Source organism: Nicotiana sylvestris, chromosome 1 (assembly GCF_000393655.2).
Source record: "Nicotiana sylvestris chromosome 1, ASM39365v2, whole genome shotgun sequence".
NCBI lineage: Eukaryota > Viridiplantae > Streptophyta > Magnoliopsida > Solanales > Solanaceae > Nicotiana > Nicotiana sylvestris.
The window spans coordinates 186688534-186760622 of NC_091057.1; the positions used below are offsets into that span (position 1 = coordinate 186688534).

General features: G+C 34.9%; 4 protein-coding genes across 5 annotated transcripts; 2 read left to right on the plus strand and 2 right to left on the minus strand.

Moving 5' to 3' along the window:
- The first annotated feature begins 12022 nt into the window (after positions 1-12022).
- Positions 12023-36725, plus strand: LOC104239811 (transportin-1-like). Its single transcript, XM_009794530.2, has 29 exons — positions 12023-12362; positions 13252-13539; positions 13878-13967; positions 14112-14189; positions 14288-14368; positions 15754-15804; positions 16442-16527; positions 18461-18527; positions 18628-18684; positions 18779-18808; positions 18900-18962; positions 19052-19165; positions 20882-20995; positions 21198-21296; positions 22040-22165; positions 22238-22312; positions 22395-22466; positions 22620-22730; positions 23707-23790; positions 28685-28792; positions 28989-29090; positions 29267-29329; positions 29411-29485; positions 32912-32983; positions 33301-33425; positions 34241-34292; positions 34929-34997; positions 35082-35141; positions 35858-36725. The coding sequence occupies exons 1-29, from the start codon at positions 12180-12182 to the stop codon at positions 35939-35941; spliced, it is 2679 nt and encodes an 892-aa protein (XP_009792832.1). The 5' UTR covers positions 12023-12179; the 3' UTR covers positions 35942-36725.
- Positions 36726-36833: 108 nt separating this feature from the next.
- LOC104239812 (serine/threonine protein phosphatase 2A 57 kDa regulatory subunit B' kappa isoform-like) lies at positions 36834-38928 on the minus strand. The gene is made up of 2 exons (XM_009794531.2): positions 37870-38928; positions 36834-37415 (listed from the first exon to the last, which is right to left on the minus strand). Exons 1-2 carry the CDS (start codon positions 38926-38928, stop codon positions 37122-37124), a joined length of 1353 nt encoding a protein of 450 aa, XP_009792833.1. The 3' UTR covers positions 36834-37121.
- Positions 38929-41288: 2360 nt separating this feature from the next.
- On the minus strand, positions 41289-44367 carry LOC104239813 (probable polyamine transporter At1g31830). Of its 2 annotated transcripts, none has more exons than XM_009794532.2 (2): positions 44301-44367; positions 41289-43011 (listed from the first exon to the last, which is right to left on the minus strand). In XM_009794532.2, exon 2 carries the CDS (start codon positions 42969-42971, stop codon positions 41559-41561), a length of 1413 nt encoding a protein of 470 aa, XP_009792834.1. In that variant the 5' UTR covers positions 42972-43011; positions 44301-44367; the 3' UTR covers positions 41289-41558. The 2 variants fall into 2 exon arrangements, with proteins under 2 accessions (XP_009792834.1, XP_009792835.1); XM_009794533.2 differs by lacking the exon at positions 44301-44367 and adding an exon at positions 44214-44270.
- Positions 44368-61450: 17083 nt separating this feature from the next.
- On the plus strand, positions 61451-61843 carry LOC138881322 (secreted RxLR effector protein 161-like). Its single transcript, XM_070161539.1, has one exon. It carries the CDS (start codon positions 61451-61453, stop codon positions 61841-61843), a length of 393 nt encoding a protein of 130 aa, XP_070017640.1.
- Positions 61844-72089: the final 10246 nt, after the last annotated feature.

A 72089-nucleotide genomic window follows, 5' to 3' on the forward strand; every position in this document is an offset into this window, starting at 1 on the left:
TGACATAAAGTCTTTAACTTCACATAGTAATATTATTATTTATATTAGAAAATAATAATTTTTAAATAAATGAGATGTTAGACATGTATTTACAATATGTTACCTTTGATATTGTTGTAAAAAATGTATTTACTAATATGAAGATTTAAGTAGTTTAATTCAAAGTTTTAAAATATTTTATTTTTAAAGAGTAGACACCTTTATTTTCTTTTTTTTAAACAATTTTTTGTACTTTTTTATTTTTTTCTACAAACATTAATATTGTCTAATTTGAAATAAAATTTTAAAATTCATTATTAAAAATTTTGGGGGACATAGATCAAGGCTTTACTAGTCTCCTATGAGAGCCACTTGTCCACACCTGATATTCTCAATCAAATTTATAGAGTCTTATTTAAGATAAGGCAATAATGACAAGAACATTAAAGGTAGTGAGTGTGTCATTCAGTTACCAAATGTGAATAAAGTTGGTTGAACAGTACGTTCATGGTGAGGCTATAGTCTATAAATAATTGTTGATCGTCAATGAGGGGCGGCTCAACAGAACTGGTGGCCTAAAACCAAGATATATTAAAAAGACCCTGAAACGTCTTTTACGAAATCCATATTATATTGAGATACAAAAAAAACTACATGACTTTGATATAGTGGTGAGAGTGCAACTCATGATGTATGAGTTAGTCGCACATCATATGGTATTGAATTGATCTTCCCCTAAATGAAAATGGTAAAGGGTGAACCCATTATCTGTCGTGTTTTAAATCTTGCGACATTTGTCTCGGGAATTTCTTAGTTAAAAAAGATGAAACACAAAAGAACTTGCTTTCTAGTGTGTGGATCAATGAAATGTGACAAAAAAAAATAGTTAATTTAGAGAATTTGAGTTGAAATTAAAAAGTAAAATCGTGAGAACCATGAAAAAAGACTATACATAAAGGAAGAAAATAAAATTAATTAGAAGATAAATATATTATTTAATTTAGTGAATAAAAATTATCCAGTTAACTCACTCAATTTTACGTCTACCAAATATTAAAAGTTATTAAATTTAAAACCTTTTATTAATAATTATATAAATATAAATTATGGAGTATATATTATATAATAATATAATATATATTTTTGGGGCCTTAATTATTTGGGGCCTAAGGCAAGGGCTTCACTTGCCTTACCCTAGAGCCGCCATTGGCACAAAGGAGAAGATCGTTGAGCCTAACATAAGAAAATTCTCATCATATCTATGCAGAAGCAAGGTATGTTTTCTCTGGAAATTCAATTGTATTTTCTTCTACCAAGTGAATGTTCAGAAAATTGGCATCTAGAAACATGAAACAAATGAGATTCTGGGTATTATAAAATAATGTGAAAGTGTAATAATGTGGGTAAAGAAAATCACAAGCTTGAAAAAGGAACAAAGTTAGTAGAGGAAGGTGAAGAAAATGGCGTAAACTGATCATGTCCATTTTTGTTTTTATTTTTTAATTAAGAAAATACAAAACATAATAAAGAAAGAATTAGTATAAAATAAATCCAGGCCATTGAAACTTCAGCTGCACACATGGCATCATCTAATTAATCTATTGAGAATGACTGAATATTATATTAATGGAGGGGATCCTATCCCTATTTTTTAATTTGGAGGGAATGTAATTTCTTGTCCAAAAAAATTAGAGGGAAAGATTTTTTTTTTTTGGCACAGAGAGAAAGTTAAAATAATAAAAAAGTTGATTTCAATTAGTGCTTTTTAGATGTAATTTTTTTATTGCCGGTAAAAGGATATCTTTTACTGGTTAATGATCATGAGCCGCTAATATTTCAGCTTAAATAATTCATTAGCGACAATTACACTATTGCCACTAAATAATTGCCACCAAAAACCTTTTTTGTAGTAGTGGACCTCACCAATCACCCACATCTCCAATGATGAACTACATCATATGGAATGTTAGGGGGTAACAGTGCTGAATTCAAAAGGCACTGTCTTGAGATGGTTAAAATGCATAAGCCGGCAATGTTAGTCCTGCTAGAAACTAAGATGGCTGACCACTAGACGCTGGCCAAAACCCTGGAGTTTGATATGATCATTCAATCTCCAGTGGTGGGTTCATCTGGGGGAATTGTGTTCATGTGGAAGGAGGACCTGGTAGCTGTGGAGGAAGTGGCCACTACTCCCCAAGGAATCCATGCAATGGTGAAGGTAAGACCTGAGCAATCTCCTTAGTTTTTTTCTGCTCTTTGTGCAAGTAACATCCTCTCAGAAAGAAAACTCCTATGGGAGCAGCTAATAACCATAGCTAGAACCACCAATGAAAACTGGTTCATTAGTGGAGACTTCAATGAAGTCCTGAAAGCCAGAGATAAGTTTGGGGGTAACCTTATAAACCTGAGCCGCAGTAACTAATTCTGGAAATGCATAAATAAGTGTAATTTAATTGACCTAGGGTACAAAGGTACCAAATACACCTGGACCAATAAAAGATATTCCAATTGTAATACTCTAATTTTGAAAAGGATTGATAGGTATTTTGCCAACGAGGGATGGATTAAACAGTACCCTGAGGCAAGTGTTCAACACCTTCTTAGGACCCACTCAGACCATTGTCCCTTGAAAATTCAAATGGAAGGGCCCCCTAGTAACAAGCCTACCATGCCTTTCAAATTTGAAACAATGTGGGCTAGTCACTACTCTTTCCCCAATGTTGTCAACCAAGCCTTCTCGGGCCAGCCCACCCTCCTTTAATCCATTGATGAATTCAAAAGACTGACAACCAAATGGAACAAGGAGGTCTTTGGTGACATTTTTCACCAAAAAAATAGACTCCTAGCCAAAATCAGTGTCATCCAAAGGTCCACTAGCTACCAATTCAGTAGCTTCCTGCAAAACCTTGAATTTGAGCTTAACAATGAGCTGAACCTCATCCTCAAAAATGAGGAGGACTTCTAGAAGCTGAAATCCATGATCAATTGGCTCAATGATGGAGATGTCATCGCAAGGTTCTTCCACACTTCTACCCTAAATAGAAGGAGGAGAAACATGACCCTCTCCCTTAAAGAGGACAATGGCAATTGGATCACTGACCAAAAAGAGATCCAGTCCACCATTGTTGACTTCTTTACTAAGCTTTACACTACTTCCCATTCTGAAGTCCCTTGGGCAACCACTAATCACTCCACCATGGAGCCTACACTGCTCCAAAGCCATAAGGTCTTCATGGACAGGCCCCTCCATATGACTGAAATAAAGAAGGTTGTCTTCTCCAATAAACCATTCAAAGCTCCTGGTACTGATGGCCTCCACCTTTTTTTCTACCAAAAATACTGGGATATGTGGGGGACTCTGTCTCAGAATTCTGCATGAAATGCCTCATCACTTGTTCCATGGACAACACCATGAACCAAACCATTTTGTGCCTAATTCCAAAATGCCCCAAGCTTCAATGCTGAAAAACTTTAGACCCATTGGCCTTTGTAACACAATTTACAAAACGGTCACCAAGATCGTTGTGAATAGGATAAAACCTATCATGCTTCACATCATAGGCCCAAGCCAAGCCAGCTTTCTATCCAATAGAAGGGCCTGTGACAATGTCATCATTGTCCAGGAATACATAAACCATTTCAGAAAAATGAAAGGAAAGAGTGGCAACATGATCCTAAAAATAGACGTGGAGAAGGCCTTTGACAGACTGGAATGGTCTTTCATTAGGGACACTCTAGAAGTCTTCAACTTTCCCAAGGACCTATCCAAACTAATCATGTCTTGTATAAGCACCTCATCCATCTCCATTCTTGTCAATGGAGGTAAAACTGAAACCTTCAATCCTTTAAGAGGCATCAGGCAGGGAGACCCAATGTCTCCCTAACTATTCATATTGTGCATGGAAAGGCTCTCCAGATCCATTGACCAAGCAGTCACGCAAAACCAATGGCATCCCATTAGCATAAGTAGGTCAGGGCCCAAGATTTCCCACCTCTTCTTTGCAGATGACCTTACCCTTTTTGCTAAAGGTAACATTAGGAACTGCAATACAATATTGTCCATCCTACAGAACTTCAACAACCAGTCAGGACAAAAAATAAACCTATCCAAATCAAGAGTCCTGTTCTCTTCCAATACAACCCAGGACACCTCCCAACAACTCACCAACCTCCTATCCATCAAACACACTACATCATTTGGGAAATACCTTGGTTTCCCCATTTTCCACAAAAAACAGACAGCCTCAAATTTCTAATTCATCATTGATAATATGCAATCTAAATTAGCTGGCTGGAAAACTAAATACCTCAACATGGCTGGGAGAACAGTGCTGGCAAAGACCACTCTGAGTAATATCCCAAGCCATGTTATGCAATACATCTCCCTCCCTATCAAAGTAACTAATCAAATTGATAGAATCCAGATGAACTTCCTCTGGGGAACCACCCCTGAAAAAAGAAAGCTACACTTGATTAAGTGGGATGTAGTTACCCAAACAAAACCAGAGGGAGGGATAGGATTGTAAAAAGCTAACTTTAAAAACAAAGCTGCTCTAACAAACCTAGCATGGAGAGCCTACAAGAATACTAACATCCTCTGGGCTAGAGTTCTGATCCACAAGCACTGTAACATGTCCCGACCTAGACAAGCCTTGAGATACCCTAGAACCCCAAAATTACCAATCTGGAAGGGTCTTCTAAAGGGCTGGGAAACATGTAGCAAGACAAGCAAATGGGTAGTTAATAGAGGGAATAAGGTCAACTTTTAAATGCCAAATGGATTCCTATCCAGCCAGCTCTAAGGCAATTGATTCAAGGCCCTCAAACTTAGAATGACCTTAACATCAAGGTCGATTCAATCCACCATTTGGGCATTTGGGACACCTCAATCTTGTCATTTGTTCTTCCCCTCATATCCTAACCTCCTTAAATCTATATTCATTCCAAGAGTAGCCACAAAAGAGGACAACCTAATCTAGGACCTCACTACCAATGGCCAATTCTCCAACACCACTGCTTACTCATACTTAAGCAGGAACACTCAGGCCTTCCCCCTGATGGAGAATAGTAATTCAAGGGGATCTAGAAACTTCACACCCCAAACAAAATAAAACACTTCATCTGGCTCTTAACTTATAGAAGACTGCCAACCAGAAGTTTCCTCCACTATATCGGGCTGGACTATCCCCCACAATGCCACTTCTGTGGATTCGAAAATGAGGACATTGATCACATTTTCTCCCAATGCCCAAACGTTGTTCAGTATTGGCATACAATTCAATCAAAAGCGACAACCCCTTCATCATCCAACCTAGTCCTTAATGGCCATTCTTGGATATCAGTTGTGCAAAATATCAAACATATTAAGTACAATGAATGCCTCAACTGGGGAAGCCTCATGTCATACTGCCTTTGGCACATTTAGCTCATTAGAAACAACAATATATTCAACAACAAAAAGGATCCAATCAATGCTAACAACACAGTTGCCAAGGCAACCGAGTTCTATGTGTTGAACAATAACAAGCAAGCAACGTACAAGCACTAAGTCATGCTAAAGTGGACTCCACCACCAAGGGACTGCTATAAATTAAACACAGATGGTGCTACTAAAGGAAACCCAAGAATGGGGGGAATAGGGGGAGTTTTCAGAAATCACAATGGAAACTGAATTTTAGGATACATGGAAAACTTACCCCATACAACAAACATAAGGGCATAGATCAGAGCCCTTCTCAGAGGTCTACAACTAGCGGAACTAAATAACCTTCTGCCGCTGGAAATAGACATTGACTCTTCAAAAATAATCAATATGCTAATTAATGGCAATCTAATATTTGACCCTTTAATTTGTGAATGCAGGTCACTGATCCAAAGACTGGGCAGCGTGGAGGCGAGGCACACATACATGGAGCAAAACAGGGTAGCTGATGCAATGGCAAAAGAAGCAGCAAGTGAAATCTTTTTGTGTAAATCAGTAACTTTAGCAGTTCCTCCGGTGTTTGCCACTGATATATTTTGGGTAGACATCTTAGGAACTGAACTACCTAGGTCGTTTTTGGGTTATAACTTAAGTACTATTATGCATAACTATGCATCTTTGGGGGACTTAAAGTACCCCACCAACTGCCAAAGCAGTGTACCAACAGGGGTTAACCGTTAATATATATATCATCCTTTGAACCAAAAAAGAAGAAGAGAGATTCGAACCTTCAGTCTTAAATGCAAGAATATCAATAAGCTTGATCAATTGTGATTCTTGAGATTTCCTAAACTTTTTTATATATTAAGTGAGCCACTTGGCGGGACAAGATGGCTAATCTTCTAGAAGTGTGAATCCTTTGGCTTCTCTAGCCTACTTTATTTGCCTTTGACATATTAGAACATAAGATTTTATTTATGACTTTCATCTCTTTTCCTTTTAATTTTGTTGCAGGTATTGAAGCTAGAATTATTTTGTATTCACACCTAGCATTTGCCGTTTCTAATTCTCTCATCTCAAAGTTGTGTGGAGGTGCAAATTTCCTCAATTAGTCTATAAAGGCAGGGAACGTTCCTTTGGTCATTGCTATTTGCTAATTATCATTGTTAATGTATATGTTTGGTCATATTTTAGTTAGTTCTTTCTCTCTTTTTTCCGTTTTTAGGTGATTACTCTAGATTCGTTGCTGGTTTCTTTAAAAACTGTTTCCTATCTATTGTAATTTTTGGGGATAACTATGTTATCAGTTATCGTAAGCATGTTTATTCAGGCATTCTTGGCACTTGCATATTTATCTAAAGCTTAATTTGTGTACAAGTTGTCCTAATGGTATTTCACTTGTGTGTTTTGCTTTTTCACACCTATATATCAGTAAATGAATTGTACCTCTCTGGTGTGTTATGCAATACGGGCTTAGTGGTGAATATCGGCTTCTGAAGTTGTGATAAAGGAAAGTTTTTCGGAGCACTTTTTCCTTTAGATTCTCGTGGCCCGTGCTCTCGTAACCAACCATCTATAAAGGAAAAAACAAATAAAATTTCTTATTCTTGTCTACTTATGGTTAAACCCAAGGAGAGAATTAAAAAATGGAAGATCACAAATGAAGAGAGTAATAACTTGTTTGGATGTACTTCTTTTTGGCCAAAAGCATTTTCTTTTGTGAAGTTAAAGTGTTTGACAAGTTTTTAGAAGTAAAATAAAAATCCTTTTTAGTAGAAACAGAAGTAGTTTTGAGAAGCAAAAAAAGTAACTATCTCTGATATCAATTTTTTAAAAAACACTCTTGAGAAAACAGAATACACTTAGAAGCACTTTTTAAAAGTTTGATCTAGCCTATTTGGCCAAGCTTCTTTCAAAGCATGATTTTTTTTTAATTTTTTTTTTTTAACTTGAAGTGTTTGATCAAGTTTTTTGGGAGAAAAACAATACTTTTGGGGAGAAGCAGAAATAATTTTTAAAAAGTAGAAAAAAGTAGCTTCTCCTTATAAGCATAAGCAAATCCGGTTTTGCATTTTCTTCCTACCAAAAATACCCTTGACAAAATATTATATATACTAAATTAATCTTACTTAGTTTTAAAATATTAAGTAATATAGAATGAATTTTGGTATGAATTTTCATATTCGTTGAATAATTTTTTGATAATTTATATCACCTTGAAAGAATAAATTCTTTTTATCTTTATATTTTACCTAAATAAAATAAAAACACTTAATTATTATCTATAATAATAAATACCTATAATTATTTATCTACTTACATAATATTAACTATTAAATACATCTTTCCATATCTTTATTCATAATTTGATACTTATTTTAAAAGTTTGGCCAATACAAATTGTTGGTCAAAAGTACTTTTTTAAATTGATTAGCCAAATATAAATGGAATTTTTACATTCCTATGTCATATATGAAACTATATTACCTTCAATGTTTAAGGTTTGATATAATTACATTTGGTATACCTAATTACCAATTCTATACCATAAGGTGTTTTAACTATACATTAATTATACCTTATATCACTCCTAAATTTATGGTACCATATATTCCTCCAAATCCCCACCCCCCCCCACGTTTATCTCTCCCAATCCCACACCCTCACCCACGTATCACCACACACCCAGAAACCAGAAAAACCAGAAAAATAATGGAAACCCTTTGCTAATTCCAGAAAAATAATTGAAACTCTCTACTATTAACGTTTTTTCAAGGTTTTTTCTTCTACAACCAATCAAAATTGAAGTCAAATCTTCAAAGTTTCATACATTAACGTTTGATGGTTATGATTTCGGGTTCCTTCAGTAATATAAAAGGAAAGGAAAAGAGAGCAGCAGTTCCACCATTGACAGCCATTAAAAAGCTTTGAATTCAAATTTGGGTTTTCAAAAATCATTATTTGTTTGGATTGAGTGTTGTTGTAAATAATTGAGAATATGGTTTGGAGTTTATAGCTCAATTTTGAGAGGTTTTGATGAAGATTAGACTTGGTTTTGGCTGAATTTCAGATTGAAATTCGAAGAAGAAGAAGAAGAAGAAGACATTACATACATTATATTGCAGAGATTGTAGATAAATTGTACAAAAATTGTAGACTGTTGTTTATTTATTTTGAGCTTTGTGTTTTTGTGTTAAAAGTTTTGATGAGAGCTTGTTATTCCACTTCGTCTTTTTTTGGAGCTAACTTGTGTAGAGGAGAAGATATTTTTTAAGTTATATATATTGCTACACCTTTAAATTCAAGAAAGTATGGTTGTATTGTATTTAAAGAGCTACAAAAAAACTACATATCATTTGAAAAATTAATATGAAAATGCAGAATTTCAATGTTTCTACAAATTATCTACAAAATTTCTTAAGAAGATTTATCCCTTCATCATATTTTTTTGGATTCCATATTTAGCATAGCAGTTTCGTAAGGAGTAACAAGGGCATATAGGAGAATCACATAATTGTAGCATAATCGGGATTTTCGACATAATTGCATTTTTTGCAGAAGATTTGTGGAAGTTTTAGTCGTTTTTGATTTATGAAAACAGAAAACAAAACATCTACAATCATAATACAAATAATCTACAATTTATCGACAAAATATCAACAAACTGGGTACATTGAATTTTACTATCCCAATTCCATTCAATTGTAGCATGGTTGGGATTTTCGATATAATTGCGCTTTTTGCGGAAGATTTGTAAAAAATTTTGTCGTTTTTGATTCGTGAAAACAGAAAACAAAGCATCTACGATCAGAATACAAATAATCTACAATTTATCTACAAAATATCTACAAACTGAGTACATTGAATTTTAATATCCCAATTCTCATTCAATTGTAGCATAATTGAGATTTTTAACATAATTGCGTTTTTTAGAAGATTTGTAGAAGTTTTAGTCGTTTTTTTATTTGTGAAAACAGAAAATAAAATATCTACAATCAGAATACAAATAATCTACAATTTATCTACAAACTTGGTACATATTTGGACTCGACATGCTTCCCCTGAAATGTATGTTTCACATTTTTTATACATATTTTAATCCAAAAAAGTACTAAATCATCCAATTAAATACAATTTTTATACAATGTTGTTCAAATTTTATACAATAAGTAAATGGATTAAAGAAAAATAAATAAATAACAGTTTATAATTTTTATTTAATTTATCTACAATTTTTCTACAATTTCTGCAATATACGTCTTCTTCTTCTTCTTCTTCTTCTTCTTCTTCTTCTTCTTCTTCTTCTTCTTCTTCTTCTTCTTCTTCTTCTTCTTCTTCTTCTTCTTCTTCGAGTTTCAATCTGAAATTCAGTCAAACCCAAGTCTAATCTTCACCAAAATCCCTCAAAGTTGAGATATAAAATCCAAACCATATTTTCAATTATTTTCAACAATACCCAATCCAAACGAATAATGATTTTTGAAAACCCAAATTTGAATTCAAAGCTTTCAAGCTTTTTAATGACTGTCAATGGTGGAATTGCTTCTCTATTTTCCTTTGCTTTATATTATTGAAATTTGGCATAATTGCATTTGATGTAGAAAAACTGTAGAAGATTTAGTCGTTTTTCATTTGTGAATTGTAGCAGAATAATCAATTTGTTTTTGAATGTAGAAGAATAATCAATTCGTTTTTGAATTGTAGAAGAATAATTGTGTTTGATGTAGAGACGCTAAATTTGAAACGAAACTGATGAGAAGATTAATGAGCGTGGTTTTCGTTTGGAAGATCTAGAAGAATATTTAATCCCCCAATTTTAACACCTAAATATGGTTGTCCAACGGGACGGGCCGTCCTGTCCCATCCCGGTCCCGTCCCGCATCCCGTCCCGTCCCGCTTCATTTTAAACGGGATGGGCCAATGTTAAACGGGACACAGGATGGGTCGAGACGACCATTTCGTCCCGTTTGTCCCGTCCCATTTCGTCCCGTTTCGTTCCGTCCCGTCCTATCCCGTCCCATCCCATCCCGTCTCGCCTGTCCCACGAGTTTTTATGGTATATTTGTGGAATTTTTGTTGTATTTGGTAAGTATAAAACGAATCCAACTTATGCACCGACCATTTTGTCATGGTAGAGGGAGCGTGACAAGACTTTTCCAAAACTTTCAATAATGGCCCCAGTTATCCTGGCTATTCAAGCATCATCATTAGCATCGGAGAGTGCTTTTAGCGCGACAAGATTTCAAATTGGAGATCATAAACATGCATTAGCGGAGGACACTCTAGAGATTTCCGTATTATTTAGAGATTGGATTAATTTAGAAAGAGGAAATCTTGATTTTTAAAAATTAACCACTAGGGAAGAAGAAGAATACAATGAGATACTTATCACTGGGAGCGATGACGGCATGGAGTTCATGGAACATCAATCAATATTGCCAATTATAGGAGAATGTCCGAGAGATATTATTGATAAGTTACAAAGAAGCTATATAGGAGCTTACAAATATTAATATGATAATTTGTAATTGGCTATTAAGAGGCCTAGTTCAAACAGAACCTTTCCTAGAAGGTGGTTGCGTAGATTAGACGCTCTTCAAAAGAATTATATTTGTATTTGAGATTTGAAAGTTCTATTAATAAAATAAAAGGCTCTAAGAATTGATTTTTTTTTTTTTTTATGAATTCATAGTTACTTAATACTTTGAAATTATATTAAATAAATTTTAACTCTATTATAAATTTATAATTACTAGAATAATTCATTACAAGTCTTTTATTTTAATATTTTATAATTCTTTACTTAATTTTCTAATATTCGTTTTGACATTTAAGTTTGTTAAATAAATCAAAAAACTAGAAACTAGCAATTGCAAACTTTAAAAACTTAGTCATTTTCAAAAGACTAGACATTTAAAAAAAAACTACACTTAAGGCCCACGAACCCGTCCTGTTTCGTCCCGTCCCACCTCGTCCCATCCCGTTTGTTAGCGGGACGGGATGGGACGACCGTTTCATCCCGTTTGTCCCGTCCCATTTCGTCCCGTCCCGCCATCGTCTCGTCCAGTCCCGTTAATTTTGTCCCGTCCCGTCCCGTTGGACAACCATACACCTAAATAAGGAAGCCTACAACTACAATGATTCCTTATTTAATGTATGGTCTATATTTTGTAGAAATACTATTAGTATGAAGGGTAATATGCAAACTATGAACATATTTGGTAATATAGTTTCATATATGGTATATATACGAAAATTTCCCAATATAAATTGCTTTTCATTCAAAAAATACTTTTCGAAATAAACTGATTTTTTTAATTTGACCAAATATGCTATAATTATTGTACAAATATACTTTTCAAATTAATTAATCAAACACAAACTACTTCTTATCAAATTATTTTTCTTAAAATTTGTGAAAACTTTTAAAAATAAACTGATTTTAAAAGCTGACCAAACCAAGCTACAAGACAACTGCGGACAAAGCTAAACTGGCGCCTCCAGTCTCCAGGACACACCTCCGCACGTCTCCGAGTGGCTAATGATTGACCCACACGGTTCCTTTAATTTGGGTTGGGAGCGACACAATCCCACACCGTAAACCCTCACACAGACGATCCTGGCTTTCCACAAATGCCTGAAAGTCCGAAACCCCTCTCTTCTTTTGAAAAACACAAAAGCCTCGTCGTCGACTCTCCTTTCTCTCTGTAAAAAATAAAAAATATAAAAATCCTTTTCGCTGATTAATCACTTGCTCCGATCATTATCGTTATTGGAGATGGCGGCGGCGAGTGGAACAACATGGCAGCCACAAGTGGAAGGGTTCAAAGAGATCTGTGGATTATTGGAGCAACAGATGTCTCCGACTTCAGATAAGTCTCAGATTTGGCAACAACTTCAACACTACTCTCACTTCCCTGATTTCAATAACTACCTCGCTTTTATCTTCGCTCGTGCTGAGGTATCACTCCTTTATCCTAGACTTTTCTTTCGTGATAAAACTCTTTGACTCTTAGCTAATAATTCAATTATTTAACGGATTGATTTTTTTTTGTACTTAGTTCGAAAATCTTCCTTGTTGAAAAAGGTTCTGGTGTGGATTCTTTTAGCATAGTTATCCCTAAGTGTTTAGTTGAAAGTTAAATTGACTTTTGGAAAATGCGTTTTAAACTTAGTTGTTGCATAAGTTATTCGTCTTCTTTATGGAGTTAGCAAAGTCATACCTATATGCTTCCTTGATAGTTGAATTGCTCTTTGGACCATGCCAATGAAACTTAACTGTTGCATTTAGTCTTAAGTTTTCTTTATGGTGATACTATGAGGAGTGGCGGAGCCAGGATTGTAACAAGGAGATTTAAAAAAAATTGAACTCGTGACTTCAAGCAATTTTTGAACTGCCTTTGCCACTACTAGGGGATTCAAAAGTTAATATATTTACGAAAAGGTTGTTTTTGTCCTGTTTGCATAGTACGATTTTCCAACGAAGGGGGTTCAGTTGAATCTCCTTCCTTGGCAGTGGCAGCGTCACTGACAATGAGTTCTCTCTCCATTTCTTTCATTCTCTGATTTAAATATTGCATTGAGTCCTAGGTCTTCTTTATTGGCGGCATTGTGATCTCTCTCTCTCTTTTTCATTCCCTGATATTCTATAGGATTATAACTTTCTTATGTTGCTAGCATGTAGTAGATTTCACAACAGTGAAAAGATGGCTTGTATTGACATCTATTTTTTGATGCATGGTAGATCATCTTGTTCATATTGCAATTGGAACGGGTTTGGTCTAAAAATGGTGATATTTTGGAAAACTACTATATTTTCCACTCAACAATCTGGTTGGTCCTTATAACAGGGGAAGTCAGTGGACGTTCGGCAAGCAGCTGGGTTGCTACTGAAAAATAACCTGAGAACTGCCTTCAAAAACATGCCTCCTGCTAATCAGCAGTACATAAAATCTGAGTTGCTACCTTCTCTTGGGGCGGCAGATAGACACATCAGGTCTACAGCTGGGACCATCATTAGTGTTCTTGTACAGATTGACGGAGTTGCTGGATGGCCAGAGTTGCTACAGGCACTTGTCAATAGCTTGGATAGTAATGACATAAATCACATGGAAGGAGCAATGGATGCCTTATCAAAGGTATCATTTTACTGTTATTTAACTAACATTTCACTCGATAATATTTCACGGGATACAGTGTGAAACTCGGTGTCAATATCTGATTTGAAAGTGTTGCATAACTATAATAAACAAGAACTTTTTCTTCTGTAGTGTGCTCATTATGTGAGATCCTCAAAGATTGCTAAATTCTCTTTGCAACATATGTTGTAAGGGCGATGAACTTAGCCTCGTGTTACATTGTTAGTGAACGTGAGTGTAAAGTGACAACAGTGGTAAAAATAGCCACAGTGGGACATGTGTCAGATCTTTGTTAAACTAACACATAACTGGCCTGCTGAACATTTTCTGTAATGCAGATCTGTGAGGACGTTCCTCAACTTCTTGATTCTGATATTTCTGGATTATCTGAACGACCCATTACTGTTTTCCTTCCAAGGTTTCTCCTGGTAAGCTAACTCTTCCCTTTCTTTATATTCACTTCTTTGCCCAATTTTATCTGATGTTGCTTCATTTATCATATAGTTTGCTGTATATTTGATATTCAATGCTAAATTCATAGTATCATTCTAACTTGACCTTTAAACGAACAGCTTTTCCAGTCACCTCATGCTTCTCTCAGAAAGCTTTCACTGAGTTCTGTGAATCAATTTATAATGCTGATGCCTAAAGTGAGTACCTCTTCTGTGGGCTATCTAGTTATTACCCTTTCTGCTGCCTTTGTGCCATTTTGACTCCATTGCTCATCTGGTCAGTGCTACTGTTATAGGTTTTGTATCTATCCATGGATAAATATCTTCAAGGTTTGTTTCTTCTTGCCAATGACCCTGCTCCAGAGGTGCGGAAGTTGGTAAGTAACTGCCGTGATATCTTTCATATACATTCTCTCTCTTCTGTGGTGCACATCATCAAAATTGCTATCAGTATCATTTGATGTACGCCTATTTGTGATAGCTTTAGCCGGATAAATTGAGCTCGTAAGACTGAATTAAATCTGTTAAGAGATTTATGACTTTAGTTCACAGATCACACATCTGGTGTATTAATAGGTTAAAATGGTCTTTGTAGTAGGCACCTGGTAGATGGGATGTTTCTTTCTGAGTGTTTTTTTTACTAGTTGTTTAGCTTGGTCATAAGAGGTAATGGTAAATTTGTATGTCTATTAGAAGTTAGCTGTCTTTTGTGTTAGGGCTATGATTTTTCTATGTCAAGAATGATGGGAGTCGGATGTTCAGTTTTCTGTTAAATAGTGTTATTGAAGGCGCACTTAAAGCGCGCTTGAGCCCTGAAGCAAGGCTCAAAGCATGATGAGCGCTTCGCCTCGCGTAGCGGGCGCTTTAGTGTCATTATCAAGGCTATAAGGCATACTTTTCCTTGCCAATGAGTGTAATGTTGAAGAGGCGACACTAAACAATTGATATTTTACTTTATCGTAAAATTTTCTTCAATTTCTTGGTCTATATATTTGGTATTCATGTTTATAGATATTAGTCCTGGATTACACATACATATTTGTACCTTTTCTCCATTTGCGCCTTTCTTCATTAAAGTCCGCGCTTTATTTGCGCTTTTAGCCCCAACAATCCTTAGAGTTTTTTGCGCTTTTCGCGTTTGATGACACTGCCAGGGTTGTCAAAGGCAAAAAGCCCTCTAGGTCTGCTGGGGCTTTAAGCGCACTTAACGTGTGAGCTTAAGTAAAAAAAGCGTAATGAAGGAGAAATATACATATATACATATATATATGTATATATATACATATATACATATATATACACTTATTTTCCGATTATGTTTGATGTTTAGAACCACTTTAATTTACGACAAAACTCATGGACAATGAGGTGCGTGTCTTAGTGCCTTGCCTTAGGCTGAGGTGCAACTTAAGTGAGGCGAAGCTCCCTCCCTGAGCATTTCTGAGCTTCAGGGCTTAAGCGCACCTTAAATGAACCTTTCACAATATTGTAGTGTTAAATGACACGGAAGATGTTTTTCTAGCTGACATGATTGTTCTACTTATTTGTCACTGGTTCTTTCTTATATCACTCTTCTCTACAAAATCTATTTTTTTTTTTTAATTTTTATTTTAGCATGCCCACCTACAAAAGAGGTTTTGAAGTCTGTTCCTGTGATATCAATTATGCTTTTGACTGTTGTAGAGAGTTTTCTTTTGCTACCTTATTTTAAAAAAAAAGAAAGTTCTGGCACCAATTACTCAGTTTGCCTTTTTCTCAACAGGTTTGTGCAGCATTTGTTCAACTAATTGAAGTTCGTCCTGCCTTTTTGGAGGTGACATCTATTTCCACTCTAAATTAATTGCCTATTCTCTTATTTGTCACATCTCCTTTCCGCTTGCACTTGCTTTTATGTGCGGAAAGAGTTCCAGGTTTCTAAACGTTTTAAAATTTTAAGTACAATGAAGTATCAACATTTTGAAGGAACAATATTTTTAACTGTAAGTTTATTTTGATTCGTACTTTTTGATTGTTTGAGGTTTATTATTGCCTTTTTTTTATAAGTGAAGATATCGTTGAACTGCACCAAGCAAGTCTTATTATTGTCTTATTAGGATTAGGGGGAATGGGGGCAAAATGCCGCATCACTTGTGCACTGTCAATGAATCAATTAAGCAATCAACTACACCTTAATCCCAAACTATTTAGGCTTAGCAATATGAATCCTCTATATTAGGATACTGTTTGGAAGTTGAATTCATTATAGAAGGTTTAAACTACTGGTTCCACTTCCTGATTTCCCTTTTAGGTATTACATATATGTTATATGCAAGGAGTTTTAGGAAAAAGAAAAACTGAACAGTCTGTACACTTTAATTAATGGTCTTGCCTGAGAGAGTGAGCGGAACATGGAACAGCATACTCCTATTCTTTTAACATGTTCTTAATCAACTTCTGGTCCTTTGACACAGCCGCACGTAAGGAATGTTATAGAATATATATTGCAAGTCAACAAGGATCCAGATGAAGAAGTGGCACTTGAAGCTTGTGAATTTTGGTAACCTTCCCCTTTTCAGTGCTTCAATTGTAGATATCACTGGCATGATAATTGTGTCAACGGTGGAGGAAGCATACACCATTTTGCTGGAAATTCTTTACTAATCTTTGCATTGAGAGCACAATATTCTTCATTATTATGCTATAGATTTATTCTGTTTTTGATAAAATGGTTGATGGAATTGTAAAGATGATATACTATTTAACATGGTTTGGGAACCTTTAGTGACATGTTACGTTGGTGCTAAGCTTTTGTTGCCTTTAGGTGTAATTGGATGTTTGTCTCTATTGTTAAGTGTGTCTAGGTTTCCTTTGCCTGAATGGACTGAATTCAAATTTCAATAAGCTGGTTGGCAAAAATATACATTTATCATTCATTTTAGAGCTATACTTGATATTAGAGATCACATGAGCTCCATGCACCTTCCACTTAATATATTTTGGATACGCGTGCATTGTTAGAAGAATTTTAGCTAGCATGGTGAGGACTCAAAGAAGTTAGGCGAGATTATTGTATTAGAGAGTTAGTAAGAGATGTTTGTAAATGATAGTTAAATCATTTTAGGATGAAAGGACTAGATGCCAAATAAATTGGGACGGATGGAGGGAGAACATACAACAACTGCACTTCAATCTCAATCTAGTTGGGCCGGTTAATCCTTACCTATCAACACTTTGTCTTTTTGGAGAAATAGGAGATTCTCTAAATTTCATACCTATTCTGCTCTCAATCTCTATGCAACATTAGTAGATCTTTGTGAAGCACTACACTTAGTGTAAGTGTGTCAATAACGACTAACCTTAATCCTGATCAGTTGGTATCGTTTATACAGATGCTTTGCATCGATGGATGTAGAACATAGATTAGGAAAAGAGTCTCTACAATAATGAAGAGGGGGTTAAGGAATAAGGAGATCATTAAGATTATACTTAATTTTTTAAATATTAAGATTATACTTAATTGGGAGGAAGAGCCAGAGCAATGTGAGAATTGTTTTAGATACTGTGTGAGAGAGAATGAGTTAAATAGATACTGACTGCTTGAAATTTGGTGTAATGACACTGTAAACCTTTCCAGTTACCTTGCTAGTCATGGAAGTGTACCATAGAAATAATGTGAGTAATGATATGTGGTGAACCTCAAATAGAGCCCCCTCTGAGTATTTTCTTTTTCTTTATGTGAACTATGTAGAAAATGTTATGGCACCCAAGAATTGCACCTATTATTAATACAGAAGGATGGATTTGCTTAAGTTCTTCTAGAGTTCTACTTGCTGGATATCTTCCTCTTTTTTGTGGTCAGGGCTGCATTATGTTTCATAAATAAATTATGCTCTTGTGCTCGAAGTTTTTGCTTTTACCTGTTTTGTCTGCTCTCAAAAATCTCACGTTATGATTGAGAATTGTTGCTTTGTTTTGGATAATTGGGAATCTTCTATTGCGAATTGATGTACAACAACAACATGCCCAGTATTGGGAATCTTCTTTATGTGAACTATGTAGAAAATGTTATTTATGTGAACTATGTTCTTCTTTATGTAGAAAATTGGGAATCTTCTTTATGTGAACTATGTAGAAAATGTTATGGCACCCAAGAATTGCACCTATTATTAATCCAGAAGGATGGATTTGCTTAAGTTCTTCTAGAGTTCTACTTGCTGGATATCTTCCTCTTTTTTGTGGTCAGGGCTGCATTATGTTTCATAAATAAATTATGCTCTTGTGTGCTCGAAGTTTTTGCTTTTACCTGTTTTGTCTGCTCTCAAAAATCTCACGTTATGATTGAGAATTGTTGCTTTGTTTTGGATAATTGGGAATCTTCTATTGCGAATTGATGTACAACAACAACATGCCCAGTATTGTCCCACACTGTGGGGAAAGCGTCGAATTGATGTCTCTTGTCAAATTTGATTGGATGTGGGTGTCATTGACAGGTCCGCATACTTTGATGCTCAGTTGCCCCCCGAAAACTTGAGAGAATTCTTGCCACGGTTGATTCCGGTATGCTTTATCCACAAACTATTTATCTTTTTCATATTGGTATTATGTGTCTTCTGTCTTAGCATATTCTTATGCATAATGCTTCCTGCACCACTTTTAGGTTTTGCTGTCTAACATGGTTTATGCTGATGATGACGAGTCACTTCTGGAGGCTGAGGTTTGGTGTTTAGTTCATCTTCAGATGTCAAATAAGTCTGAAATGATTTGTTATGTTCTGTTTTGCTTAACCAAACATTAATGTTTTATTACAGGAGGATGGCTCTCTGCCAGATCGTGATCAGGTTTGGTTGTCATTTCTCCTTTTTAGCTAAAAAACTAATCCTTTCCATTTGGCAACTTGGCATTAATTACATTGGAAGTCATTATGGACAGGATATCAAACCTAGATTTCATTCTTCACGTTTTCATGGTTCAGAGGATGGTGAAGATGATGATGTATGTGGTTTAATTGACCAATCATTTTCTTAATTAGTGCTCACTTTTTCTATGGCCTTTGATATCAGCATTATGCTTCCTAATTATAGGATGAAGACATAGTAAATATGTGGAACTTACGCAAGTGCAGTGCAGCTGCTTTGGACATTCTCTCAAATGTGTTCGGTGATGATATTCTACCAATGTTGATGCCTGTTGTTCAGGTGATTGATTATTTGTGAAATTAAATCCATCTATTCATTCCTAGCTTTCATATCTCTCTCTCTCTCAAAGAGGTAAAGAAAGGAAATTCTTTACTCAGATGTTTGCATACTGACGTAGATTGGTATTGATTCCCCAGAAGGTTGTGTCTCAGAATTTTATGCTTCTGGTGGATGGCAACTGAATTTGAAAAAAGATTTTAATGATTAGGAGATGGAGGGAGTTGGACAATTAATAAATTATTGACTACAGCAGTGGTAGAAGGAGATAAGGAGGGTGTTATGCTATGGGCAGCAAACAGTTAACAGTGATATGAAATACTCTGTTAAAGCAGTTGTAGCATTTTGCAAAAGCAGTCAGAGTACTTTGAGCCAAATTGGCCATGGAAAATGATATGGAAGTCCAAAGCACCTATCAAGGTAGCTTGTTTTGGGTGGGTTGCGATCAGAGAAGCATGTGTAACCCAAGACAATTTGCAGAGGAGAGGTTTCATGTTAAGTCCATCTTCCTGAGCCAAGGGTCTATCAGAAATAGCCTCTCTGTCCTACCGGGATAGGGGTAAGGTCTGTGTACACACTACCCTCTCAGACCCACTTTGTGGGATTTTACTGGGTCGTTGTTGTTGTAGGTTTCATGTTAAGTAATACTCCCTCCGTTCAAATTTATGTGAACCTGTTTGACTAGGCACGGAGTTTAAGAAAATATGAAGACTTTTGGAACTTGTGGTCCTAAACAAGTTAGAAAGGGGTCCAGAGTATTTGTGTGGTTATAAAAGCTTCTCATTAAGGGTAGAATTGGAAGTAGAATTGGAAGTTTAAGTTAAATTGTTTCCAAATTTAGAAAGCGTTCATTCTTTTTGGAATGGACCAAAAAGGAAATAGGTTCACATAAACTGGAACGGAGGGAGTAGATGTTATCTTTGTGAAGAGGATCTGGAATCAGTCAATCACCTTTTTATCCATTGCAAAGTGGTCAAGCAGTGTTGGGAGCTCTTCCTAAATTTGTGTGTAGTTTGGGTAATGCCTTCAGATGTTAGAAGTCTACTGGAAAGCTGGAATAGGCAGAAGATAGCAAACAACCAGAAGAAGTTTGGAGGACTATACCTTGGTGTATTTTCAGGACAATTTGGACTGAGAGAAATAGTGCTTGCTTTGAGAACAAAAAGAATCATATTTCTAGAGTTAATGACCTTTGTCTACAAAATCTGTTTTCTTTTGGCGTGAGTGGAAGATCAGTATATGGATTTCTTAGAATCACTTGGGATTATGTAACTTGAAATTATTGTAGGGGTTGTTTGTTTCTGTTGTGTACCTTCTTGGTACCTTTATTAATAAAACTTTAACCTTATAAAATATGCTAGGTTAAATTATATGTTAAGATGCTATAGATAAATGATTGTGAAAATAGTCTTGTGCAATTTAAAATAAAGGGGAACAAATAAATTATCATTAATGGTCTATATCTTGACGGGCCTGTTCTCATCAAATAAGTGGTTGTTGCCCATAACAATAGCAGAACTCTTCCCTTTAGGCAGCAATTCCCTTAGAGGATCAATATTACATCAATTTGAAGAATTAAAGTTTTATGGTTGTGTGTAGAAACACTGATCATACTAATGAAAGAAGGAAACGAGAGAAATTATTTTGTCCTTTTACCTTTTGGTTAGTAGTTCGCGATAAATGGATCTGATACATTGCAGCTTTCTTGTATCTGGACAGACTAAATTGTCAAATACGAGTGATGAAGCCTGGAAGGAAAGGGAAGCAGCTGTACTAGCTCTGGGTGCTATAGCTGAAGGCTGCCTAAATGGGCTTTTCCCTCATTTATCGGAGGTAATCCTATCATTGACAAGCTTCCTAGAAAAAGAATTTGTGTTGATGAAGGAGATTGTATATAAAATGTATGAGAAGTTTGGTTTCTGAGACTGGTTTTTTTGTGGGAAGTGAGTGGTATATATGTTCTGAGATATGCACATATTGAAGAAACTTGTCTTTTAAAAGTTCTTTCTTTTCATTTCTTTTTTTCCCCATTCAGATCATTACCTTTCTCATCCCACTTTTAGATGACAAGTATCCTCTAATACGAAGCATCTCTTGTTGGACACTGTCCCGCTTCAGCAAATATATCGTTCAGGTTGGTAATAAATGCTCCTTTTCTAGTTCTAAGCTACATTATCATACATGTGACTTAAATGGCCACCATATTTACATAGAGTTTGTGCGATCCTAAACCACCGACCCTTCTTGAGTCAAATTCATTACAATGATGTGGTATTTTCTCGTTTCAGGGTTTAGTGTTTCATAGTTGTCGCCCTCAAATAGATATATTTGTAGGAATGTTGTTTATACTTTTAGTTGTAAATTTGTAATAGGGAATGGGTAAAGCAGTGGTTACAAACTGGAAAATAGTTTTCAGCCCCAAGCCTTGCCTGACGTGGGGGTATGAGGTGTTTTTTGAGTTGCTGATATATCTACATTTATTGATCTTAGGGTTAAGAAATATTGTGAGATTTAGATGAACTGGTCCAATGTGGTCATCGCGTACCTGACTAATCAGAACGCCCCAATGTCGACTGTTAAAATTAAGTTTTGGTGCTTTTACTAATTATCAAGTACGTAATTATTATATATACTTAATGTTATATCACTTATATATGTTAGCTTGTTGAGGTTATCCTGCACCAATTCCTATTCAGAAAAAGTTATCATGCACTACTTGTTTCCGACTGTTGAAGTTTTTATTTGCTGCTTGAGACCCTTTTTCCTTTTTGTTAATTTCAGTTCTCCGTTTGACTGAAATTAAGTCTCCTTTTGCAATATGTTGGCATCACTGGATAATTTCTATGTTTTCGTGCTGTTTGTTTGACTTTCTTTTAGGGCACTGATCATCCAGAAGGCCGTGAACAATTCAACAAAATTTTGATGGGTCTTCTGCGGAGAGTATTGGATGATAATAAACGAGTGCAAGAAGCTGCTTGTTCAGCTTTTGCTACTCTTGAAGAGGTCTTGTGCTAAGCGGTTGTAATATTCAGGTTCTGCTATATGTATACCTAACTGATGGTTTACTTTTTGCAGGAGGCTGCAGAAGAGTTAGCACCATGCTTGGAAATCATTCTGCAACATTTGATGTGTGCCTTCGGAAAATACCAGGTCTTTTTGTCTTCCCTACATTGGCTGACACCTTGCTGTGTTTCTGTTTGTTAAAAGCGTCTGACCTATTATTTGTCCATAGAGACGGAACCTTAGAATCGTGTATGATGCCATTGGAACATTGGCAGATGCAGTTGGAGGGGAACTTAATCAGGTAGATTATGTGCCTCACTCTTTTTGCGTTAGCTAACATGTTAACTCGTTAGTGCTCCTTTTTGTTTTATGATTTTTGGTTATGTTTAAAGAAATTTAGTCGGCTTGTGATATCTGATTTTTGCTTTTTTAATTCTTTTGTTGGTTAACAAAGCCAAGGTATCTCGAGATTTTGATGCCCCCTTTAATTGGAAAGTGGCAGCAACTACCAAATTCAGACAAGGATCTTTTCCCGCTGCTGGAGTGCTTTACGTCAATAGCTCAGGTTGATTTTTTTTTTTGATGAAAAAAAGTGGTACACATGGCATTTATTGCTGTTAGTACTGCCTTAAATGCGTCAACATTTTCAAGTAAATGTTTTGCATGTTTTTATGGTTCCCTTCTCTTTGTGAGCTGATATATCATTGTCATTTAGTGTTGCTGCAGGTTCTTAGCAGTGATTGGTTAAATTACTTTTTCTTTTTGGTGTGGTTTTGTAAAATATTTGGATGAACATATTGACTTATTGTTATTCGTAAGCCTTTGATCTGATATTCTTGCATCTTATAGTGACTGAAATTATAGGTGCATTACTTTGTTATTTGTCTTTATTATACTTGTTGGTTTTTTTTTTTGGGGGCGGGGGGGGGGAGGTTGAGTTTTCAATTTTAAGCATAATGGTCATTTACAAGACTCTTTTGCATCATCCTATGTTGAGGAACTAAAAACTAATTGAGTAGGGTATCTCTTGTGTCTCTAAGTTACATTGGACATTCTAGCTTAAATTTTTAGCAGGAGCTTTCTTTTATTGTTTAATTTTGCATGCTTCAAAGTGTCTGCAATAGTTTGGTAAATGATGCTGTTTGACTATCGTAAAGTGCAGGGATATAAAAAGAGTCTGGTTGACAAATTGTGGAGGCTTACTTATTATTTATATGTCTAGGTGGTAGGATCTTTGTCAATCTTGGTTACTTTCTCTCCAAATTATGGTTGCTTTCTCTCCAATCACGCTTGTACATTATGGCTTTTCATTATACAGCAGGGAACTTCCCTGTTTAGTCCTGAATCTGGCGCATACCTTCAAAGTTTCAGAGAATAACTTCTGTTTCATTATTTTATATTGCTAGCACATTCTGTGACCATGCTAGACTTTGTTTGTGCTGTCTAGATGTTTATTGTTGTAGAAAACTACATATGCAAGTACTCTCAGATGTGAAACAGCGTAGAACCACATATTATAGATATCCATTCCTTTCTTTCAGGCATTGGGTACTGGATTTGCACCGTTTGCTCAGCCTGTATTTCAGAGGTGCATTACCATCATCCAGTCGCAACAATTGGCGAAGGTTTTATACGATACTATATCCTGTTGTTTTCTATCTCTGATTTGAGTGCTTCGTTTCTTTTCTTTCTTTTATATTTGTTGGTAGATATAAATTGGCTAATACTTTCTATTTAAGACAAGTTTTTCACTGTTTATATTAGATGGTCCAAGTAATCCTTCTAGTCACCTACACGCACATTTTGAACCCCCCCCCCCAAAAAAAAAAAAAAAAGAAGAAAAAAAACCAAGGAAAAAGCAGAGAGAAAGAGACACAGAGCAGCACATGTTGGCCTTGGAAGTCTATAGTGATGTCTGCAATCTTTTTGAGTGTGTTGCACTCTCTCTACATTCACAATCATACATATAACAACAACAAACCCAGTGTGTAATTTCATAGGTGGGGTCGGGGGAGGATAGTGTGTACAGACCTTACTCTTACCTTGTGAAGGTAGAAAGGCTGTTTCTAATAGATCCTCGGTTCAAAGAAAGACGAAAAAGAAGCAGTAGCAATAAACAGTAACAAGAAGATACTAAGACACCGGAGCGAAAGAGACAACATGGAGTAGTAGAAATCTATGAATCAGAAAATATGAGAGTATAGGATAGCCAGAGCGAAATTAGAGAATACAAGAATAATACTAATACTACTGGTATGGAAAAGAAATAAGTTCCTACTAACCATCTACGCCAATTCTCGATCCCACACCCTCCTATCAAGGATTATGTCCTCGGTAAGATGAAGCTGTGCCATCTCCTGCCTAATCACCTCTCCCCAATACTTCTTTGGCCTATCTCTACCTCTCCTTAACTCACCTAGGCCAACCTCTCACACCTCCTCACTTCGGCATCTTTGCCTCTCCTCTTCACATGCCCAACCCATCTTATCCTCATTTACGCATCTTTTTCTCCATGGGGGCCACTCCCACCTTGTACCAAATATCTTCATTCCCTAATGTTATCCCTCTTGGTATGTCAACACATCCATCTCAACATCCTCATTTTTGTTGCTTTCATTTTTTTGGATATGTGATTTCTTGACTGGCCAACACTCTGCCCCATACAACAAATTCAGTCCAACCACCACTTTGTAGAACTAACATACTCGTTAGTGGCACATTTTTATCACACAAAACACCGGATACGAGCCTCCATTTCATCCACCCTGCTCCGATACGATGTGTGACATCATCGTCAATCTCCCCATCACCTTGGATTACTGATCTAAGATACTTGAAACTCTCTTTCTTAGGAATGACTTATGAGCTAAGTTGCACGGACTCTTCAATTTTGGTGTCGTCCCCGTCCCGATACGAGACTTGGACGGGTGCTAGAGCGGGAAACGTCCCGGATACGGTCAACCGACTTCGGACACTTTGACCGGAGTCCATCAACAAATTTGAGATTTTGATTTCTCAAAATCAAAAATTAAACAGATTTAAGTTATGGAAAATGGCATACCTTCAATGTTGTAGTATTTTTGTCTCATATTTGCTGCTTTGTGTGTCGGAGAAATCAAAAATTCAAAGTGTCATGTTCTGATTTTGTACTTCATGTAGACCTAGCAGCTGTAGATGGAACTTTACCTTGAATTGCTTTCTTTTATTATACCCAATAAATAGTAGAAAAATGAATTTTGTACTTCTGATTTTGACTTGGATGGTGAACGATCCAAGTTATGTTCTGATTTTGTACTTCATGTAGACCTAGCAGATGTAGATGGAACGGAACTTTGCCTTGAATTGCTTTCTTTTTCTCTTATGAGGTAAGAATGAAGGAACGTGAACAAGCGTGAATGGCGATCTGTACGAGCTTGAAAGAAGTTGGAATTTTGAGCATTAGTAAGAGGAAGATGAGAAGTTGGGGAAGTTGAGGAAGATGACCTAGAAGATCTGCAGTAGGAACTAAGTTGCTCGGACTCGGGTGCGGGTATCCGATACGGGGATGGTTCCGATTATCGGATTCGACAAAATCTAAATTTTAAGATTCGGGGGTGCGAATCCGGATGTGGATAGGATACAGCTAAGAAAATTCAAAATAATAAAAAATAGAGCTATAAAAATATTGATTGTACATTTGGACATAAGTTCTTTTAGTTTTTCGAAATAAAAGTTACATATTTGAAAATTATATAATACTACTAAGTTACGATAAATTTGTACAACTAGTAAATAATTTCGTATAAATTAATTTTACACAATTAAAATATATAAATTATTTAGCAAAAAATCAATATGCTAATAATTAATTTAGAATTATTCCTATACATTGTATGAGAAAGAAATATTTGGAAATAGCAATCAAAAATCTGTCAATAACGTGTCACAACTCACAAGTGTGGAGAATAAAGGGGACAAGTGGCATATAATGGAGAATAAAGGGGTTACTTTATATTATTACAATTAAGAGTCTTCCTACTGCAGATCTTCTAGGTCATCTTCCCCAAAATTCCCCAAATCCTCATCTTCCCCAACTTCTCATCTTCCTCTTACTGATGCTCAAAATTCCCCAACTTCTTTCAAGCTCGTACAGATCGCCATTCACGCTTGTTCACGTCCCTTCGTTCTTACCTCATAAGAGAAAAAGAAAGCAATTCAAGGCAAAGTTCTGTTCCATCTACATCTGCTAGGTCTACATGAAGTACAAAATCAGAACATGACTTGGATAGTTCACCATCCAAGTCAAAATCAGAACATCTGAATTCATTTTTCTACTATTTATTGGGTATAATAAAAGAAAGCAATTCAAGGCAAAGTTCCATCTACATCTGCTAGGTCTACATGAAGTACAAAATCAGAACATGACACTTTGAATTTTTGGTTTCTCCGACGCACAAAGCAACAAATATAAGACAAAAATACTACAACATTGATGGTATGCCATTTTCCATAACTTAAATCTATTTAATTTTTGATTTTGAGAAATCAAAATCTCAAATTTGTTGATGGACTCCGGTCAAAGTGTCCGAAGTCGGTTGACCGTATCCGGGACGTTTCCCGTTCCAGCACCCGTCCAAGTCTCGCATCGGGACGGGGACGACACCAAAATTGAAGAGTTCGTGCAACTTAGAGTAGGAAGACTCTTAATTGTAATAATATAAAGTAACCCCTTTATTCTCCATTATATGCCACTTGTCCCCTTTATTCTCCACACTTGTGAGTTGTGACACGTTATTGACAGATTTTTGATTGCTATTTCCAAATATTTCTTTCTCATACAATGTATAGGAATAATTCTAAATTAATTATTAGCATATTGATTTTTTGCTAAATAATTTATATATTTTAATCGTGTAAAATTAATTTATACGAAATTATTTACTAGTTGTACAAATTTATCGTAACTTAGTAGTATTGTATAATTTTCAAATATGTAACTTTTATTTCGAAAAACTAAAAGACCCTATGTCCAAATGTACAATCAATATTTTTATAGCTCTATTTTTTATTATTTTGAATTTTCTTAGCCGTATCCCCGTACCCGTATCCATATCCGGATTCGCACCCCCGAATCTTAAAATTTAGATTTTGCCGAATCCGATACTCGGAACCGTCCCCGTATTGGATACTCGCACCCGAGTCCGAGCAACTTAGCTTATGAGTCCAGCATAATGTCCACGTCCGCTTTTAGTCACATTATTGAACTTGCACTCCAAGTATTCCATTTCGGCTCTGCTCAACTTGAAACCTTTTGACTCCAAGGTTGTCTCCAAACCTTCAGCCTCGCATTAATGCCGCCTCGCGTCTCGTCAATCAGTACTATGTCGTCTGCAAATAACATGCACCATGGAACCTCCTTTTGGATGTCCCGGGTCAGAACGTCCATCGCCAAGGCAAATGAAAACGGACTAAGGGTTGAGCCTTGGTGCAACACCATCACAACTGGGAAGTGTTTTGAGTCTCCTCCCACAATCCTAACCTGGGTTTTAGCACCATCGTACATGTCCTTAATCAGCCTAGTGTAAGCTACAAGGACACCTCTAACCTCCAAACACCTCCATAGAACCTCTCTCGGTCTTTGTTGTATGTTTCTTTATGTCAATAAACACCATATGCAAGTCCCTCTTCCTCTCCTTTTACTGTTCCACCGATCTCCTTACCAGGTGAATAGCTTCCGTAGTCGATCGGTCCGACTTGAACCGAACTGGTTCCCGAAAATACACTCCTCCCCACCCCCGCTTCAACCACCCTTTCCCGAACTTTCATAGTGTGGCTTAACAACTTGATATCCCTGGAATTGTTGCAATTCTAGATATCACCTTTGTTCATGTACAACGGAACCATCGTACTCCACCTCCATTCTTCGGGGATCTTTTTCATCCTAAGAATGACATTAGACAACCAATAAGCTACTCCAAGATTGCTTGCCAGTGTTCTTCCAAAATTCTACCGCGATTTCGTCTGGCCTTGTCGCTCTACCCCTGCTCATCTTACGCATAGCCCCTCGACCTCCTCAACTTTTGTACGCCTACAGTACCCAAAATCACGACGACTCTCGGAGTGCTCCAGCTCACCCGTTACGATGTTCCTGTCCCCCCTCCTCTTTCAAGAGTTTATAAAAGTATGTCTGCCATCTTCGTCTAATCACAGCCTCACATATATATTATATTATTTCTATTTTGTTTGTATATTTGAATTTGGGGAATTCTCTTATTAAGTCTTACTATTTACTTTATAGTATATTGCGGCAATTTTCTGAATTTGGGGTGTCCTCTTTTAGCTTGTCGCATAGTTTATATTTTTATTTTACGGTTGCTATAATGAGAAGGTTGAACCCTTTTCAATGCAAGGTCAGAGGGTTATGCTTCTTTCAGTTGCATGCTTTTTGTTCTTGATAAGCAACTTATTCATTTACCCCCCTGAGCCCCGACTTCTAAGATACTCTCTTCTCTGCTCACTATTACTGAGTTTTGATTGCAGGTTGATCCTGCTTCAGCTGGATTACAATATGACCGAGAATTTATTGTTTGTTCTTTGGACCTGCTGTCTGGACTTGCTGAAGGTCTTGGCACTAGTATTGAGAGTTTGGTAATTCTTTTTCCTCCAAAACTGATGCATGCATAGAATTTCAAGTTGGTTTTCTCTGATTGTTCTTTCCGACCATTATATGTCACTTGTTTCACATTTTGGTTTCTGTGCTTGAAATAGTACTTTCAGTATTCTGATACCAAGCTGCATGGACAATCTTATTTTATGTTTCAATATGGTATTGCAATTTCTCTAGGTTTCACAAGGTAATTTAAGGGATTTGCTGCTGCAATGTTGCTTGGATGATGCACCTGATGTTCGGCAGAGTGCCTTTGCTTTGCTTGGTGACCTTGCAAGGGTAAGTTGATACCTAACCTTTGAGCTTGAGCCACTTCATAGGCTTCAGCTTGTATCTGAATTTCTTTAGTACGGTCTTAATGTAGTTAGCATTGCGATTTCTGTTTGGAAATCCAAATGCCTTGAAAAGGCAGCCTTTCTTTTCGCAGCTAAAGTTCTTTTGCTTGTTGCTACTAGGTTTGTTCCATTCATTTGCGGCCTCGGTTGGCGGAATTTCTTGATGCTGCCACTAAGCAACTGGTTTGAATTACTCTTCTCTTTCTTAATGTGTTTCCAGCTGTTTGATTCCTTGTCATGTTTACTCTATAGATGCTTTTACAGGACACTTCCAAGCTGAAGGAAACCATTTCTGTGGCCAACAACGCATGTTGGGCAATTGGTGAATTAGCAATCAAGGTAATTTTGACAAATTGTGGCTCCCAAGATCATTAGATCTGGCTTAGATGAAGAAGTGATGTAATGTTAGTAGAATGTGGTATTACTCGAAAACTCCCCACTATGTTTATCTAAAAAGAAAAAGGGAGGAAGAAAGAAAAAGTTAAGAAAAACACAAAGAACCCCTTTTATGTCACCTAATACAACAAAATACCTAGTATTATCCCACACAGTGAGATCTGGGGAGGGTAGTGTGTTCGCAGACCTTACCCCTACCTTGTGAGCATAGAAAGGTTGTTTCCAATAGACCTTCGGCTCAGGAAAGCATAAGCACCACATTAATGAAAATATAGACAAAAAGGGACAGTACCAAAAAGCCATATAAAAGCAGAATAAAAACAACAAGACAGTAAGGTGATAAACAATGAAAGAAAACAACGGTTAGTCATAAAAACCTACTACCAACAGAGACTGCGTGCCAATACTACTGTTATGAATACTCTAGACTACCTACTCTATTACCCTAATCCTCAACCTCCATACCTTCCTATCAAGGGTCATATCCTCGGTCAGCTGAAGTTGCGTCATGTCTTGCCTAATTACCTTTCCCCACCTCTTCTTTGGCCTACCATTACCTTTTTGTAGGCCCTCCACTGTCAACCTCTCACACCTCACCGGGGCGTCTGTGTTCCTCCTCCTCACATGACTAAACCACCTAAGCCGAGCTTCCCGCATCTTGTCCTCAATAAGGGTCGACACCCACCTTATCGCGAATAACCTCATTTCTAATCCTATCTGACCTGGTGTGCCCACACATCCATCTCAACATTCTCATCTCTGCTACCTTCATCTTCTGCAAGTTCGTTGTTTGTGAGAGCACTTGTTCTTTTATGCTCTTGTGACTTAAATCATGTGTATAGACAATCAATCAATAAGATAGTTTTTCCTTATGATAGACTTTTCTGAAAATAGGATATAACAGGAACAAAAACTGTTAACACTGAAAATACAGAATTTACTTCAGCAAGTCTGAAATAACCACGCCAACACTGAGAACTCCGTAATTACAGCATAAAACACGAAATGACATTCAGACAGAATAGAATAATTACTGAAATGGATACAAGTGACAGAGACACAGTACATAACATTGAAATTATACAGACATGACACTTCTAGACATTTGAGAGGCTAGAACTCTCCCAAGGATTCGTTTTTTGTTTGAATACTTATCTGCAAAAACTCCCTGCCACCTTTCTCCAGGAAAAAAACTACCCAATACATGAGTAACTGTCTCATGGCAGTTACTAACTTTTCAATTTGTTATTTTTGGCCTCCTGGAGTAAGAATTTATAAAATGAGGTCCATCACCTTATCAGGTAACAAGAATCTTATTGAAGAAGGGAATAAACCTGTATGGATATGCCAAAAAGTAGACAGTATATGAAAGTATGGTTCAAAATGCACCTAATTTTTCATATAGACTGGCAACCTCAGGTGCACCAAAAGGAAATTAGAAGAGGTAATTTCTGATATGTACAGAATCAGTTACTAACTTTTCAATTTGTTATTTTTGGCCTCCTGGTAAGGTCTGCGTACATATTACCCTCCCCAGACCCCACTTGTGGGATTATACTGGGTCGTTGTTGTTGTTGTTGTTGGCCTCCTGGAGTAAGAATTTGTAAAATGAGGTCCATCACCTTATCAGGTAACAAGAATCTTATTGAAGAAGGGAATAAACCTGTATGGATATGCCAAAAAGTAGACAGTATATGAAAGTATGGTTCAAAGTGCACCTAATTTTTCATATAGACTGGCAACCTCAGGTGCACCAAAAGGAAATTAGAAGAGGTAATTTCTGATATGTACAGAATCCGACTCTACACCGTCAATATATCATTCCTCTCCGTCAATGTTGTTAAATTATTCCACGTTGGTTGAGGGAATGAGTCGCTGTCCCCTTACATGATTATGGACAATCTTTACCTCATGAGCTAGCGTTTGTGGTTGAGTTGGGTCTAAGGTCCATTTTCTTAACATGATATTAGAGTCTCTCCTACTCAGATTGGCATGTCTCCACATAGTGGTGTCAATGGATATTCGAAAACCGACTAAACCGACCGAACCGTACCGCACCGAACCGATTTTTAGGTTTCTTTTTAAGAAACCGTAGGTTTTTATATAGATTTATAACCGCACCGATAATTAGGGTAGGTTTTTTATTTTATAAATATAAATCGAAAAAATACCGAACCGTACCGAATAAATTTTACATGTGGAAAATATATTTATTTAGTAAGTTTAAAAATAATAATGCATTAAATTTTCTTTGGGCCTTGGAATTATAAAAACTATTACAAGCCAACAAGTAATTAAACTCAAAATACTAATTCCTAAAACCTATTATGCTACTTCTACTTAAACTAAGTTATTTCAAGTATCTCTATTAGCAAGACACAAAGTATTCTAGCGATTATGAGTAGCAAACTACAATGTATTGAATATGTTTTCTTTCATATAATTTAGATTTATCTTTTTGAATATTTAATCTTCTATAGACTTTATTCTTGAGTCCCAACTTGGTATATCTTTCAACCCGTGTGATTTATATTTCCTTTGCTTTGTTTGATTTCTTTTACATTGTTGTAGAATAGTTGATGGATCTATATTCTAGCCATCTTTTTTTTTTTAATTCATCACCCTTTAAACAGTAAAAATATTTAGAGAGTTTTGCTAAGTCCTCTAAAAGAACGTATGTTATTGCATTCTACTTCTACTGGTGAATTTTACATGATATTAAAAAAATACCGAAAATTAACCGAATCGTACCGATACCGAAGAGAAACCGACATGATTGGGACGGTTTCGAAAAGTCTAATTTTGGTTATACATAATAGAATAACCGAAAAATTGGCATGGTAAAAATTCTATAAAATAACCGGCTGAACCGAACCATTGACACCCCTATTGGGGCCTTTATTAATACTCATTCCATCAAGTGGAGTGTTAAAATGGGAAATAGGAGAGTTGTGGGCTGGCTTTGAATCCAGTGCAGTTTAGGTCTTCTGCCAAAGTAAAAGCAAGATATCCCTAGATGTAGTGTAGAAGCATCATCCCGAGCTATGACTCTTGGAAGTAGTGAGCTTCTTTGGTTGAAACTTCTCCAAGGGACTGCCTAGCTGACAAACTGATGAAGCTAATATGCGACGCTCAAGTTGTCTGTCACATAGCCTCAAACTCAGTTTTTCATGAGAGGACAAAACATACAGAGGTGCACTTACATTTTTCTCAAGACAAATATATATACCTTTCATGTGTGCAGTTCTTCTTTGACTGCTTTTGTGCTCCGTCTTTTGCGTCTGGACTTAAATTTCCAATAGATACCATGCATTTTCTTTGATCTTGTTTTATGGACCACAAGTTTGATGTGCGACGTCATAATTTCAGGTTCAGAAAGAGATATCTCCAGTAGTCCTGTCTGTCGTCTCGTGCTTAGTACCAATCCTTCAACATGCTGAGGTAATTATCTGTTTTATATCTAAGATTGAAATATTTTATGATTGTTATGCCAGTAGGACATATAGAGAACTTCTAGTATTTTTCGTTTTTATTTTTCATGTTTGTTTTGTATGATTTTGGCCTGGGATGAATTTAAATGTGGAGCATGGTTTGTGAGTATTCATATGGCCAGTCCCAGCTTGTTTGGGGTTGAGGTGTAGATATTGTTGTTGTTTGTTTGGTTAATTCTGTTGTTTGTATATGCATACCTGCATGTATGTTGTGGCCAAGTTTGTGTTTTGTTTTGTCTTGCTCATTTTATATTTGATTCTGAAAAGGGTCTCAACAAGTCACTGATAGAAAACAGTGCAATCACCCTTGGAAGACTTGCATGGGTTTGTCCGGAGCTTGTGTCACCGCATATGGAGCATTTTATGCAAGCATGGTGCTTTGCCCTGTCTATGTAAGTTTACTCCAATTGCAATTGTTCCATTCGTTTGTGACTGGCGGTTTGCATCGTACAAGAATGAACTGTTAGTTTTTTGCATTAAACATAGAGAATTGCAGTCAAGCTGGCCAAATATGTCTAACGAATGTTAGACTGGCTTACTCCATTTACTTAAACAAATGTCACTTAACATACCTCCATCCGAGCATGGTAATACTGTTTAACTGAAGTTGGGTAGCTAAATCCTAAAAGACCTGCTTTAGAATTTTTTTGCTTTAACTTGCTGAACACCAAAGTGAAATTATTTTATTGACTGATAGTGCATGGTAAAATGTAAGAACGTTTTGTTTGAAGCCATGGTATGTGTTTGTGTTTTTTGTTCTTACGTAATGGGAGTGGATGCATATGCGTGAGGTCGTAGAGCAGATGGTTGAATGTAAGTAGTTTCTGTAGTGTTGTTTTTCTTTAAGTTCATCATGTTTTGGGAGGTGGAAAAAACGAAAAAGGTGATAAAAACTTTGGCTACCCATTTTTCCTTTGCCGCAGTACAGCACTAGTTAGTCAAGCTTGCCTGAGAAGAAAACCCCCATTTCACAATGTGAAGCTAGCGAACTTGTCTTTTCCTTTTCCAATTCATGGAAATGAATGTGATGAAGATCTCTGATTGGTAACCCGCACATTCCTGATCTCCTCCGCACCTATCATTGTTGTTGTGTTAGTTCTGGGGTGTTCACGTCAAGTATTGGTGTTTGAGCTGTGTTCAGCACTATTATAGTGCACAAAATGCCTTGTTGATGACCGACAACTTGCGCTCTTTTTTTTTCTGGCAGGATACGTGATGATATTGAGAAGGAGGATGCCTTTCGTGGTTTATGTGCAATGGTAGTTTTGTCTTTTAATATTGCCTCTTTAGTTCAGATCACAATGACTGAATACTGCTAAATTCTTATGAATATCCTATTATTGACAGCTTTTGATTTCTTCCTTTTTAAGCCTGAAAATCTTTATAGCCCAACCTCAAGCACTGAACTGGTTTGACAAGACTAAATTCTGAATGCCATAAAATTGGGAAAGTACCTCTTTGTAAAAAAAAAAAAAATTTAACTTTACTTTGTCCTTTCTCTTTACCACTTACATCACTTTGTAAATTGGGACACTATCTCTTTGTGAATGCGATGAAGAAAATGCCCAATTGACCCAGGTAGTCATGATTTTATATCAAACTAGAGATTTGGTACTATAGGTGCAATATCATTCAGTATAATCAACTATTACTTTATTAAAGAGAAGGAAAAATTTAATGAAAGACTTCAGATTATGACAGATACAGATTTATCAAAAAAATTATGGCAGAATATCAATGTATCGTGGAAAATTATTCATCCATGATGGATACAAATACTATAGAAATGCAAGACGTTCTCATAAAGTCAAAACCAGTGAAGAATTATTCTTTAGAACCTGTTAAATTTATTATCTGAATGGAGGAGTGTCTTTACTTGGTTTCATTTTTTCCAGGTTAAGGCAAATCCATCAGGTGCAATGAATTCACTTCTCTTTATGTGTAAAGCCATTGCAAGTTGGCATGTAAGCTTTCTATTTTCTGCTGTATTTCAATAGTGGAGGGAAATAAGAAATTCGGAGAACCTTTATGGTTGTGATCCTTTTCAGGAGATAAGAAGCGAAGATTTACACAAAGAAATCTGTCTGGTTCTGCAAGGATATAAGCAAGTAAGCACTGCTTGATATAATACTCCCTCCATCCCAATTTATGTGAAGGTGTTTGACTAGGCATGAAGTTTAAGAAATAAAGGAAGACTTTTGAAACTTATGTTCTAAAACAAATCGTAGATATTTGTGTGGCTAGAAATCATCTCATTAAGGGTAAAAAGGAAAATTTAAAGTTGAATTGTTACTAAATATAGGAAGCTGTCATTCTTTTTGGAACTGACTAAAAATGAAAGAAGTCACATAAATTGGGACAGAGGGAGTATTTTTTTGAGGCATAATACCTAACTACCCTCCTGAGCTTGAAATTATTTATTGGTGCGCAGTGCATAGGACAAAAATAGTTCAGGTGTGCACCCAATAAACGGTGCCAAGTTCGGGTTATATTGATGCATTAAGCTCTTTTCTTTTTTTATCTGCCAGAAGGGTGTCTTTTCATGATGTCTTTATCGTTTACTCGCTAATTTGTGAGTAGATCTTTGAGGGTTTTCCTGACCAATTTGCTTCTGGGATACCACTAGTTTAACATCGGCTCTGATGAAATTATCTTTCTGTTTCCTTAATGAATTCTTTTGTTGTTTCATCTGGAGATGAACCTGGTGAATAAATAGGGAAAAAGAAGAAAAGTATTTCATTTTTCTCATGAGCTCTCACTGGTATATTATCTGGAGGTATAAGATGTCTAGTGCATTATTCTGAGGTTGGAAATATTTTGCCAGATGCTCAAGGATGGTGCTTGGGAACAGTTTATGTCAGCTTTGGAGCCCTCAGTGAAGGACAAGTTGTTAAAGTATCAAGTTTAATTTCTTATTGACAGAGAATGTCTTCCAAGTTCCAATGCTTGTTGTCATGGCTATTTTATACTTCAGATCTCTGGATCTATTGGCTTCGTGTTCGTTTGAGTCTTAGCATTATCTGATTGTTGTTGAGCCGTGCATGTTGGGCAAGCACAAAGTTTTGGGTTCAATTTCCTCCATGGAACATTCTCATTGAAGATTGAAGCTATTCATATTCTTTCGAAGCTTCAGTTGCTCTGGTTTTGGACACAGCAGTTATCTCGGAAGCTGAGGTTCAACATATTAAGTGTACAGGTGTGCTTTGTTACAATTGTATTTTATTTTGTGCCTGTCCTGAATCTATTGAAGGAGGTGATCCTAAGTTCTTGGGTAATTGGGTTTGATAATTTCTTCTCGGGTTAAGGAGCAATTTTTCTTATTTTTAACTTTACATAAGGTTCCATTTGTTGGTTTAAGTCCACATAGCATGTCTGAGAATTTGTTTGTTCACCTTTTCTTCTGGAGGATAGGACTAGATGGTCTGTTGGGAGGTCGAATGAGGTAAGCAATAATAATTACAGTTTATTGGTGGGGGTTTACATATACGTACCTTTGAAAGGAATTATTGTAACATTTTTTTATCCCGCGATAGTATCTCCAATTCCCCGTCTATAGAAAATATGAAAAGTATTTGATAGTTATGATTCGAACGAAAATGCCAAAGTGACATTGTATTCGAAGATGCTTTATTGAAGATTCTGAGTGTAAATGTGCAATTGGATTTTGATAAGAACTGCTGCATTGGTTTTAATGTCTGCATGTGCTGCTGAACTCTATCTCCTTCTCCCCCCCCCCCCCCCCCCAAAAAAAAAAACATCTATTTTCTGAAATTAGACAGAATTCCCATCTCACTATTCAAAAGAATGACCGCATCATAGCCTCTGAAAAATGGGGCATTCGAAGCATCACTCTCATTCTATAATCTGCAACGCGATTGAAAAATCTACTTGGCTAAATGTTCTAGCCAATGGCAGCTGCATGAACATTTGACTGAAACGACTAATACTCATATAAGATTGAAGTTATTTCCTAGGATATTCAATTGTGGTGAGTGATAGAATATGGTGGTGCTGTTGAAACACTTACTAGCAAGGCCACTTTTGTGTCTGTTGAATATGAAATGCAGATATACAGTATATTCTGTTGACTACTTTGCTGCATTTTCTAACTTTTCCCAAATTTCTTTTCTTCTTATGTCTTCTATGCGTTCCACGGCTTCTTGGATTTCAAGTTGTAAAAGGCACTTGGAATACAGAAATGGTGCTAGAGCTTCTAGCATTCCCTTCACATTTTCTGTCAATTGTCGAACATTTTTGCTCCAATGCCCCTCCAGATTTTTCTCCATCCCTTCAACTAGAACTGGAAAAACCTCTTCCATTGCTTGTGATGCCATCTTCCAGAATTGCTCATTGTTCCACACGTACAATGCACGTTCTGCAACCTAAAATCAAAACCATTAGTAATCTCCAAAATCATCTCTTACATAAGGTGTGTTTAGTACGAGTGAAACACTTTCTAGAGAGTCAGTTTGTGGTGTTTGGTTTAGAGAAAATGTTTTCCTTTGAAAAACATCTATCATAAAATGGAGAATATGAATTCCCTCACTTATGGGAGGAAGTTATATTTCTTACAAAAGTCTTACCTTTTAACTACCACTTAGACATTATTATTATTAATCTTTAATACTCAAATGTTTTATCAAAACACACTCTGGTTTACTAATAAAATTGTTGATCCTTAATATATATGTATTTTTCTCATGGTATTTTCATTCACCAATAGAACACCGGTAACAATTTTTCATGGGCAACATTTTGCAGTAAAACATTTTCCATGGAAATATGACTTTTGGCGTACCAAACACACTAATAGTCGTTATCCAAATAGTCTTTTACCTGTGAGTTCCAACTTTTTAAACACTTGGTAATTTTGGTGCACAAAGGCAATGCTAGTTCTTTGTACAGTTGAGGATCTAGAGTTTCCACAAGTTCTTCCAATTCACCAATAAGCAGAACTTCCTTCTGGTAATTTGTTATTGGCCAGTATCTCAAAATACCTCTAATAACAACCTCACCAAGCCCTGGCTCTTTCTGCACAAACTGAGTTACACAATAGGTCAATTGCCTGTGGTAAACTTGCATCCCTTTTGGCTTATGCAAAGGGACAAGAACTCTCACTAAGAAAAGTTTGTGGTCTTCTTTCAAAGGAACACTAAAGCCATTGATAATTGTGCCCCATATCTCAAGAAGTTCTCCTATTCCAGGGTGCCTTTGATCAGTCTCAAAAACATAGTGCAAAAATACATCATTCATTTCCTTTCTCATGAATGTTCTATAGAATGTTAATTTTGAATAAATTCTGTGGAAGACATTCTTCAAGCTATCACGTTCCCTTTGGTCTTCAGATTGGAACAATGTGAGGAGATTAAGAAGGAAAGAATGGTCTATATAAATTCGGAGCGATTCAACACTTGTTCTAGTGACAATCCTGAGGAAAATGTCATAGACAATTTGCAAATGTGGCCAAGATGGTGTAGGATTACTGACAAGATCATCGTCTTCGGGTAATATTGAGGCAACAGAGTAAATTGGTGGAGGGAGTGGCCTAAAAAGATTAGTGGACAACATTTTGAAAAGGGGTGAAAGTACTTGATCATCAAGTGATTTTATGAGAGTCTTGATTATTGATAGGATTTGAATGAGTTTTAGCCTCTTTAAATCTTGTTGTGAAGGGGATTCTTGTGGATCAGTGAAAGTGTAGGTGAAAGAACAGTAAGAAATAAGAGAGAGCAATTCCTCTGTTTCAGAATCAAGAAAATTTGACATGTTCCTAGAATCTAAAAGGAGTTGTTTTAGAGTTGTGGGTGTTTTTCTTGGAGAGTTTTTTGGGCTGTATGTTTTTCTTGGAGAAGCTTTTAGAGAGTTTTTTGGGCTGATTCCATTAAATCCATCCATTTTCCTTTTGCTTCTTACGAGTCGTCTGACAAAAAAGATTTTCTGAATCGATAAAAGAACTTGAACTCGTCGACCACTTTCTTAAAGATTGAGATGAGTCGATATTGGTCCTCACTTCAAAAGGTGAGAGTGAATGGTTAATGGTTTATTTAAAGAAAAGATTAGTATAAGTCTTTCTCGTAGAGTAGTGTAATAAGGAACAAGAAATACGATATTTAAGAGGAAGGATTCTTGGAAATGTCCGATGATTTAGAGGTTTTTAAAGTAAAGACAGATAGGTGAAAGATAAGGTAAACTTTGTTTCTGGAATATTAATGGCCAGCTCTTCTATGCTCCTGGTTAATTTTTTTTTTAGAGATATTGATGCTTCATTACTTAGTCATCAAAGCAAAGCTCTTGGCTAATTTTCTATTACTTCAATTTTTTTATTTTTATTTTTATTTTTTATAAAATATAGTAGGTGGTACCAAAAAAGATTTTTATTCGGTTCAACAAAACAAACAACAAATATCATCCGAATATATGCACATAGTTGGATATTCCTGCCTCCATTACTTTTCATATGTGAAATGAAATAATGCATGTAACATTTGACGATTGTGTAACGTTAGACTTGTAAAATTGAAAAAAATATATGCAGGTAATTTACATGAATTTGTTCAAAATTACATTCTTCTGTTATATTCCTTACATTAAGATACACTCTTATATAGAATCATAGTAAGTAGTAAGAGACTGTCAAGGCATTCAATAAAGTTCTTATATGCCCACTAGGGGTGTACAAAGTAAACCGACAAACCGTACCAACCCGATAATCCGAGTTAAACCGAAAAAAAAAATCGACTATGGTTTGGTGTTGGAGAAAACCCCCGACCATAATTGATTTGGTTTGGTTTTAACTAAAGAAAGTCAAACCGAAACCAAACCAACCCGACATTACACATATAGAAAATCTAGATATATTTAATATATAAATATGCTTATTGTGATATAATTTATAAACATTTCTTAAAATTTTTCATAATTTTATCTTTTAAGGAATTATTTCAAGGTTGGACTTAAAACTTTTGAATGTTCCAATAAGTTTTATAGTCATTAATATTAATAAATTAAATAATAAGAGAAAATCTCACTTTATACCTATTAATTCCAAACTATTTAGAGAAAATCTCACTTTATAAATAATGCTAACAAAAGCACAAACCAAAATCAAATCAATACTAATGCTAACAAAAGACATTCAATTCTAATACTACGAACGAGAATATATTGAATATCTATTTTTTGTTTGCATTAATTTAGATAAAAATGCATAACCTATTTTTATTTTTTCTTTAGCGTTTAGTCATGTAATTAATATTCCCTTATGAGTCTACTTATTTTTAGCATGACTTAGTACTTTTATATTATGCTTATTTTTATTATGGCTTTTTAATTAGCAATATTCATATTACATAATTTTATTGTTTTTATTGTAGAATATTTGAGGATAATATCATGACACATCTCATATTTCGTATTATTTTCTTGAAAAATATTTTATATAGTTGTATCTTACTAGGATTAAAGAAATATTTTGAGCATAATTTATATGTTTTGTTTTACGAAGATTTTACCGGGAAAAAAAACCTGAATAACCCGAAAACCTGAGAAAAACCGAGAGTGAAAAACCCGAATTTTATTAGTTTGGTTTGGTAATTGTAAAATCCGAACCAACCAGACTTATGTACACCCCTAATACGCACTCATGCAGTAAGAAGAATATTGTTTATCACTATGGTAAACTAATATAATTTGATGTAAATACGGGGTATCACTAAATTTATTTCGGGAGATATATACTATGCATGATTATATTCAGTCGAAGCCACTTATGTTTCTTCATCGATAAATTATATTGTATAGTTAGGTAATTTTTATATACATATGTACATATATACTATATTATTAAAGTCCTTAACTTTTTGTTTGTATTTTTCTTTAAATATTGACACCTAATTAAACTGACTCCACCACAATTCATAGTCGGTTATGGAATAGCCTTTTAGTCGGCTTTCTCGTTCTTAAGGACTTTCTGGCCGGTAGGCTTTATAGCGGACCTGCCTTGCTGACAGCTAGGATATTACATATATAGTTGCGCTTGCCTTCACTTAGAAACTCTACGCCCCTATTGGAGTAAAGCATGCTTTCGAAACTAGATTCACTCGTTCTTGTCTCCAACGATTAACCTATTACAGAGCAGTCTGGTGATTAGCCTATCCCGCACTACTCGAAGCCTTCGTAAACTCATTGTTAGTTTCTATCGTAGTGGAGGTTGTTGTGAGGAGATCAGGTTTGCATTGTTGAAAGCAGACAAATCATAGCACAATGATAGTGATTCAAACACTTGAATACAAACCAATTAAGCAGAGTGAGTTGCACACTCAATGTTTACAATTGTCACGGGCTCAACATACTAAGATATCCCACAACCAACAAAAAAGAAAATATACAGCAAATTCAATGCTTCTAACATCAAGAAAACAGAAGGCTCTTTTTTTTCTCTTTTTTGTGATTTCCCACTGGTTGTCCGGTACCCGCCTAGGGGCCCGACTTACCCGAGTATGCGCCGGGAAATATCATTCACCACTTTAGGCCTCACCAACCAGATGACCACTTGACTGCAGATCTACAAGATCAGAGCTAACAGAGAAACTTAACCATTTCTTTTTGTCACAATAAACTAGGCAAGGCTGCAAAATAATCCCAACAAGAATAACCAAGAAACTGACAATCATGACCTTAAATGTACATAGTGCCATAACCACAAGAATAAATAAGGTTGGTGGCACACACATTAAAATTGAACCAACTGTGCTTAAGGGAATCCTATAAGGTCTTGATGCTGCTGGATATTTTATCCTTAACTTCACAAAAGCTATAAATTCCACAATCATTCCACAACAATACAGAAAGTTGGCTGCAGCCACAATCTCTTGAAAACTAAGCCAGGACAGAAGTACAACACCTGATGCAGAAAACAAGATTCCAATAAGAGGAGTTCCATAACGCGATCTCTTAGCGAAAAAATCAGGTAGCATCCCTCGTTCTGCCATTCCCAAAAGCTGAAAAGAATCACCACTCATTTCAGCCAAAAACATTCCCATATTTGACACAGCCGACGCCCCTTGAACCCATAATCTTAACCAAACTCCTCCAATGATCTTAGCAATATCCGAGAAATAACCATCACTCCAAAGATCGCGATGTAATGGAACAGCTCCGGTGCCAAATAAAAGAGGAAAAAAATAGCCAGAGACAACTAAGGGAAGTGCATAGAATATAGCCTTGGGAAGTGTTTTCCCAGGATTCTCTACTTCTCCTGACATACAACTAACTGCATCCCAATAGTTCAAATTCCAGAAAAGTGTATTTAGATACAATCCCCATTGTACATTTTCCAAGTCTACGACGAACCATCTTGAAGGCTCTAATTTTGGAAGCGCGATAAGTCCCATAATTCCAAAAGGAAGGAGAGTAAATATTCCTAATATTGTAGCAACCCAACCAACTAAAGTTAAACCTCTGTAATTCAAATAAGTGAGTGCTATAATTATAGCTAAGATCGCGATCGTTCTTGGAACACCATTTGCCAATGCTGGAACAGCAGATTTAATGTAGTCTAGAAACAAAATTGGGTACAATGCATTATCAACTACACCACTCATCCATTTCACCCATCCTAATTGAAATCCCCAATAAGGACCTAAAGTCGTCGAAACCCAAACAACATAACCTCCATTTTCAGGAAACATTGTGCTCAATTCTGCAGTTATTAAGGATTCTGGGATACTCCATATAAAAGGAAAGATTAGAAAACCGAGTAGTGCTAAAAGAGGACCGGCTGCACGGACAGTGTCTTCAACGCCAAAAGGTCCCCCGGAGACTCCATAGAATATAAGGAATGTTAGAGGGATAAATGAAACCTTAGTGTAGTTCTTCACATTTGGAGAACCTCCCTCGTGTAAACTCGAATATTCAGTGTTGTTATCTTCAACTCCCATTTGTCCAGATTTTAGCTTAGCTGTTGGAACTTATTGTTTTCTGTATATATGCAGTATCATATTATGAGTGCCTCAGTAATCTATGGGGGGGGGGGATGCTGTAAATACAAACTACTGAGATAAAGATGAGACACTGGCCTTACTAGATTTTCCATGTCAAACTAAGTTGTTCAAATTTCCATCAAACTAGTGGCATGTTTCTCCTTATCCCTCATTTTTTTTGGGAGAAATTCAAAAATAGCCAAATTTAAAAGTGGTCGTTCAAAAATAGCCTAGTTTCAAAAGTAATCGAAATTTAGCCACTTTTCATGTAAAGATAAATCTGAACGAAAACACTGTTCAAAATTCGGAAAAATACTCCAGCATAATATACTGGAGTTCTAGTATATTATACTGGAACTCCAGTCTAATATACTGAAGTTCCAGTATAATATACCGGTCCAGCATAATATACTGGAGTTTGGAGCACTGGTGCTCCAATCACCAGTATATTATACTTGAGCTAGCAAAGTATACCGGTCCAGCATAATATGCTGGAAGTTCATACACAGGTGCACCGAATTCCAATATATTATGCTGGACCGGTCTCTGTTGCACCAAAATAGTGGCTATTTTTCATTGACTTGGTAAACGCTGGCTATTTTTGAATGACCAGTCCGAAAACTGGCTAGACCGTGCTATTTTTACCATTTTTTTGATAGAAAGAGAAACCGGATGGGCCTTCAAGCTAAAAGACTATCACACTTATCCCTCATTTTCTCCCACAATCCTTTCTTATAGAAATTCAGATTCAAGTTTTAAATTTTATCATAGCTCATTTGATTTATTGAGTTCGAATTTTATTATTTAAACTTATTAAGTGGATTTTTTTAACATATATATAGAAACTAAGCTAAAGCTAGGATGCGGATAAATCCATAACTTTTACACCTCTCATTGGTGTTTTCCCTTCTTCGTATACACGCTATGAGGATACTACCTAAGCTTATTGTACTTTCCATTCTATGTCTAATCAAGCCAGTATGAATTAAATCACACAAAAAATTAAATTACACATAGAATTAAAAATCTATGATGCTAATTAGTACTATAATTTAGCAAGTTATAGCTTATTATATTGCAAAGTTATCAATCACTACTTATTACAGCGCGGAATAATGTATGAAGCTATAAACCAGAAAGCTAAAATGCATGCTCGTAATTTATATATATATATATATAATAAATATATTACCAACTTACCATAAAAATAATAAATTTCACTAGAGCAAAGAGGAATTGAAAGAGTAGATGAGAAGAATTGAAGTAAAAGATGAAAACTTAATTTACCTCCAAATCCACACACAAGGAGAACAAAATCAACAGTTCATAAATAATGTGAAAAAGAAGAATGACAATAGGAAGAATATATCATGTGAAGCACGAAGGGGTCGAGAAGAATAGAGGGCTGTGATTACGAGTCATGCCACGTGTCAGTTATCGGCAGGGGCGTGAATCTGTCGCCGTCCCAGAATCCCAATATGTAATATGGAGAATCAATGAACACGTGTTGAAATTTGATGAAGAACGTGCTTGATAAATTATTGAGGGTGGGGCTCCGATGGTTCAGTCAGTGGCTTCGAATTCAGTATATGTAGTAGTAATCGAATTCAGTAACGTGCGAATTTCCGGGAACCCAGTAGCTTTTGCACTGTCCTTGTATATGTATTAAAAAATTTATTAAATATCTATAAATATTTGATTGCGAACCCAATTAATAACTTGAGATCTCTATAGGAACCCATAAACTTTAAAGTCTGGATCCGCCTTTGCATTCGGACCACACAAATGTAGATGCATGGAATTGCAGAAATAGAGTAAAATGTGCTAAAGAAATTACCAATTATGCTAAATAATTTAAGGAATTTTTACGCAAATAACCAGTCATATTCATTGTTTACTTTATCTTGCCATAAACATAGATTACACATTGATTATACATAATTATACATATATAATACATAAATTATACATATATTATACTCACACCGATTATTTATAGTTTAAGCGGTTAGGTGAATGCGTAAAGATACTTTTGAGTAGTAACTTTACGTAACCTTTACGAGAGTTCTCATTAACAAAGTACTTAAACAGCAAAAGAGTTGTACGCTTGGCAAGAGTTGTTGGGCCTGATATAAATCCTACACAAATCATTTGGATCACACTGTATACCTGACCAGTGGATCGTCAAATGGGCTTTCAATGTCGAAACCTATTGTGGAAATAGCCAATTGTTGGACAGTGTCTTTGAAAATAGTATTGAGAAACTTTCAGAAACCATTACTATGTTTTAGTGGTTATTAGCTAGTTGTAGCTATCATTTACTATATTACTTTCTATAGCTATATTTTTAGGTATTTTAAACTGTATTCGATGTATTTAAGCTACTGTATTAATGAATACAGTAGCATTTCTAGACGTGAAACATGGGATTACAGCTAGACAGATAATTGTATTCGACTGTATTTACAACGTCTAGACATATTATTGTATTCGAATGTATTCACGATATGTACTTGTGAATACAGTAACGTAAATAGCGCAATTCATGATCTATTCAGTTGTTTTTAAACGGAAAGTGAATCAATTAACATAATAGACTCCTAATAAAACTCAAAAAACTCAATTATAACACACAAAATTTGTATTTTCAGTTATAAAAAAGATTCTCAACCGAAAAACACCACAAAAATATAGCAATCTTCAGAGAAAATATGCTGAATATTTTTCCCAACCGATAAATCCAACAAAAAAGAGCAATTTGAATATATATATATATATATACACACACACACATCTGAATACATAAATTATATTAATTAAAAAAATATATGAATACATTTATGAAATACAACGAGACAACGAATATAATGAAATACATAGAATACAGCGAGATACATTAAAATACAATAAAAAAAAAAACAATGAATACAATGAAATATATGGAAATACGGCAAGATACATTGAACTACATTGAAAATATATTAACAAAATCTTCAAGTTGCTCGACCCCAAACTAAAAAAGGAACCCCATGTTCCATCATATTCCATCAGTAGCCACCAAGCCATTCACTTCTTCCAATTTTCATGGTAATATATATAAAATCAAATTAAAATAAGAAGGCTTAGGCAGAAGTAATTGGTCAGTTCCATCACTCCGTCCCATATGTTTGATTGTATTTGTACGGAGGACACCATAGCTTCCATTGCGATTAATTTAGGGTTTAAGCTTTAGATATGAAGATTTTCTTCTCTCACGAATAGTACTAGAGCTGCTCTAAATTTGGACCACCGGGAAAAGAAGTGTTGGCTCTTTTGTTCTGTGTAGGGGAGACTTGGTAATATAAATTCCAGATTGAGAGTCAAAGCTGTCCGTTTCGATCCGTATTTGGGAGAATCGTAGTTGTATTCATAGAGAAAGACTGAAGTTGAGAGAGAGAGAGGGGAGAAAAATCTGAAAGAAAGAGAAAAAAATAATACAAGGCGTATTTTATGGCTTAAGAGTAGGAGGTGACCATAAATAGATATTTGGCTATAAAAATCAAAAGGTAGCTTTGGAATATAATTTTTTAAAAGGGTATTTATTTAAAATAAATAAGGTATCAACCTTTGCTATAAGAGGTAAAAATTCCAATAGAAGAGAATAATATTCCTTCCGTTTCAATTTAAATGACACACTTTCAAAATTCGTCCGTTTCGAAAAGAATGATATATTTTTATATTTAAAAATAATTTAACTTTAAATTTTTTATTTTACCCACTTTACCTTTAATGAGAAGCATTTATAGCCACACAGTATTATGACTCCACAAAACTTTTGTCTCTTAAGCTTTTAGGACCACATGCTTCAAAAGTCTTCTTCTTTTTTAATAAACTTTGTGCCAAGTAAAAGTATACCATTGTATAGGAAAAATCTATTCATACTAAAAATACTCGCATCATAGAGCGACACATGGAACCGGAGACAAATGAAAAGCGAGACAGGTGGGAATCAAGATCGGAGGCAGCAGCCTCCGTTGGCACCGGGAAACCCTCAAAAGGAATGCTCCTCATTAAGACAAATGAATACTTGCAACCCGATAACATTCAATGAACAATATTCTGCAATATTAAATATATAGCCCGTAATAGAGAATATGACATTCATAGCCTTTCGTTACACAATGGCCCTCGTAATTGTCATTAAAGAGGGGCTTGATCCTAGGACCTTGTTCCTTAGGTGCAATTATAAATAGCGAGTTTAGCAGCCATTGCAGTAGGACGAATTTTCTGACAAACTTATGCTATATACTATTTAATAGATCAGTAGCATTTTATTTCTTGCTTATTAATATTGTTATTGCTGCCTTCGGAAGCTCAGATCCTAAAATCAAGCTATATGTTGTCTTATCTCGATTTCAACGCTAAGTCTTGTATTTTTACTTAATTTATTTATCATTTTGGGATCAAATCGGTTCGCTTGTTTATAAATGGCATATAAATTCAAATGTACTGTTTTACGGGTAAAATATTTAATATAACAAATGAGATATTCTAGTAATATTACGATTCTTATGTGACAATTTAATAAAAGGTATAAATATTATCCTGACCAAACTAGTAGTGAAGAGAAATTGCACCGACTAAATCGATTAAAGAAGTTTAATTGTTGTTATGCAAATCAGTTCTCAAAAATTTATTTAGTATATTCTTAAAATACCCAATTGAATTGAGTCCTTGACACAGCTACAACTCAGCTCATTTATCTGTTTTCCTAATCCGTAACTTTTTAAAATAAGTAGATAAATTATTAACTTAATCAAATTACTTATTACAAGAAAAGAGATCTAAATTTGTCAACTAATTTAGCAAGATCCTCCTGACAGAGAGTTGACGTGGCATAATTGCCCAGAAAAGACAAGAGTTTACTCCATTGGTTACGGCGTGCTCTCACTCGCCACTTGTCCTCTTTAAACCCTTTTCACATTAGCGCGTGGACCCTACGTCCTTCCTCACAGTCACACCTAAAACACTATGCTACGTCACTTCCCTTAATCCTCTTCTCATTATTTTTATTAAATAGGATAAAATTTGCATTTTGTATTATGATGAATTTGATTTCTATTTAATTTTTGGTCTAATATTATTATGTCATTAGAATTTTTTTATTTTGATCTTGGCCCGTATCGAGCTTAAATCTATGATTAATTTTGAATCAGAATACAAAATTGAGATTGTTTAAAAAATTTAAATACACGAAGTCTATTTTTCCACGTTAGTATCCGTTAATGAAAATGACAAATACGAGACAATTTACTAATGGGTTGGTATTTAGAACCTTCTCCCTCTTTTTTTTTTTTTATAAAGCTGCTCTTCACATTGGAAAAAAATTCTCTCTTCTACCCAAATTAATACAAGCAATGGACACAAATCTCCTTAGATATCACTAAATTCTTTCCATATTAAAATTGTAATTTGTATGGAAATCATAATCTCTTGCTAATATGGAAAGTACTTTAATTAAGTACATGTATGATCCTCCTCTTATGCACAGAGGCATTCTCCAGTTCCTTTTTTCCGACATAGAGATGGTTACTATCGAGTCCTTAACATACACGAGCCTTAAGGACCTGTTGCCGGCGTCACCGCCGGCGATTATGTCGCCGACGAATGGACGGAAAGACAGCTGGCGAGAGATTCCGATGAAGGATCCGCTGTTACAGCACGCGGCGTGGGCGTACCTTCAGCCAATGGCGATACCGGAGGCTGATCGGATCAGTTTCTCTGAGAAGGTGAAGGAGAAATGCTTTGGGCTGTTTAATTGCTTCAATGATGTTGTTTACGTCATGTTTAGGTGTTTGTTTTCGACGGCGCCGGAAGTGGAGAATCAAAATGGAGAACATACAATCGACTGATAATGAGTGGCGGCAGTAGAATTTTCGCCAACAGATATTGATTTAGCAAAAGATGCATTTTTTGTGTGACTGGTTGATAGGTGCTCATTTCTCCTGTACATACGTTCTTCTTCTTTAAACATTTTTTTTTGGAACTTCATAGCATTGTTTTTAATTTACAAGTGTTAACATTTCTTGGGCAACTTGAATGATAATAGATATAGATGATTTATATAGTCGATTTAAATAGCTTGGAATTGAAGCGTAATTAATTGATTGATGAATGATGATATCTAAGTAGATTCATTTAATATTACATCTCGATGATAGTAATATTATTATGTCAGAAGTCAAATAAAAATATCTTCGACTATGATTTTGTCAAATATTTATGAAGTATTTTAAAAATAAATATTCATGTTAAAATGTGTCGCTTTTTACGATCTTGTACTTCAAATTCCGTCATTTTTTTTGAAATAGATAATGTATTTATTTCTTATTAGCTACATTATAATGACATTAAATGGAAGAGAAAATTGATTTACACTGAGCTTAATATTATATAAAGACAATTATTAGGTATTATTTTCTCGTGAAATTTTTGGATAGCCAAGTGTTGTAGAATAAAATTAATTTGTAGTGCTTACTTATGTGATTTCTAAGAGTTAATATATTTCATGTTGGAATTTGGATGTGTTGTTTCTATATTCTTGTACTTGTCATTTTCTTAGAAACGGATAATGTATTTATTTCTTGTTAGCTACACCATAATGACATTAATGGAGAAAGAAAATTGATTTATAATTTATAGACATTGATTTTCTTTTGTGAAATTTTGGGATAGCCAAGTGTTCTTATTTGGTTCGAAGCTGAAGTAGGTTTCAGTTTTCTTCTTCAGCTGAACAAATAGGTTGTTCGTTACTTTAATACGATAAAAGATGTTTCGACAATTACAGTATGATATGTTCATACAGAGAGATTTCGTGACATAGTACTAAATATTATTTCTTTGCTTTCGTGTCATCATTTAAAAAATCAATTCTATCTTAGTAATTAAGTTCCATTTTGGACATTAATGTTTTCTCTTTATTAAAATTGCAATAGGGGCTTTGGTTGCTCCATGTGTATTATTTGTTTTTCAATTCAATAAAGGCAATGTTGCTTATGTTTGATGGATATGTTATCCATTTTTTAAGTGGATAATATGGTTCTTGTCACTATTATTTGTATCTTCTTCTTTAACTATAATTCCATGTTACCACTCCCCCACCCCCACCTGCAAAAACATAGCAATAACATAAAATTATAGTAGTAATGAAGAAATCATGAGTTGGTATTAATTCCCCTCAAATCCTATAATACAACAACAGTATCAATACATATATATTTTCATTTGGCTGCATAATTTTCTAGCTAAAATGTTAGCTAGTTACAGATTAGTTTTGCATCAGTATCAATAACTAATCAATGATATATTATCCATAATTAATACTTCTATTCTATAAAAATGGATAGCAAGACAAAATATTGTCAATGATTTAACTAACGTCATTAAGTTATTATGCTACATGTATGTATGTATATATGTATGTCTAAATGATAAATTGTTACGTCGCATAGTCATGAAACAAAGTTATCTTTGATTATGATCCATTAAGTTCGAGATTCGACATTTATGTTTTCTCTTTATTAAAATTGATGAAGGGGTTGCTCTGATGGTAAGCAACCTCCACTTCCAACCAAAAGGTTGTGAGTTCGAGTCTCTCCAAGAGCAAGGTGGGAAGTTCTTGGAGGGAAGGATGCCGAGGGTCTATTTGGAAACAGCCTCTTGTTGTTGTTGTTGTTGTTCTTTATTAAAATTGACAAGGAGCTTTTGGTACTCCATGTTTATTAGTACTACTTGTTTTTCAATTCAATAAAAGCAATGTTGTTATCCATAAGTTAATTGGTAGTGCTATACGATCTATCAATATCATTCCCTATTGTCACATTAATGCTGTAATGGCACAACGCAGACCTAATAAAATAGGGAAATTAAATAGGTTGCTCTTATATTATTCGAAATTGAGCAACTTTTATCTGTTATATTGTGTGTCTAATAAAAAATTTCATTTTTACTCGTCCTAATGGAGTTATTTACGAAGAGGTAGAGAGATTAATTCCTGCTTAATACATTTTTTCGTCTTCTTTTAGTGGTACCCATGTATTAGAAATACTAAATCCGCCTACTAGCACGCACCTCCAATTTACAACCTGTTGATCCTCCAAATATTCATCATTATTTTTGGTAAAATACGTTTATTATCCTTCAATTTCGAGTCTTCTCTTGGTAGCAAAATAAATTTTAAACCACAGACCACAGTAAATGCAAATCTATGTTAGCTAAAGTTTCTCTAATCTGCAAACTGTTGGATTTCCTGCAATAGAACGCAACCAGCCTGGAACCCAGCTCTAACCAGTTATAAACACTCACATTTAATTTCTCTCTTACACAATTGAATGGCCTATATCAAATTTGTCTATCAATTAAGTGAGACATAATTCAGATTTAATGATTAATGGAAAATGCACAATTCTTGCTGTAATTAGCAACAAAATAATGCACAATCGTTATCACTATTTTTTGTATTTTCTTTAACATAAATTTCCATGATACCACTCCCCACCAAACCTTCAAAAAAGAAAAAAAGTAAAAGAAAATTAGTAATAGTAATAAAGAAATGAATTGGTGTTCCCTTCAAATCCTATAAATCGCGTGGCAATTGGGCACCAATAGCAGTATCAATTACTAATATACTTGCATTAATTTGTCTTCATTCTCTAACTAAAATGTTGGTTACAGATTGGTTTTGCATCAATATCTATAAGTAATCAAAAATATCCATAATTAATATACTTCTATTAACAAAATAGATAACAAGACAACAATTTTGCCAATGATCTAACAAACATCATTCAGTTAATAAGCGCATCAATAACTCTGGCTTTACGATGGTGATTCACTTGGACTCCTTAGAAAAAAAACGCAGAGGCGAATTTAAAACTTAAATTATGTGGACTTAAATTTCGAAATGAGAATTTTTAACATTGAATGTATTATATTTTTAAAATTGTAGGTGCAGATCTACTATTTATTACAATCTTAGTGAAATTTTATAGTATATAAATTTGTATTCCGTTATCAAAATTACTGAATTCATATGAACCTGCATCCGCATCTGGACAAATGCATGGTCCCTTATGGCCAAAATAATGCAAAATGCCAAGATACAAGTAGTAAACTTTGATAAGTATGTCACATTTTTGTAGAGTCGTTTACATATGGATCTTCTTCTCACCACTAATCACCACAATCAGCCTATTCCTAAATTAGTCATACATCTTTGGATGCCTACTAGCTACTAATATATGTCTCTAGTTTAAAAGTTTTAGCTTTCTTTGTTGTTATTTCACACTATCTAATTAGTACAGTGTTCAATTGATGTGGATGTTAAACCAAAGTTCATGAGCTAATCATACACACCATGGAACATAGGAAAAGGTGTAATGAAATTGACAGTCACGTCATCCGTGGATATAGACGAGGTTATAAGGAACGGAGTTGTAACTATGGGCCACAATTACACCAAGGGGTCGTTTGGTACATGAGATAAGAATAATAATCTCCGAATAAAGTTTAGGATTAATTTTATCTTATGTTTGATTTGGGGTATAGCTAAATCACATTCTATATCCCACCCTATGAGATATCTTGAAATATCCCACCATTGTACCAAACGATCTCTTAGAAATTTGGTGCATTAAATGTTTTAGAAAGCAAAAAAGAAGCAATAATGTTTGTCATAATCAAAGAGGATAATATTGTCAGCAATAGCTCAGCCAGCTATATGTTTTTGCTTCAGCAGCTACATATCTGGATATTCTGGAAGTTGGGATCAATAACATTTCATGTGATAGGCATTATGCATAGTCGAATATATGATTTAGAATCAATGGGTTTAAAGTAATACGTTTGATCTTATTGTATGTATACAATTTAAATATCTTTTCCTATGCATACATAATTTGAGTCAAAAGCAAGCTATTAAACCCATTGAATTCAAATTTGTCAGGTGAGTTGATAATGTTCGGGATATAGTAGATATGTCCTAGATCCAATCTCATATTTTTTGATTCGAATATATTTTTATGAACGTTATTTGATATAAAAAAATATATGGCATTCTTTTATCATAGTTATTATTAATTATTTGATTAATTTGAAAAGGTCCTTGATTGAATTTTGAGATTTGTCATCGTGATAGAGATCATGATAATGAGAGCAAAGTCTCATACAATTTAATCTAAATTTGTTCTTGATCGTATGATTATTAATTTGGACATTAGTAATCCGGTTAGATCAATATTTATGTGATTGTCTTTATGGGATAAAGATTAGTTGATCTCCTTAACTAAATCACATAGATAGATGATGCATATAGAGATATGATCATTGAACCGACTCATTGGATAATTCCTAATGGTTAGGATTACCATAAACTGTCAATAGGATATTCTCTTGAAGAATGTGATGTAAAAGTTTCCTTTGACCTGAGATCGTCATAGTAATTGACAAGTTATTTATTGTGCTTTGATACTAGACACCTATGGCCCTAGGGCGATAGTTGAAAGGATATTGGGCATGATTAAATGGTTGTAGAATTAGTGATTGATCAAGATGGAATCTGTCAACTCTTGGTAATGAGTTTAAGCTCCATGTTGTCATGAATTATAACGACCAAATTAAGACCTTGGCCAGGGCAATTGAATGAAAGAAGAAATGAGTTTCTTAGGTCATTCGATGACCGATTATATTTGACATGAACACATAGTTGGTCGCCTATTAGGATTTGACAGTTGAACCATATCCTAGGGTGACTCGGAGCTATAAGGACGGAAGGAATTACTACATTATTCTTCTACTGGTTCTTGAGAGTAAATTGTATACTTCATGCTATCCGGTCGTTAAGGAGTGTTGCTAGACGCCACCCTTGATTAGTATATTGATGTGGTCAATTTACTACCGGCTTAGTATTGAACCTATGGGGTCGCACACTAACGAGTGTTCTGATCTTTGCTAAAGGATTAGTTATTTTATTATTTGACAATTAAATTAACGAATTTAATTAGCCAAATAGAGTTATTAGTCCAATTGAAATATTATTATATTCTTTGCTAGCACTGAGGATATAATTAATATTGTGAAAAAATTGAAGTTTTCTATTTGGAATAGAAATTAAATTATATCTCTTGATTGATATATATGTATGATATTACAAAATTAATATTTATGTATATATGAAATATATAAAAATTAATGAAGACTAATTAGTGAAATCCAATTAAGAATTGGATTCACGTATGAAGTCCACAAAAGGGACTTAGTCGGCAACGTATTTCCCGTTTTGGAATGGGATTTCATCTTCAATGGAATTACCTTTTTCTAAAGTTCAATTTTGAATTGGAAAGAAAAAAAAAAAAGAAAGCCCAAATGCTTATAATTTTTCCTTAACCTAGTGGAAAGTATTGTTGGCTTAAGTGATATATAAATACATCACTAAGTACCAAGAAAAGCTATCGGAAAAAGGAGACCTAGCATCTGTTAAACGAAAAAGAGTTTTTCGGAGCAGTAAAAATTAAGAGATAGTCTTGGCAAAGAAAATTAATTTTCTTGTCGTGTTGTTGGCTGGATTTTGAGAAAATTCCAGCATAAAAATTTCATTCAATTTGTTCGCGGGTTTCATTGATCAAAGGGTTGCTAGCAAGGATCAGTCTCTTCGCACTATCGAAGAAATTTTGAAACGAGACTCTCTTTACCAGGTACATCTCAGATCCAATCTTTGACATGTAAATAAATTTTAAACACGAAAATATCTGCCTATGATTGTTATTGTCTTCCGTTGCGTGTTATGAACACCTATACGCAATCCTTCAGTGGTATCAGAGCTATGGTTTATTGTGTCTAAAATTTATTTACGAAATATTTTAATATTATATTTGAAGAGTTCAAACCATAATACATATGTCTTGTGCAATAGTCAAATCGTTTGAATGCTGATATTATTTTATTGTGGATAAATATGTATTCATATAACTATTAAGATAGTTCAAAACTTGAAATTGAAATTTTATATTAGATACGACGGGAATCTATGATAGGTTACATGATTCTATTATTATTTTTAATTGTTTATTCATGAGATGTTAATTAATAATGATATTATGGCATGAATTAATTTTTTGTGATATATGTGATATATAGATTAAACATGTTAGAAGAATGTTGAATTTTGTTTTTGTGTCACATGCTTGTTCGTTACATAATTTTGAATTATTTATTACATGTGATGTAAATCAATTTAGGACTAAGCATGTAGACAATTTGAACTAAATTCACATGCTATAAAAGATTTGATCTTCATGTTATTAAAAACTGTTTTAGTAACAATTCCCTCTTACTAAAATTTGAGTTCTTAAATAATAAAATATAAAATATTTTATTATAGAATTATCCATCAAAGTAAATAATTTTACTTATTTCTTGTTTATAAGGAGCGACCTGACTACCAGGATGTCACACCCCAACATCGGGAGGCGCGACCGACGCTCAATCGAGTAAACCCAACCGAGCAAGCCTTATCAAACACTTCCTACCCAACTCGATACGAATAAGGAAACCATGCTTTCATTCATTTATTTAGACGGGGAAAGATAGTGCATTCTACAAGGTTAGTTCATTTTAAATCACAACATTAATCCGTAATTAAGTTCCCAAGATTACATACAATTACACTTTTTCAAAACGAGAATTTGAATTACATCATAGTTCGTAGACCCATCCAACACCCGTACATAATCCACACATATGTCTACAGAGCCTCTAAGGATACCCAAGACAGTGATAACAACGCCGACGACAAGGCTCCGGCTATACCTCAAAATAGACATCTATAACAAAAGGCATATCACAAAACCCCTTGAAGGAGGAAGGGGCTCACCAAGAGTTTGAGAAGAGGATGCTCCGCTACACACGATCGGCACTATCCGCTATGGAGCCACCTACATTCATTTAAAAATGAAGCGCCCTCGGCAAAAGGGACATTAGTACTATAGAATAGTACTAGTATGTATAACTAAACACCATCTACTTAGAAAGAACTTTCATACAAGAATACGAAATCACAAGTATAACTCAAAACTTTAAACAATCACCACATTATCAAATAAAAGAATAATACAATTTTCACATTATTTTTCCATAGCTTTTAGTTTAGGGCATTTCACACTATTCATCATTTGTTCACAATACCACCGCTTTTTGAGCGGAGTCCGATCTCGACCCGATCAGCTAGGTTGCCTTATTTGAGACATATGCTTCAATCACAATCTCATTTTCCTTCTTTTCCGGAATTCATTCACAATACCTTTCCAATACCACCGCTATCTTGAGCGAAGTCCGATCTCGACCCGATCGGCTAGGTCGCCTCATCAAGGCATTGTTCCCTTCTCATAAATCAATTCATTTCACATATATATCATTTCATAGGTACTTGAGGCCACGACTTATCATATCATTCTTGGCACTAGGACACATTTTTACATCGTTCCCAATTTTCAATATTAGCTTTGCCAGTTAGGACAGTAGGTGCACACAAAAGCAATTTAAATTGTAAACATAGAGATAAGATTTCACGTAGATAGCACAATATATTCAGCTGCAATCTCAATTTAAGGTCTAAATATTTCCAATACATAATTCATACCTTTGCCCCTTTCAAGCTGTCAAGATAGCACATTGATCATGTTGGGACACATTTTTCACACACATAAGGTTACAACACCAACTCATGTAAAACAACAAGCAATGCAACAATTCAACTTTAATTTTGCCATGCCCACACAATCACCGATTAAGCTCAATTTCTAAAAGATGGCAGTTTTAGCCATACATACCTCAACCGAGCTTTCCTTAATCTTATAGCGTTCCGGAATGTTCGCACCTCAATCTATTTAAGCAATATAGCACAATTTAACTCATAATCAAGAAAAGATCATAATCTAAGCTCTCTTGAGCATTTTACCGAGCAATTAGTGTTCGTTAAGGCCTTAGGGTTCTTTTTATGCAAGATTACACTAGCCCATTACCCATGCCTCCTCTCATATAATTCCTCATCCTCTGCAGAACACATGCATGCAATGCAAACCCCCTTATCCCCATGAATTACCTCACTAATGACCCTTTGTAGCTATGTGTAAAAATGAGAGCTGAGGTGATGAAGCCTTACCTCTTGGGATGAAGGTTTAGGTCCCTCACTTGATTATCTTCAATGATTCAACAAGGATTTTTGGATCAATATTGATGAAAGTCACTCCCTTTCTCTAAGACCCCCCCCCTCTCTCTCTCTCTCTCTCTCTCTCTCTCTCTCTCTAAAAGCATCAGAAAAACAAGCTCTAATGAGCTATTACACCATATATAACGATAGGGGGTCAGATTTAAAATTTAAAAAATTGGAGCCCTGAGTCGGATCTGCGATCGCATGTGCGATCGCAAAGCTGACATGCGGTCCGCATAATGGACCGCAAAAATGCTCCCCAAGACCTGAACACACTGCCTGGTTATCCGGCAGAAATGCGGTCCGCATACCCGTTCTGCGGTCGCATAATGTACCGCAGAACTGCCCCTCCCAAAATCCCAAGAGAAATATGCGACGACTATGCGGTCCGCATATCGGTTATACGATCGCATACTTGACCTCAAATTTGACCAACACACTGACTCACTTTGCGGCGATTATGTGGTCCGCATACCTGATATGCGACCGCATTCTCGACCGCAAAATCACATTTTCTGGAAAATATTATTTCTTGACTTTTTATAGCATAGTTCAGTCCAAAAAGGTCCGAACGCATCTCCAACACATGATCCTAATTGCCACTACGAGATTTTGGGTTTAGGGTGGAATTTTTTTTTTCACGGGGCCTTACACAGGAGACTTATAGTTTGAGAATATATTAAAATTAGTTATTGCATTAGATGTATGGATTGAAAGAATTATTCAATTTTACACTAGACGCCTGGACCACCCGGGGGAGTATAAAATTTAATAAGTTCTTTGATATCATGATGGTTGAACTCAACTATGCCAATATGATCGACCTGACTACCAGGGGACTATTTGACATAGAGCTATTTAAGAAAATTGTATGGGGATACAATTGGTAAGAGTACCTACCTTTAAAATATATGTGAGAAACGACTTGACTTCCAAGGGGCTCATACATATTGTTAAAGGATTCCTTTACTCCACTAACAGAAATAAAGATTTCGTAAACTATAATAAGGGTAAATAATTTAAAATAATTAGTGGAAACATTATTTAGATAAAAGTCCATGTCTTTATGATATATGTAAATATATTCTTATATTATTACCTTTTCTTTTCTCTATTTTAGATTTCTCAATATGTCTGTTATATCATTGCGTGAAATACTTGAGACCAACAAGTTGGTAAGACCAAACTTTGATGACTGGTATAGAAATTTGAGAATTTTTCTCATGCATGAAAAGCTCATTGATGTGATCGATAAGCCTGCAAAGATAATCCCACCAGAGAATGATGTTCAAGGTACCAAGGTTTATCAGAAATACTTGGAAGAATCCTTGCTATTAAACGCATCATTCTCGCTTCTATGAGTTCTGAACTCCAGAGGAAACATTAGAATATGGATCCAACTACAATCATTGAATATCTTAAGAAGATGGTTGATACACAGTTGGAAATTGAAAATTTTCTAGTTGGACCCCTTGTCAATCATGTGATTGTTCTTACCTAAGAACATGAGAAGTTGGGGTACAAGCTTGGTAAAAAGCTTTCTGAAGATTTGATCTTGTAGTCAGTATATGATGCTGAATGTTTTCACTGTAAGAACAAAGGGCATTGGAAGAGAAACTGCAAGGAGTGTCTTGCAACTCTAAAGGACAAGAAACAAGGTGAAACATTAATGAAAAATGTTTTCAAGGTTTCTTTAGGTATTACTAATTCTTCACTGTGTGTATTAGATACTGGCAGTAGTTATAACATTTGCAATATGTTTCAAGTGTTCAAGATAAGTAGGAAACTAAAGAAAGGAGAAGTTAAACTACAAGTTGGAAATGGTGCAAAAGTTGCGGCTGTAGCTGTAGGATCAATTTCTTTAATAATGCCTACGGGCAAAGTACTTATGTTGGATGATTGTTATTACGTTCCTAAATTTGTTCAAACATAATTTCAGCTTCTATGTTAGACAAATGTGGTTTTCGCATTATTATAGGTAATAATATTTGCTCTATTAATTATGATGATAATTTATATATGAATGGCTATCTCCAACATGATGTTTATGTCTTACCTAATGTGAATGCTAATTCGATTATGCATGTTTCAAGTCTTAAGAGGAAAAGAGATGATCATGTAAATCATACATACCTTTAGCATTGTAGGCTTGGTCATATTGGAGAGAAAAGAATTAACAAGTTGTACAAGGAAGGGTACCTTGACAAGTATGATTTTAAATCATATCCAACTTGTGAATCTTGTCTCAAAGGAAAAATGACCAAATCTCCATTTACTGGAAGTGGAGAAAGAGCTTCTAAATTATTGGGACTAATTCATACAGATGTTTGTGGGCCCATGAAAATTCAAGCTTGAGGCGAATATTCTTACTTTATCACCTTCACTGATGATATGTCAAGATATGGATTTGTGTATCTTATGAAATACAAGTCTGAATCTTTTGAAATGTTCAAAAAGTTTCGTAGTGAAGTTGAGAAGCAGACTGGTAAAAGTATCAAAGTACTAAGGTCTGATAGAGGTGGAGAATATCTTAGTGAAGATTTTACTAGGTAGAGAATGAGATTCTCTCATAGTGGACACCTCCAGGAACACCACAACACAATGGTGTATCTGAAAGGACAAATCGAACCTTATTAGATATGGTGAGATCTATGATGGGGTTCACTGATCTTCCAATAAATTTATGGGGATATGCTTTGGAAGCAGCAACATACTCACTTAATAAAGTTCCCACTAAGTCAGTCTCTACAACACCATATGAGATATGGAAAGGACGTAAGCCTAACCTTAAACATATTACAATTTGGGGTTGTCCAACTTATGTTAAGAGGCTACAGTCTGATAAACTTGACTCAAGATCTGATAAGTGTAGGTTTATTGGGTATCCCAAGGAAATAATAGGATATTATTTCTATCACCCTTCTGACCATAAAGTGTTTGTGGCTAGAGGAGCAACCTTTTTGGAAAGGGAGTTTCTTTTGGAAGGAAATTATAGTGGAGAAATAGAACTTGAAGAAGTTCAAAAAACTAATGAATCTACACAAAATCAAGATCATGAGACACAAGTTGAAGAACCTTTATTGGATGTTTGAAGTTGCCAAGTTACCATCTTCAACAGTTGAAGTTCAAGAACTAAATGTAGTTCAAGAACATGTTAATGAACCAGTTCCAAACCAAATTGAACAACAACCAAATCCAGCACAAGGTGAACAGGTTGTACAAGCACCTCTTAGAAGGTCAACACGAGAACATCATGTACCAACTAGATTAAATCTAATGGTACAAGATGATGTATCAAATGAGGTTGATCATAATGATGATGACCCTAAGACCTATTAAGAGGCTATACAAAGTTCTGATTATGAGAAATGGCTAAAGGCCATGGAATCCATGAAGGAAAATAAAGTACGGACTTTAGTTGAACCTTCAAACGATATAAAACCTATTGGTTGTAAATGAGCTTTTAAGAAAAAGATTGGAGCAGACGGAAAGGTGGAGACCTACAAAGCCCGTCTTGTTGCCAAGGGATATCGTCAGAAAGAAGGAGTCGACTACGACGAGACGTTCTCTCCCGTGGAGATGCTCAAATTTATTCGAATTTTGCTTGCTATAGCAGCATACTATGATTATGAAATATGGCAAATGGATGTGAAAACAACTTTCCTTAATGGTGAGCTAGAAGAGGATGTGTACATGACACAACCTGAAGGTTTCACATCTTTGTCTGATCATAATAAAAATTTTCAAGCTACAAAGATCCATTTATGGACTAAAGCAAGCTTCTCAACGTTGGAATATTCGATTTAACAAGACAATTGAATAGTTCAATTTTGTTAGATGTGAAGAAGAACCTTGTGTGTACAAAAAAGTTAGTGGGAGCACAATTATATTTTTAGTGTTGTATGCTGATGATATATTGCTCATAGGGAATGATATAGCGACATTGCAAAGTACCAAGATTTGGCTATCTGAACATTTCTCAATGAAAGATTTGGGAGAAGCAGCTTATATATTAGGAATAAAGATCTATAGAGATAAATCTAGGAAGCTGCTTAGACTTTCCCAGTCTTTGTATATTGATACCATCTAAAAGAGGTATAATATGGATAATTCCAAAAGAGACTATCTACCGATAGACACTAGAATTACTCCCAGTAGGGAGGATTGTCCTAAAACACCTGAAGACTGAGAACGCATGAGTAGGATCCCTTACGCTAGTGCAATGGGAGCTATAATGTATGCCATGACATGTACACGTCCTGATGTGGCTTATGCACTTGGAGTGACTAGCCGATATCAGGAAAATCCTGGCGAGGAACATTGGAAGGTGGCGAAGACCATTCTTAAGTACTTAAGAAGGACTAAAGACCAATTCCTCATCTATGGAGATTCTGAGTTGAAACTTGAAGGTTATACTGATGCAAGTTTCTCTTCAGATAGAGATGATAGCAAATCTATTTCTGGTTATGTATTCACTTTAAATGGTGGTGCAATGAGTTGGAAAAGTTCCAAACAAGCTACAGTAGCTGATTCAGTGACTGAAGCAGAATATATAACAGCTAGTGAAGCTGCTAAGAAAGCTGTATAGATGAAAAAGTTCTTAACTGAACTTGGTGTGGTTCCTTTAATAGAAGGTACAATTCCATTGTTGTGTGACAACACTGGAGCCATTGCTCAAGCAAAAGAACCAAAATCACACCAAAAATCTAAACACGTTCTGCCAAGGGATCACTTGATAAGAGAAATCATTGGACGTAGGGACGTCTAGATTCAAAAGGTTGATGGAAAGGAAAATGTTCCATACCCATTCACTAAAGCTCTTGGCGCAAAGGAGTTTGACAAGCACAAGTGAAAATTGGGAAAGAAGTATAAGAGCGATTGACTCTAGTGCAAGTGGGAGATTATTAGGGATATAGTAGATATGCCCTAGATCCAATCTCATATTTGATGATTTGAACATATTTTTGTGAACGTTATTTGATATAAAAAAATATATGGTATTCTTTTATCATAGTTATTATTAATTGTTTGATTAATTTGATAAGGTCCTTGATTAAACTTTGAGATTTGTCATCATGATAGAGATCTTGATAATGAGAGGAAAGTCTCTTACACTTTAATCTAAATTTATTCTTGATCGTAGTATTATTAATTTGGAGATTAACAATCCGGTTAGATCAATATTTATGTGATTGTCTTTATGGGATAAAGATTAGTTGATCTCATTAACTAAATCACATAGATAGATGATGCATATAGAGATATGATCATTGAACCGACTCATTGGATAATTTCTAATGGTTAGAATTACCATAAACTGTCAATAGGATATTCTCTTAAAGAATGTGATGTAAAAGTTTCCTTTGACCTGAGATCGTCATAGTAATTGACAAGTTATTTATTGTGCTTTGATACCAGACACCTATGGCCCTAGGGCGATAGTTGAAAGGATATTGGGTACGATTAAATGGTTGTAGAATTAGTGATTGATCAAGATGGAATCTGTCAACTCTTGGTACTGAGTTTAAGCTCCATGTTGTCATGAATTATAAATGACCAAATTAAGACCTTGGCCAAGACAATTGAATGAAAGAAGAAATGAGTTTCTTAGGTCATTCAATGGTCGATTATATTTGACACGAACACATAGTTGGTCGCCTATTGGGATTTGACAGTTGAACCATATCCTAGGGTGACTCGGAGTTATAAGGACGGAAGGAATTACTGCATTATTCTTCTGCTGGTTCTTGAGAGTAAATTATATACTTTATGCTATCCGGTCGTTAAGGAGTGTTGCTAGACGCCACCCTTGATTAGTATATTGATGTGGTCAATTTACTACTGGCTTAGTATTGAACCTATGGGGTGGCACACTAACGAGTGTTCTGATCTTTGCTAAAGGATTAATTACTTTATTATATGACAATTAAATTAACGAATTTAATTAGTCAAATAGAACTAATAGTCCAATTGAAATATTATTATATTCTTTGCTAGCACTGAGGATATAATTAATATTGTGAACAAATTGAAGTTTTCTATTTGGAATAGAAATTAAATTATATCTCTTGATTGATATATATGTATGATGTATACAAAATTAATATTTATGTATATATGAAATATATAAAAATTAATGAGGATTAATTAGTGAAATCCAATTAAGAATTGGATTCACGTATGAAGTCCACAAAAGGGACTTAGTCGGCAACGTGTTTCCCGTTTTGGAATGGGATTTCATCTTCAATGGAATTACCTTTTTCTAAAGTTCAATTTTGAATTGGAAAAAAAGAAAGAAAGCCCAAATGCTTATAATTTTTTCTTAACCTAGTGAAAAGTATTGTTGGCTTAAGTGATATATAAATACATCACTAAGTACCAAGAAAAGCTACGGGAAAAAGGAGACCTAGCATCTGTTAAACGAAAAAGAGTTTTTCGGAGCAGTACAAATTAAGAGATAGTCTTGGCAAAGAAAATTAGTTTTCTTGTCGTGTTGTCAGCTGGATTTTGAGAAAATTCCAGCATACAAAATTTCATTTAATTTGTTCGTGGGTTTCATTGGTCAAAGGGTTGATAGCAAGGATCAGTCTCGGTGTGGATACACATAGAGTCTTTGGACTATCGAAGAAATTTTGAAACGAGACTCTCTTTACCAGGTACGTCTCAGATCCAATCTTTGACATGTAAATAAATTTTAAACACGAAAAGATCTGCATAGGATTGTTATTATCTTCCGCTGCGTATTACGAACTCCTATACGCAATCCTTCAGGTAAACCGAATGGTTAAACAAAAAAATACAAAATTGAGAGAACAAAGCAGAAATTTGTCTTCAAATTGCTGAATACTGTATAAAATGAATATTCTGCTAAAGATTATATAAGGCTTTAATAAGAAGATCAATGCAATAGTACAAGCAAATTTTAAGAGAAAGTAAACAGCAGAAGAAAAAAATTCTACGTAAATGTGCAACTCTGTATGTGTTAGTATATATAGAGAGCACAAAAAAATTGGAGACGAAAACTGAAGAACCAAAAAGAAAAAGCAGAGGAATTAAAGATTAAAAATCCTCAGGAATGCTTTGAAGCACAGGCATCCAAGAAGAATTATTTCTAAGCTTGATTTGATTGGCTTTTCTAATTTGCTGTCTTTTTCTCATGAAATTCAAGCGTTGTTCCAAAGACAAAACAGCAACCTGAGAAGGTGAAATTTGGCTTCTATTTTCATTAATATTACCATCTCTTAATGCTTCAAGAACTTGCTTTAAATCTTCTTTTTTCACCACAATTTTCATCCTCACCACCTCTCCTTTTTCTTGACTTGAAAAATCTTTCTTATTAACTTTTGCAATTGCATCCAAAATATTGCTCATCACATTAGTTTTTTGGCTTCTTGTTCTTAAAATCTTTGATTCTGTTGATCTCTTTGGCCATGCACATCTGTCTTCTGCAAATTTCACTTCCATTTCTGTACCTTACTTCTTCGTGTAATTACTTCTTTTGATTGAATGCTTTGCTTGAATTTCTTTATGAGTTCCTTATATATATAGAATAATGATTGGTTAGAATAACAGAAATACCTAATATAATAAACAAATGTTTGACTTTGGAGAAGATTATCATTAGAAGTTAGATGCTAAGTTGGCATTCGCCTGGAAAATAACGTACCATGTCCACTACGTGTTTATGTCAATATTCTCAAACATGAGGATGCAAATGTGAATGACAAAATGCTAGCTGCGTTTCCTTTCATTTGAAATTTAATATAAGCATATAGTTATACTTTTTGTTCCACCGGGGAAGCTAAAAGCAGCTTAATTTGAACAACTTAATGATTTTCTTTTTAGCAAATTAGTCCAAATTTAACGTGTATCACATCAGATTAATACGATTCTTAGCATGAATTTTTTTTTCCTTACCATGATTTATAGTACTTTCACGATTGACTAATTTTAGCATGTTTATAAAGAGGCAGACCCATGATTCGAAGCCGGTAGGTCACATGAGCGGACTGCTTAACCAGTGCATCTTACAGACCCACGAGGACATTTTGGGGAGGACGTTTTTGAGTAACAAGCATAGAGCCACTGTGGAGGCCGGTTTCATCTTTTCTTCCACCAAACTTAATAATTTTTATATTTCTTTGTATGATTTGTTGTTTGGCTACCATGTCTATGTGGAGCTAAACTTCACGTTCTAGGGTTCAGATTCTTTCATGAATTTTTTTATTCGAATATTGATTTTGATTTCTTGATTTATCGTATTTTATTTATTCAATCTTGCGCTTAATTATTATCACCAATTGAATACTACTTACGAATCTAGAGTTGAACTCGTAAGTGGAAATTCTAGATTGCATATAGGATTGAATGGAACAAGTTCTTGAATCTGGACATCGGGGAACGAATTTGCAATTAGGATAGACATATACCTAATTACCTTACTTGGTTGATTTATATACCTAACCTTGGCAACTTATATATATATATAAGTTGCCAAAGTTAACGGGGTCCGATGACCCACTGCTCCAAAAAAAGTAAATATTTTCTTATATATATATATTCTAGATTACTTCCTCATTGATTATACTTTTAAAAAAAGTAAATATTTTCTGGGTTGATATTCAAGAAAGGAACAAGTCTTCATCTTCCTGAACCAAAAACAAAGAGAGATATAACCAAAAGTTATGACTACCAACAAGTATTATTGTTGGCATAACTTGATGGGCTGTTATTTCAAATATACACCAACGGCTCACATGCAAATCCTGATTCGTCGGAGCTACAGACAGTTAATGATTACGAAACCAAAACCAACGAGTCTGCCTACCTTTTAAATTTGAAGATTTTCCTTCAACTAATTCCACTATATTAATTATGGATTCGTAAACTACTTTAATTTTTCAAGTATTTTATTAATACCTTATAATAATAGAATGTCTTGCTATTACTATTCTCGATAACATAATTATATGTGCGTATATATTTGTTGGTGAATATAGTTGTTGATACCAATTATAGCGAGAAGTGACGGACCTATATGATATATTGAGGGGTCACCGGACCCCTAAACTCCAGCAGAAGTCTTGTATATGTATATGTATATACCATAAAAGAAAGTTATATTAAATCATTCGGCACCCTGAATGTTAAAAGCCTTTAGGGAGCATTGATTGAACAAAATATTGTGTCCCAATATTGTTGTGCCCCGTCGCATTAAAATCATGGTTCCGCCTCTGACAGCGAGGAAGGAGTGTTAGTATTGATTGGCAATGGCAATGAGTGGCTAGTGGTTAAGAGCATAATAAGCAACTGATGAGATCATATTTCTGGAGAAGCTAAGAGCCAATTAATGGCAGTTGTTGTGTATGCTCTTCTGTCATGTAGATCCTTTTTTTAGTTTTCTTTCATGACTAACTGTTTTGACTTTTAAAACGATTATGCGCAACTAATTGTAATTTGTGGCAAGTTTTGTCATTATCCCAGCTATGTGATTGTGATTTGTGTGTGATGTTTACTTCTTCGTTGAGAGTTGAGCAAAAGATTGATCAATATTCAGTGTTCGGAGAAATGTGTGAACTGTGAACTCTTCGTAGTAATAATCTCCTTGGGCCAATTTAAGAAGCATACATTACTGAGCGATTTGCAGCCGTATCCTATTTTTATGTCACCTTTTAATCTATACCCTATTTTTAAAAACTATTAATTTTGTAACCAACTAACAAAATATCCGTAATAATATGACCATTATACCCCTTCCAAAACATATAAAAGATGCATCAAGCATACCCAGAATCAAATTCCAGATCTTCTTCGTATCTCCTCTATCAGTCCGTCTCTCCTGAGATCGCCTCTCGCAAACCAGATTTGAACTAAATTCAAATTCCAAATTCAAAATTACAAAATACATTGTAAGTATTCAAATTCATCTTCAGAATTCAAAATAGTTTTTGAATTACATGTTTTCTGATTGATTGATTGAAGTTGTTTGATGAACATTAGTGATATGCTGAATTTGCATTCTAAATCTATTTGACGATGAATTCTAACATTCCAATCCGACAAATATGCTGAAACAAGCTGAAGTTATTTAGTTCATATCTAAAAAATTCAGCAAAACGAGCAGACAAATAACACAACGAAGAAAAAATTATATTAAAACATTATATGAGTGTTTGAATATTTAAAACACCTATGCGCAAAAAACTTCGGCATAGGTGCCGAAGTTTTTTAGTTAATATTTAAAAACTTCAACAGGAGGAGCTGAAGTTTTTCTATTACACGGCGTAAAAAAAAATAATACATCAATTAAAATTTCATATTGCACAAAAACTTCGGCATATGTGCTGAAGTTTTTTAGTTAATATTTACAAACTTCAGCAGGTGAAGCTGAAGTTTTCCTATTACACTCTGTAAAAAAAAAACATCAATTAAAATTTCATATTGCACAAAAAACTTCAGCATATGTGCTGAAGTTTTTTAGTTAATATTTACAAACTTCAGCAGGAGGAGCTGAAGTTTTCCTCCTACACTAGGTAAAAAATAAAACATAAATTAAAATTTTATATTGCACAAAAAACTTCAGCACAGGTGCTGAAATTCTTTAATTAATCTGTAAAAACTTCGGCTGATGGAGCTGAAGTTTTCCTCCCGCATTATGTATTTTATTATCATTTTTTGGAAAACCTTCATACCAAAAAATGCTTATGTTTTCAGGAATATGTAAAATATTTTTCATATAATTTTTTGTATGCTGAAGTTTTTTTAGTTCGTCTGCTAAAAATGCTTAATATTTTGTCGTGCAATATGTAATTTTCGGATAAGTTTTTGTTAATTGTTCTGTTATTTTCTAAATTTAAAAAGAATTTTTAGTTCATGCTTGAAGTTTTCATCAAGCACTGCATATTTTATTATGATTTTTTGAAAAAATTTCATACCAAAAAATGCTTAATATTCGGATTAGTTTTTGTTAATTCCTGCTGAACTTATATAGTTCATTTCCTCTGCTATTTTTCGACTTTGAATAGAATTAATATTAAAAACAAAACGCAGAAAAAACTTAAAACAAAAACTGAATATTTCATTAAACATCAAAAAAGATAAATTAAACTATATAAATAACAAAATAAAATATAAAATAACAAAAAGAAAAACTAATTGTCCATATCATCATCATCATCATCGTCGTCGTCGTCACTACCAGATGGACGAGCACCTTCATCAGCAAGATTATCAAATCTTGCATACATCACAAGCGTATCAAGCTTGTTGTTAATTTCTTCCAGCTCCCTGTCGTACTTGTGTATGAGCTCATCCAGTTTCAGCTCAAAAATCTCTATAATGTCTTGCTTGATTTGTTCCACTATTTGCCTGATGACAACATCTATTTTTTCCTTATTGTATTTTATTATATCTGCTAAAATATATGTGTTTGAGTGAATAAACTCACAAGGAATAGCGTGCTTATATAGGGGGAAAAAACTTCTGCATGGTATATGAAAAGGCAAAGAGGAATTTTAAATGTTGTCTAATGAAAAGCGTGCATGAATGTGATAGAAATGTAATTATTACACTAACACATACCCCCAACGCAATATAATTACTACTTTAATTGTGTAGGTTACTCCTGTATACTATGCAATTAATGCTGAAACATGCTCAAGTTTGTTGAATTCATTTGCTAAAACTTCAGCCCAATGTGCTGAAGTTCTTTAGTTCATTTCTAAAATCTTCAGTACCTAATAAGCTGAAGTTGTTTTTCCTGCATTCATGAATCCCTGTCATACAACTTTTTCAAAACAACTTCAGCTGATATGCTAAAATTATTAAGATTATTTCTAAAAACTTCTTCACTTAATAAGCCAAAGTTTTCTGTGCAGCATTTATTAGTTATGTCATACATCTTTTTCCAAAAAATTTCAGCAGAAGATGCCTAAGTGATTTAGTTCATTTGTAAAAACTTCAGCACAAACAACCTAAAAATTCTTCTATTCACTTTCCTAATACTTGCCACTAACATGAATCTGCAGGATGAGTTCAATTTGCGTTATTATAACTTTCAATGGGAGTTGGATTCCTGATTTCAAATACTTGGATCATGATACAAAACTTATTCTACTTAATAAGCACATATCATTCAATACTTTCCTGAAGAAAATTAGTGAAGTTGCAAATATTGATTCAACCAGATATGCACTAAAAGTATGGTTTGATATCAAACTAAATACAAGCAAAGAAATGCTTATAACTTCAGATGAAGAACTCAGTACCTGTATACATTTGCTTACAACTGATTCACCCTACAAGAATTGCTATTTCATCATCGAAAAAATACATCCTTCAGAATCTGTAGCATTCAAACAATCGCTTGCATATACGATAGATTCAGAACCTTTTGCTGATTATCAACATGAAGTAGGACAACCAATAATGGAAGTAGACAACGAGCAACAACCTTCTAACATTACAGCTGCTTCAGAATATATAATGCTGCAACAATTACCCCTCCTCCAATAAATTCATACCAGTTTGTCGATGACCAAGAAGAAGAAGGATAACTGATAATGCAAATTGACAACCAACACACAATCCAACAAAGCTTTTTGTTACCTTCTGCAATGATAAGCAACAACGAAGATGAAGTAAACATGGAGCTTATACCGATAACATCAGATAGAATTGAAGAAATTGCTGAAAGTTCTTGTGCTTCTCAGAAATCAAGAAAAAGAGTGAGGAGAAAGCTAAAAGAATCTCCACCATGTAAAATACTTAGGCACGATGCGTTGCCTGAGGAAGTAAGAGTTGGATCAATTTTTGAGAACAAACAAAACATGACTAAATTTTTCTACAGCTTAGAGATAAACCAGAAAGTTGAATTCACTGCTGTTAGATCATGTTCAAAGAGATACGAGCTAAAATGCATCGTGGACAAATGTGGTTGGAATGTACGTGCTACCAGAATAAAAAATTCCACACTATTCAGGGTGATAAAATATCATAACATCCATGAATGCTCGGTTGATGCAAGAAAATCAGATCAGAAGCATGCTACATCAAATTTTTTATAAGTGAACAAATTATAAACCATGTTCGAGACAAAAAGATAGAGGTTACACCAGCTTTTGTAGAAAATGAAATGAAAAAGAAATTTGGAATTGATATTGGTTATCACAAGGTATGACGTGCTATTCAAAAAGTTGTTGCTTACATAAGGGGAACACCTGAAGAGAACTACCAGATTCTTCCATCATACCTACACATGATGGTGGACAAAAACCCAGGAACGTACACAAGCATAAAAAGAGATACGCAGAATAGGTAAGCAAATTAATACTAACCATCAGCCTGAAGTTTCAAATGTTCCTATTTGAAAAACTTCACATCTTATGATTTGTTTTTTTTGTGTTTCACTGTACAGATTTGCTTACATGTTCTTTGCTCCTGCAGCATCAATAGCTGGTTGGTCCTACTGTAGACCCATTATTGCAGTAGATGCAACGTTTTTAAAGTCAAAATATCGTGGTGTTCTATTTGTTGTTGTATCAAAGGATGCAAACAATCAAATCTTTCCTCTATGTTTTGGTGTAGCAGATTCAGAAAACAATGAGGCATACATTTGGTTCTTCGGGGAAATGAGAAAAGCAATTCAAGTCCGTCGTGAATTGGTTTTCTTGTCAGATAGAAACCAATCGATCGCAAATGGGATTAGAAAAGTTTTTCCTGAGGCTCACCATGGTATCTGTCTCTATCACTTTGAGAAAAATTTAAAGCAAATACATGTAAAAGCCACGGTAATAAATCTTTTTCAAAGTGCTGCAAGGTCATACAAACGTGAAGATTTTAATCAGTTAATGTCCCAACTCAAAAGTATTGACAAGAAAACATACAATTACATAATGGAAGAGCCTCCCGAGAGATGGGCTCGATCGTGGTTCCCACGACGATGTTATGATATGCTAACAACAAACATGGTAGAATCAATGAATTCCGTTTTACTAAAAGGGAGAGAAATGCCTATTTTAAGAATGTTAGATTTCATCCAAGAAAAGTTGGGAGAGTGGTTTTACGAACGGAGAAAAAAGGCAAATGAAACTTTTCATAGAGTATCAATATGGGCAGAAGAAGAGATGACTAGGAAGATGACTTGGCTTGCAAAATATTTGTGAGTATATTTATTAACTTCAGCTTTTTATATCTGTTGCAGTAATTTACTGCTTACATTTAAAAAATTTCATACTTTTTCTTTTTGAAGCAAAAATACACTAATATAGTTTGTCTTAATTTTTTATTCCTTGTTAGGTGTTCAACCTTGACTCAATATTGTTTAGAATAAATAGTGAAGGAATCGAATTCATTGTGGACTTAAAGAAGAGAACTTGTGACTGCCTGAAATTCCAACTTGATGAATTGCCCTGTCCAAATGCAATTGCTGCTATAAATAAGAGATATTTGCAGAAATCTGATTACTGCGCAAATTGGTATTCAAGGGAAACATGGTTGAAAACATATGAAGGACATGTAAATACCGTGGGAGATCAAAAATCATGTGATATACCACAAAATGTATAATCTGAGATCACAAAACCTCCCGATGTAGAGATTTTACAAGGAAGAAGACAAAAGAAGAGGCATATACCTGCGACTGAATCAGTACCATTCAAGTCTACCAAATGCAGTCGATGTAAACAAGTTGGGCATAACAGAACAACTTGCTTGTCTTCTCCAGCACCTCATCCATATTCCAAGAAACACACTGAAAAATACTCCAACCTTCAATTATCCTTGGTCTGAATTTAGACTTTCTTTATTATATGACATAATTGAAATGTAATTTTTTT

Excerpts from the sequence above, each read along its gene's own strand:
- LOC138881322 (XM_070161539.1), top strand. The coding sequence starts at position 61,451 with ATGAGTAGGATCCCTTACGCTAGTGCAATGGGAGCTATAATGTATGCC.
- LOC104239813 (XM_009794532.2), bottom strand. The coding sequence starts at position 42,971 with ATGGGAGTTGAAGATAACAACACTGAATATTCGAGTTTACACGAGGGA.
- LOC104239811 (XM_009794530.2), top strand. The coding sequence starts at position 12,180 with ATGGCGGCGGCGAGTGGAACAACATGGCAGCCACAAGTGGAAGGGTTC. Across the intron at positions 18,963-19,051 it reads AGGATGGTGAAGATGATGAT|GATGAAGACATAGTAAATAT; the intron begins GTATGTGGTTTA and ends TCCTAATTATAG. Across the intron at positions 20,996-21,197 it reads TTTTCCCTCATTTATCGGAG|ATCATTACCTTTCTCATCCC; the intron begins GTAATCCTATCA and ends TTCCCCATTCAG.
- LOC104239812 (XM_009794531.2), bottom strand. The coding sequence starts at position 38,928 with ATGGATGGATTTAATGGAATCAGCCCAAAAAACTCTCTAAAAGCTTCT. Across the intron at positions 37,416-37,869 it reads TAAAAAGTTGGAACTCACAG|GTTGCAGAACGTGCATTGTA; the intron begins GTAAAAGACTAT and ends TTTTGATTTTAG.